Source organism: Rhipicephalus microplus, chromosome 9, assembly GCF_043290135.1.
Source record: "Rhipicephalus microplus isolate Deutch F79 chromosome 9, USDA_Rmic, whole genome shotgun sequence".
Taxonomy (NCBI): Eukaryota; Metazoa; Arthropoda; class Arachnida; order Ixodida; family Ixodidae; genus Rhipicephalus; species Rhipicephalus microplus.
Window position 1 is genome coordinate 51,456,407 of NC_134708.1, and position 72,089 is coordinate 51,528,495.

Consider the following 72,089-nt stretch of genomic DNA (forward strand, 5'->3'; position numbering starts at 1 on the left):
GTTCGATTAAGCACCATGTCTCCTGTCTCTTCCCGGTTTAAGGAACATCCGTGACGAACAGCGCCGATGTCCTGTCTTATGTAACATCATCGAGAAGTTTCATTCTGCGGCACCTGATCCATCTACTCGATTGTTCGTGCTAAAGGATGGCACATTGTACCGTTACAACGTCCGCCCTGATGAACACGAGCTGCTCCTTGTGGTACCTTCCCACTTACGTGCGAGCGTGATCTGCCAGTTTCACGACGCTCCCACTGCCGGCCACCTCGGACTGTCTCGGACGTATGACCGTGTACAGCGTCGATTTTACTGGCCCAGTCTTTTTCACTCAGTCCGCAGCTAGGTTGCCCCATGCGACCAGTGTCAACGTCAAAAAAAAAAAAAAAAAACCTTCTGTGAGCCTTGCCGAGTTTCTTTAACGACTTGACGTTCCCTTTGATCTGTTCTTTTGACTTGGTCTTGACCTCCTAGGGCCTTTCCTGCGTCTACTTCTGGGAATAAGTGGATAGCTGTTGCGACGGATCACACAGCCCGGTACGCTATTGCACGGGCTCTACCAACCATCTGTGCCACGGACGTTGCCGATTTTCTTCTGGACGACGTCATACTTCATCATAGCGCCCCACGCCAGCTCCTCACAGATCGTGGGCGCTATTTCTTTCCCGAGTTATTGACGACCTGCTTCGCTCCTGCGAGACAAAACATAGATTTACGACAGCCTACCACTCGCAAACTAACGGACTGACTGAGCGATTCAACTGGAATTTAACTGATATGCTCGCCATGTACGTATCGTCCGACCACCAGGACTGAAACGTTGCATTGCCCTTCGTTACGTTCGCCTATAATTCCTCACGCCACGATGCAGCTGGTTTTTCACCTTTCTATCTCGTGTTTGGCCGTGTTCCAACTTTACCGTATGACGCAATCTTTCCAACAGTCGTCGACTCGACGACCGAATACGCTCACGATGCTATCACCAGAGCTCGAAAAGCACGAGAAGTTGCCCGTCAGCGCCTTTTAGCATCGCAAGATCAGCAGCGGTAGCGTTACAACTTCCATCATCGCCAAGTTTCTTTTACTCCGGGTTCTCTTGGGCACGAAGATGGGCACGAAATCAGTATACGTTCTCAAAAATAGAGCCGTTAGATGTAACTAATCCGTGGATGCCTACGCAAGCCTCGCTGATATTTTAATAGGTGAACATTCTTGAAGTTACAAATATAGCTATGACTAATTAAGTCACATTGATAAGAAATAATGATCGCTACACCAACATACTGGGAAAAATATTTATTAGGCTTACTTTTTTTCAATGCCGCTCATTATTTTAAAAAATGGCAGCATACCCACGGGGTGAATGATGGAGAGTGGGGCGAAGCATCTGTCCGTCCATTCATTCTTGCTTCCGTCCGTCCATGCATCCGTCTGTGTGACCGTCCATGCGTCCATCCGCCCGGCCGTGCGTGCGTCTGTTTGTCCGTCCGTCCCTGCGTGCGTACATGCATCCGCCCCTGCGTCCGTCCATGCAACTGCCTGTGTGTCCATTCGTCCATCTAGTCAATACTCCAAGTACTACCATCTCACATCTTTTCATCATATTTTCCGCATATAGAAGCACCGCCATCCAAGGGACATTCCAAAGACTAAACGAGATGTGGCACACGCTCACTTTCTTACGGCTTGCGCTTCGTGTCTACTTACCACCTTTAACCACCTCGAATTCATGGTATATGCTAGTTCATTCACTGCGGCTCAACGCTCGCTATTCATGGTATATGCCAGTCCATGGCACTGCGGCTCAACGCTCGCTAAATCTTTCTAAAACCAAGGAGGTTACGCCCAGCGAGTATCACGTAGCAACCCTTTCTTGTCAGATAGTGCTCAATGTACATGCCAATGGCTGCTAACGGGGAATGAGAGACAGGAGAATGCGGCTTTTGCTTCGTGTCTACTTTCCACCTTTAACCACCTTGAGTTCATGGTATATACTAGTTCACTGTATTGATAGCACTGCGGCCCAACGCTCGCTAAACCTTTCTAAAACTATAGAGGTTACGCCCAGCGATTATAACGTAGCAACCCTTTCTTGTCAGATAAAGCTCAACCAATGGGGTCTAATGGGGAATGAGAGACATGACAATTCGGCTTTTAGTTAAGGCGCACGCTGCGAATTTTTTATTGTTCAACAAGGCACAGGAGAACGCCCCCACCGGCACCACCTTGCAGGTTAAAACGTAAGACTGGTTACGCACTACGATGAGGGACAAACGGGTGCCACATTAAGAAGCTTCGCCCCTAAAGATTGAGCTGCGTGATAGCTGGCACATCCTGTACGTTGCTACCTGGAAAAGTACTAGTTTTTGAGCAGCCTGCATCAATATTTCTCGTTTTGTAATTACCTCGTCCATTGGCAATTACAGTTTGTCAGTTCAAGAAGTCATGAAGAAATTGGGATGGCAGATTTCTGAAATCGTGCGCTTCAATTCCTTCGGAAAGCTTATTGCTGTAATTGCTTGCCAGTAGACCTGATCATGAATTGTGACATATAGTGTTCATGCCGCGAAGCGGTTTTTTTTTTCAGGCGACAAGATATTGAGCAGCATATTTTGAAGGGCAAGTAAACAACCGCGCAGTCCAAAGCTTGTGATGGAGGAATAAATACGCCCTTTTATAGTGCGAACAGACTGCCGCGAGAATTCCACGAATAACTACTGTAATAAGAAAATTACAAGACAAAGAAGAACGCGTTTCGGCTGTGTCCGGTTTCTCACCCAGCCTTTTTGCCCCTCTCGTCACCTCGCCGCGGTAGTCTAGTGGCTAAGGTACTCGGCTGCCAACCCGCAGGTCGTGGGATCAAAGTCCGGCTGCGGCGGCAGCATTTTCGATGGAGGCGAAAATGCTGTAGGCCCGTATGCTCTGATTTGGGTGCCCATTAAAGAACCCCAGATGGTATAAATTTCCGGAGCCCTCCACTACGGCGTCTCTCCTAATCATATGGTGGTTTTGGGACGCTAAACTCCACATGTCAATCAATCGATCAACCCTTCTCGGCAGCGAGGATACGTAGGCTAAGCTCTTGTTGTGCCTACGGCCAGTTCATCAGCGTAACATGACATCACCGATTATGTTATCAGTGTGCAGGCAACAGGCGAACAAGGTTTCTTCACCTGTTTAAAAGCTGGGCGCAGCGAGGGGCTTGAGATATTGCCGAAGTAAACAAATACACCACGGCGCATGTGCGAAATTCTTTAGTAGTAAAGGCGTAAAATACCTCTTGATATCGGAGACTTTCGTTGTGGAGATGCCGGTTGTCCCTGTAGTCCACGGCCCTATACCAAACCAGCAGAGGATATGAGGAAACTACGAAGCGGTGCTTTGGCCATGCAATGATGCAGCGTTAGCGACGCATCATCGCATGGTCAGTGCGCCGTTTCGTAGTGCAGAGGACAAGCCGACGAAGTCGGCACTCATCGGCAAGGTTACGTCACTTCGTTAGCGAGGAGGATATGATATCCACTGGAGAGGGCGTGGGAATCGCTTTTCGAAGTGGAGTCTCAGTGCGGCGCGCAGCGCTGCGATATTCATAAAACTTGATCAACGCGGCTTTCCGCACGAATAGGCGAACTTGTTTGGGAGATGTCAAAGAAAGGCAAACCCCTGTTTGCCGACCGTTAAAAGCGAAAACCATAAATGTGTCATAAGCTGAAAAATGCGGTAAAAATTATTTCTATTTGCTGTGTCATTTGCATACACAGATATACAAGGGCAGAGAGGAAAGATGGAGAGAGCAAGCTCGCCATCGCTGCCTGGGGGTACGTGCTTACTCTTTCGGGAGCAGAGAAGAGAGAGAGAGAGGACAAGAAGATGGGAGAAGAGAAGAGAGGGAAGTAAAGAAAAACAATGACGAAGACGAAGATAAGCATAAGTAAACACCGAAAAAAAGTCTATGAATGGAATAATGATTGAAAAGGAAAAATAAAACAAAAATACACGCAGCTGAAATTTCTGAACTGCGAGACGCTGAAACTAAATGGTAGGGCGAGTGCGGTCTTTAGCGATTGCCTCACTTGTTGTTTTTATCTTTAGTTCTCCCGTGTTTTTTTCGTTACTAGCGATACTGACGTTATTGATTCAATTAACCTATGCAACGTACAAATAACAGACTAGAAAGTTTATGTGATGGTGTAATCTTTTCAGCTGAAAACATTCCTGAAGAACTAACAAAGCGATTTCCAAACAATTAACCAGCCGTTGTACGCACGAGCGGTCAGATTTGAAAAAACGAATAACAGAGTGAAGCATCACAGGTCAATATTTTATTGATGAAGTCATCTCTGCTATAAACTATAAAGAACACCTTTGACTCAAGAAAACACTGGAGGGCGGCCCATGCGGGTCTGATTAAGCGAGTTAGCAGCAGCCCACTGAGATCCTGCACCACTAGTTCGACGAAGAAATATCCTTAAACAGATGGTAATTTTATTCCACGCATCGTTTTCGTAGGTAAGCTGAGCAACGCCACCACCTGATTTTCGCAACGCTGTTATTTTCTCGTCACTGCATACGTGGACTCGTGCAACCTCACAGTTAAGATCGTATACCAAAAAATGAAATGTCTTCTATTACACTGTTTGTGTGAGACGTAGTGATTGATTGATATGTAGGGTTTAGCGTCCCAAAACCACCTCATGATTATGAGAGACGCCGTAATGGAGGGCTCCGGAAACTCCGACCACCTGGGGTTCTTTAACGTGCACCCAAATCTGAGCACACGGGCCTACAGCATTTTTGCCACTATCGAAAATGCGAACAGTGAACAGTGAACAGTGAACTTTATTGACATCATGTACATGGTATACACACATAGTACACAATGCCGGAGGCCGGCAGAAAAAGCCATCGCAAGAATAGCTTGACGAAGCTGCGGGCCCTCGTTTTGGCACCAGCGTACAACGGTGTTCTCAGTACATTAAAAAAAATGTACTGAACAGATAAATCACTTAGTACAGGACCCGAAGGAAAATGTGAGCCCACTACAAATAACCACGTCTTGCGTACAAACCATACACAAAAGAAAAATATACACCAACGGATGTACTAAATAGCTCAGTACATATAGATTACCTTCATAATACATGCATACAGATTAACATAACTTTGTAATTTACATAGAGTACACTATAGATATATCATTGCACAAATCATTCAATACACGACCGAAAGAAAATATGAGAAAATATGAGGTGGTTACAAATCGCCATGCCTAGCGTACACCGACATATTCTCTATAGTTGACACTCATAGGCATGCGCGAGTTATCATATAGTGTCATTGTAATTATTGGCAAGAAAGGAACGTATTGCATTGAAAGTGTTGCTTTCCAGGTGAAAGTTAAATTCGTATAAAGCATTTAGTAGCCTCGGAAGTCTGTTTCCTAACGTATGTCGCCCATATGTTGTTCTACAAGTTTTAACAGTCCAAATATCGCAGTTTCGCGTTTTATAAGGCTGACAATTTCTTTTAAGGTTGGCAAGTTCAGTCAAGAATACATGTTCCCCCTTTAATTCTTGTTTATAAAATTTCGCTAATCTAAAGTTGTACATCTTCTCAAAAGGCCTTACATTATACTTTTCAAACAACGGGTAGGTGTGAAAATGTAAGGCACGTCCTCTACAGCACGTAGAAATCTTTTTTGTAGACAATACAGTTTTTGTATGTTTTCTTGACTAGTGTATGCCCAAACTACATGGCAATAGTTAATTCTTGAGGAAAATAAAGAGTTGTAAATTAATATCATTACATGTCTCGGAAGGATCAGGCGATTCCGGTAGGCTAGTCCCACTATTTGAGATAACTTACTTGATATTGTGTCGATGTGCTCGTTCCAAGAAAGGTTTTCCTGGAAGACCACTCCTAGTGTTTTAACGTTGGGTACAATATCAACAGGGGTCGAATTCAGCAGTATTTGTTGCGTCAATGTTACCTTCTTATTTTTACTTCTGAATATAACAGATTTGGTTTTGCTCGTGTTTATTTTAAGATGCAGCTGCCGCAGACGGGATTTGATCCCGCAACCTGCAGGTCAGCAGCTGAGAGTATCTTAGCTACAAGAACACCGTGGCAGGGCGAGACTGACGGAGTCCTCCTGTGACTAACGTTAGAAATGAATCTACACATAGGTTAGCTGTGGATTATGTCAACGTCTCCGTGACCTTCAGTGTGCTGGAATCTCCAAAAGTATTGTTTTCCAAGGATCTTTGTTGTATTTGCTAACGTTTCCAACAAAAAGCTCTTCAATTTACTCCCTTTCGTAACAACTTCGCAGCTCTTTTGAAACACGCATGGCCGCATCATGCTACTTTTACTGCTCTTGGCCCAAGTTCACTATTTTCGGTTAGCTTTGCCGTTTTCCTGGATTTTGTTTCTTTTTTTTGACTTCGCACCAGAGAAAATCATGGCTATGGCGACGAAAACGGCAAATGTGTGCCTAAGGTGTCCACTGACTAGAGAGCACCACAAACAATATAGAATAAAATAGGATTGGCGAGGTAAGGTCATGACGTCATAATATTAGTAAGGAAAATATTTGCTCAGTTGATAAGTTAACTCATGTTTGCGAATGAAAGCAATATTACCGGCAAGATCATTTCAGAAAAACAAGGGCAAGTGGTAATGCCAATGCACAGAAAACGTCCTTTTTCCATTTATACGCTCACAACTGTATCGATTAGGTGGCGGTGGGAAATTAACGAGGATGCTTTTAGCGGTAAAGTCGTAAACTAGATGCAGTGATGTTGTGGTGATTCGATGAACTTGACAGAAAAGAGCAATGAAACTACGTACTCCCTCCAGAACCCGTGTGGTACGTCGCACAAGGACACACATAATAAATACCATGTATACATTTCACGTTGCTTGCATCACTTAAAAAAGCACAAGAATGTGAGCTCGATGACTGTTAGGGAGGGAAGAAGCAAAAACACAGATGTTGCTTGCTTTTATTTAGATAAGGCTCCCATACAAATCATTCCTGGTTGTGTGCTGCTAGTGTACTGACAGCTTCAAAATAAGTGCTGTCCGCTGCCTCTAAAGCTCATATCTTGCGATAAATATTTGGGATACGTGCTCTTCAGAGTTTTGATTTTGATTAAAGTCCGTAATGAGTGCGTGGAAAAGTGTAGCATAGTTGTCTTCTAGGATGTATGAACAAGCAGGTATAGAAAATTTGAGAAGTGAAAGGCCGTGATCAATGCTAAACTCTCATTGTATGTTCCATTTTAGTGCCATAACTTGGAGACATAGAGAACTATCTTGGATACGTAAAGAATATCAAAAGATATAAAACGTGATATATAAACCAAATGTAGAAACTAGAAGTGACCAAAAATTTTGATAAATGGTATAGTTTCTAAAAAGACCTACACAACTCGCGAATCTTTCAGCAAGAAACGTCCCCAAGTGTGCACATTCATGTGCGCAACATTTTGCCAAAAGCTGCGTCGTAAGCGAAATAGCATGCCTGCGTGACCGCTTGTAAGCGTGCAATGGACAGGGCAACATGTACCCACACAATGCCCTTCTCTCCTCTCTTTCTTCTCTTTTAATGCCCTTGCTCTTCTCCCCCAGTGCCGGGTAGCAAAGCGGACGTGCGTCTAATTGACCTATTTGCCTTTATTTTTCCCCTTCCTCCTCCTCGCCAATGGTGAATTGTTTAAACCAGAGAGAATGAATGAATGTCATGGTTTCCAACCTATACCGGTGATATTGTTAAGTAAAATTTCGGCGCTTAATTAAATCATTGCGCTTCACTCACATGCTCTGGCTACAATATAAACTTGAAAGCTGGTGCAAGATTTACCTAAGTGCACTGGGGAGTGAAGGTGGCGCAACTGCAACTAATTTATCTATTTGTGCATCAAATATTTCGATACTCAGCACAAGTATTTTATTGTACCAATTTGAACGCTTGCTAAAAAATTTTGTGGTGTTTGATTATTTCGAATAGTAAAAGCAAATTGCGAGCACCCTTTTTTATTAGTTGCCCTCACTACTGATACGTGCTTTCCAAATCCATCTGTGTATTTGGAAGATTAGCTATCAGCTCCTCTGCATACTGTAAGGCAACAAGTATCAGAAAACGTTATTTTGGGACCTAAACGTCGTCATCAGCGCCATGTTTTCAAGCTCTTAACAAGTTTTTGCGAAATACAGAACGGGAATAAAGACACTGTAAATAGCTTCCGAGCTTTCAAGAAGTGTGGCAGTTTGGGCTAATTGGTATGACATGCTGATAGTTATAGCGCGAGAACAGAACGACGACAAAGAGACAAGAAGGCCACGAGTGCTAACTTCCAGCTGAGTTTATTGCGCAGAGCACGATAACATATAGATGAGTGTGGCAGCTTGGGCTAGTAGGTATGACATGACGATAGATAAAGCGCGAAAACAGACCGAAGACACAGAGACAAGCAGAACATGAAGGACACGAGCACTATGTCCTTCATGTCCTTCTTGTCTGTGTGTCTTCGTTCTGTTCTCGCGCTATAACTATCGTCATACAGAGGAGACAGTAAGCCATGTGACAAACACCATGTGGCACAAAAAGAAATACATGAGTAAAGAAAAACAAAAGCAAAGAAAAAGGCAAAGAAAAGTTTATAAGGAGGCGAAACAGAAAAGTAAAAGTAATAAAACTATTTGCGCGCACCGAAACTTTCGGGGAACCTTTTAGTTTTTTCTCTAAGAGAAACACGGAGGGCTTGCTAATGCACGACACCTGTTCGCGTGCCATCATTAGCAATCGACTGCTCTTAAATGAATCATTATATGATTTTAAGATATCCCTTCATCATGCGAGACTATCCTTTCTCTTGCTTAAAGGTATTTGCTACTGGCGCAGTTAAAGTGGCAGGTCCACCAAGCTTTGATGTCCCATTGTTCAGATTGGAAGCGTGTGGGAAATATTTAGCAGTCAGCGTCACAGCCTTGATCTAAGTATTCCACTTACTGTTCCGTGTTTGGCTTCTAGCGCGAGCACTAAATATGGGCACTCTGAAAGAGCTCAGTTTTGGAGGAATTCTGATACAGTAGATTTGTATGGCAATACAAATTTACTGTATGTAGAGACGGCTATGAAAAAGCATGAAGCTGTGAAAATGCTGAAAAGATGTTTGATTTTTTTGGTTTATATTCAAGTCACGTTTTTATGTTGCACCTACGGACGTCGGCACCAGATAGGCGCCAGGCAACATTACTAATTCTGGTGATTTCACGCACCAATCTGGCTAGTTGTGATGACGTCAGGCTCCCAAAACGCCCACTCGTGTGCCGCCGAAGCATCCGTAATAGTCACTTTTACGTCACGAATGATGCCACGCTGTGGAACTGCTGTTACAGTGGCTAGAATAGGGATGTGTGATTAACGCACCGGCTAGCGCGTAACGCCTTGGGAGGAAACTGCCAGATGGCGCTGGCACACGTTTGTACGTTACCCAAACTGGCGATGCGCTGCGCATGTATGAGACGAGAATCAACCACGAGCGTGGGCAACGCGAAACATATAAAATATATTTTGTTGCTCGTGCATGGTTTCAAATTGCGACCGAGAAAATATGCTAATAAGCTTCTGGAATTACTGGATGCCTACGCGGGTGCGCGACTGAACTGAAATATCGATATGGACACGGTGCCTAAAGTGAGCGCGTTACGGCACTGAAACATTTTATTTATATGAAATGGTAGAGGAGTGGAACGATGGACTAGGTTGTGAGCCACCGTTTGCAACACCTTCTACGGCGAATCATCATTTCAGGGACGAGAATCCCGAGTGGTATCCTAGTGAAAACCTTTTATCTTCTGCACACTGGTCATACAAGGCATTTCCGAGTAGTGACTCACTATCTGTTTACAACAATGCATACTTGATAATTGGTCGCGCGTCTTTTTTTTTTATCCCCAAGAAAAAAAGTTTTATATTTCACAAGCACCACACAGAACATTGTTTCCTTTGGACTGAGAGCAGATGACGCGCCTGGGCTTCAGGTACTTCTTTTCACGGGAAGATGCTCGCTCCTTGTGGAGTGCCTTTGTGTAAAGACGCAAATGGGTGAAGAAAAAAAACGTGTTCACTTGATTGGTGAGGCTCGAACCATGTTGTGCGCAGCCCAGTGAGACATCTTTGTTTTGTTTTTGTTTTTTAATCAGAAAACAGGCTCTTTCAAGCTGTCACTGTGAAGCTCGTTGTAGCAAAACAACTTTGAAAAGGGGATTTCAAGGGCGTCTACAAATACGAAGAGCTTCACCGAAAAGCCTACCTATAGGCGCCTGCACAAGTGGGGCAAAGGGGGTGAGCGCCCCCCCCCCCCTAGTCACCTGTGAAGGGGACGCTAAATCTGCTCTATACATTGACTAGGCAGCAGGGCACTCTTTAAGTCATCTAAAGGGGGGGGGGGGCGCAAAATATGCCTCATACACTGAATAAATAGGGAGGGGGCGCACTGCAACGAACCTTCGCCCCCCCCCCCCCCCCCCCCCCCCTGAACGACAAGCACGCCTATGGGCCTACCCCTTTGTATGCGGACCATTTCGCCGTTCACAGTGAGCTCGAAGTGCCGGGAGATGTACATACCTCTCGTCGAAGTGCAGCTTGCACAGAGCCAAGTTGAAGCGGCTTGTCAGCGCACGGCATCACTCTCCGCCACTGCGCAGAACTTTGTTCTTGCTAACGTCGAACAACCTGACTTGTAGCCTGTAGTGCACCCCGGGAAGAAGCAATGACTTTATTTTCGCGCCATGAGAGCGCATACAGAAGCATTGGTGTGAGAGTGCCACGGAATAAAAAAAAAAAAAAAAACGAGGACGAACGCGCCCGACCAACGTGTCGGAAACGTGCAAACGACGTATAAATGACTGCGCACGCCCCTACGTGGCTCCTCCTGAGAGGCATCAGTGCGCTCCGTAGGCGCTGCTTGCCGCTCATCACACTTCCCTATTCTAGCCACTGTACTGCTGTAGAAACGTCACGACATCTTGCGTGGACACGTGATAAGAAGCTCATGCCATGTTGTGACGTCAAAGTACAGTAGGAATTAAAACTAGCTTAAAAAAGACGCTGTAATAACCTTTATGGTGCGCTCATGGTTTGCAGCAAACTTTCCAGGATCTTGAAGGCTTGACCTTTCATTCGACACAGAAAAACAACTGAAAGCTTTCGTGTCAGTATACCCTTTTAATATCGAAGAGACAATGGCTATTGAGTGTCATACATTGCAGATTCAAAAGCATTGAAAGATTGCCTCGAAATCGTTATGAGTCCTTAGAAACGTACTACATTGCGGTTTTTGTCTTAACATTACCATAGAAGGGTGTTCATACTTGAATAAATCAGTAAACTAGGTGGTAAAATAAAGGTTTGGTTGCGTGATTATCTGATTATTTCAAAACGTACCCAGCTGCTGCTTAATGTAGCATGAACTGATGTCATACTATTCGCTGCTCATTCCGAGCTATAAAAATCTGCATTGCATGGTACTAAAGATGGGAAAGGCCGTACGACTGATTCATATAGGTGCTTGTAGTTTGCTACCCTTTAATGGTAGAAAAATGAAGACGGGAACTGAAGGACAAAATGTCCACAGGAGAAGCAAAACAAGCATCAAAAGGAACTAGGAAATGTCTGATGCCGCTTGAATGTGAAGAAAGAATTTGGCAGATTCCACGTACCATTGGAATCGAGGTCATGCGAAGCATGAAAGGTGACGATAATTGTTGTGTGAATTTTTTGTTGTTGAGCGAAACGTTGTGAACTGACGCTAAACATGTGTATTAATGTTATATTCACAGTCATGTGTGTTGAACAGTCGCATTGGTTTTATACAACCAATTGTTTACAGTTGCTCAATGACACCAAGAAAAAATATGGATATTACCAACACCAGAAACAATAAGTTGAAATGTAGCGGTTCTGCTTGTGAGGATAGAACTCTGGATAGTGACGTTACCAATTTAGGTGGATGGCGCTTTGCTAATAATGACGTTAACCTGACAAGTTGCCTTATCATTGCATTGCATTTGTATTGTCTATACAGAGTGTCCCACGTAACTTTAGCCAGTGTTTGAAAATATGTTGGAATACGTAACTACGACGCGACCAAATTTGCTCCCAGTTGCCTGGAGTCAGGCTATTTTTTGTGTTCTCAAATATTTTTTAATTATACCTGTTTTTTTACCTACCCTTTGAAAGAACGAATATTGATAAAAAAATTCAATGAGAAAAGTTAGATCTGCTTGCAAAACGTCCAAATAGATAGTTTTGAACTTTATATTTGTGAAGTATTCATGTTTTTTTACTAATTACAAATGCCCGCGAAACAAAAAAAAAAATACCACGTGACAAACCCGATCGCACGTCAGTGCGCGCGATGATTCTAGTGCTCCTTAACGTTCCGCGTATGAACAACACGCTTCCCTCACGCCAGGATCATGACAGTGATAAGCAGTCACAGCGGTTATTGTTTTGTAGCTGATAGCAAAACGTGTGCATCGTAAATTTACCACAATTGTTGCGGCCCTGCCAAGACAGCCCAACGGGGCAAATGCTATGGTCATTCGTACGCGGATCGTTAAGGAGTACTGGAATCATTGTGCGCACTGGCGCACGAGTGGGTTTGTCACGTGGTATTTTTTTTTTTACAGCGAAAGCTGTTATGAGATCAAAACATGGGTCAGGCGCAGTTGCATATTGTCCCCTACCGTCGCTGCCGCCGATGTCCGTAACCACATTGCGCGAAATTAGAGGGAAAAAAACCTTGCACTAACAACACAGTGGGGCTTGAGCCCGGGTCCACTCGGTGCCAGCCTAATATTTTACCACATAGTTGCGCCGGTGCTTGTAACTTGTTATCAAACATGCTTTAGGCAGGCATGACCTAGCACCAATGACACACTGGGGCTCGAACCTGATCCGTTGGGTGCCAGCCCAGTATTCTACCACTGAGCTACTCTGGCGCTTGTAACTTGATGTCAAACTTGCCCTAGGCAGGTTCGATGTCGGGAAAGCAATCGCGTTACTACGACTTATAAAGCGTTTTACAACAGCGAAAGAACGACCAGTCGTCGCACAATGCGATTAGCTTAACGAGTGGGCCGTCTAATGCTCCAACCCATTACAAAAGCTTGTTCTGGTTTTTCTATTAACTGTTGCGCATACCCACTTCAGCCATAATATCTCATCATCGTCACCTACTGCATGGACAATTCGCACAAAATCACTAGCAAGTGTTTAGCAGATACCACGCTTCTGAGAGGATGACGAAAAAAATAGCATAGCGAATGCTGGCCTACTACCCAAAAGTTTATTATTAATACCCTAGTGAGTACCAAGCAAGTGTGCTTGCAGCATTCACCCAATGAGTGTTTAGAAAAGGCTCTGAAAGGCCGTTCTTCTAGCTTTCGTTGTGACTGTGCTGCGCCTACCACGCAGGCCAGGTGTTTCGTTTTATTCGTGGGTACTTGTAATTAGCAGAAAAACATCAATGCCTAACATATATAAAGTCCAAAACTGTCTAATCGGAGGTTTTGCAAAACGATCTCAAACTTTCTCATTTAAATTTTTTATTTACTTTCATTTCTTGAAAAAGTCAGTTAGATAAATTTTTCTAATAAATGATATCTTAAAACAAAAAATAGCGTGACTAATTACAGGCAACGGTGAGCAACATGAATTTGGTCACGTCGTAATCACTTGTACATGTTTTCAAACTCTGGCTACAGTTACGCGGGACACCCTGTATAGATAGATGGACAGCACTACAACCACAATACACGTTTCTCCAAGATTCTTCGCAATCCTTCGGAGATGCGTGGTCTCTGCTGCACACCTGCTAGGAACTTTTTTTGCAATTTTTCACGCAGTGGCTGACGACGATTGCCTGAAGTGGGTGTGCGCCACAGTTAAAAGCTGATCAATAACAAGTTTTCAAATGAGTTGGAACATTGGACGACCCACTCGTTACGCAATGCGAATAGTGTGACGCCTGGTTGTTCTTTTGACGCTCTAAAACGCTTTATTACTCACAATAACACGATCTCTTTCCTGACATCCAGCCTGCCTACGGCCAGTTTAGAAACGAGGTCCAAGCACCGGCGTGGCTGAGTGGTAGAATACTAGGCTGGCGCGCAGCTGAACCGGCTTCGAATCCCATTGTGTCCTTGGTGTTTCTCATTTATTCAGTTGTTTTCGTATTTCTTGCGCTACTGATGACGGGCACCAGCGGCGGCGGTGTTGGCGGCAGCGGACAACTACGGCGCTGCAGCTGAACCGGGTTCTGATCTCGTAACAGCTTGCGCTGTAAAAGAATGCCTTGTATAGCTTGTCTTGGAGAAGAAGCTTCATAATGCATCACACATAATTCGGTAGAGGTATCGGTAGTGGCACGCAGTTTATGTCTATCGCCTCTTTGTTCGCTTCCTACTCTGTCTGTCTTATTTATCCAAAAAGAAAAAGAGGCGCGAGTGAACACTGTCTGTAACATTCCCTTCACTGGAAAGCACTAGTGCAGTAAGATTGTAACTTTACTTAACAGGCTGCTATTGTTACATACCTGTCCAATCAGAGGCTGTGCACCATGAAAAATGCTTTAAGCTGGACGCTAATACTTATGCTAGGAGGCGTAAAATGCGAACAATCAAGGTAAGTAGAATGATTTCTCCTAATGTAACATTATGATGACGATGATGGTATTTGGGGTCTAACGTCCCTAAATGACCATAGGATTATAAAAGACGCTGTAGTAGAGGGCTCCGGAAATTTCGATCACCTGGGGTTTTTTAACTTGCACTCAAATCTGCGCACATAGGCCTACAGCATTTTTCGCCTGCATCGAAAGTGCAGCCGTCGAAGCCGTGATTCATTCCCATGGCCTGCTACTAATTTAACATCACAGCCATACGTTTTCTCCGTATTGGCAATGATTTATTACAAAACAAAGCAAATATTTAGGGCATCACGGACGTGTGGAGCTAAAACTCACTAGCACGAACTCACTGCTTTAATTGCATAGCACAAGCTTACAGGCAGCTGCTCGTCTGGTCCAATAAGCCCTCTTATAGTTGACCGATGTACTGGATATGCTCCTTAATAAACTTTTTGAATCGCGTCAACAGAAATAATGGCGAAAGATGATATTTCCCACCTTATAATATTTTCTTGTGGGTAAATGTATTCACTGCAAGTAAAGAACGACATTAAAAGTTCATGTGTATTGAACAACTGTATTTTGCGAGTACAGATAAAAAAAGACAAATGCCTACCACCGATACCATGAATAAAATTTATGCATTGCTGTTAGTCTATCGCAGGGGTCTCACTATCCTCGGCTGGCGTGGGCCACATGCAGAAAATTGTGTCTCCCATGAGCTCTATGGGAAAGCGATGATTGATTGATTTGTGGGGTTTAACGTCCCAAAACCACCATATGATTATGAGAGACGCCGTAGTGGAGGGCTCCGGAAATTTCGACCTCCTGGGGTTCTTTAACGTGCACCCAAATCTGAGTACACGGGCCTACAATATTTCCGCCTCCATCGGAAATGCAGCCGCCACAGCCGGGATTCGAACCCGCGACCTGCGGGTCAGCAGTCGAGTACCTTAGCCATCAGACCACCACGGCGGAGCATATATAGGAAAGCGAGCATAATAAAAAAGTACAAGGGGAGGGGGAAGGTATAGACAAGGAATAGTTGGTACAAAATACCAGGTAGCTTTATTTAAAAGGCGACCTTTCCTATAACGCATATACGTCCAATCGGAAGGGGAGTCATCTCTCGAATGCAAAATTATCAGTACCGATCCCAAGAATGACTAAAACCTGGAGGCGATTCTGAAATAAAAGAATTTTTGTTTCATGGTTATGTTTCAATACACAAAGTTTGTGTGATCTACCCCACGAAAAAAAAGAAGGACTTGAAATTAGCCGTGCCTGTGCAGCTCACGAACAAGAAAAAAAATATGGGATGAAGACAGTGATGTACAAGCAGGACAGCTAGCGATAATACCACCAGCCGGATGTGTGAGTTCTGCAATATATATTATAAAAAATGACTCACTCAGCCCAGGACAGGAAAAAAAAGTGTTAGAAAAAGTTTGTGAATTTAAATTTGCACGAGGATTTAATGCAACATGTTGATGCCGAGAGAGAGAAATGTTTTAATAAGAAGCTGGAGAGTGCAATGGCAACCTCTCTGCGTTTGTTGCAAAGTGACAACGCACAGCACTAGAACTGATTTGATTGGATTCATACAAGTCAAAATTGTTACAAATTGCCTTAGGGGACATGACTAAAAGCTGAGTAATCACTTGACTAGGTCGCGCCACCCAGGCAGCAGAGCAGAAGGAACACACAAACAAGCATTTATAGTACAGAATGCATTGATACATAGTAGCCTACATGGGTTCCAATACAAGTCAGAACTATGAGCTTAACGCACAAGAATATAAACGTAGCTGTCGTTACAGTGTTGTCGATATAACAACTGCGGGCTTATAATGAACTTCTAGCAGAAAAAAGCTTCAGTAGAACTGAAAGGCGGGTGAGTTGAAACTTTCCCACGATAAAGAAAAGAACCTAATAAAAGAAACTTAATAAAATAAACTTTTTGAGACTATTGCGAGTGAAATGTGGTAAAAATATAAACAAAACTCGTCAGACCGTTGAAAATACTAGCGATGAGTGCTCACAAGGTGAGTTAATGTAGAAAAGAAACGACACGACGAGGCCATGCTTCTGACCGACAGGTGAAACCAGTAAACATGCACCAAAAGGAAATTTTGATAGAAAGAGGCATAATCGACTGACTCAAAATTGTCACTATCATGATAAAAAAATTACATAACAGGAAGAACAAGCTTTAAAAATTCGGCAGACCCCACGTACCTTGTGAATCGATGTTATTCTAAGCAGGTGCATGGAAGGTTATCGTGTCGTCATTTTTGTATTGAGCGAAGCGTTACGAAGTGGTGCTAAAGATATGTGAAAATGAACGCACTAACATACGTTAAACAACCGCATCTGTTTCGTATAACCAGTTGTCTACAGTTGCGTAATGATGCCAACAGCAACAAGGGCTGGTGCTCGCGAGGATGATAGACTTGGACTCTGCTACAAAAATCAAATTCAGCACATGACACATAGCTTCAATTGAAATTAAGCCGACCTGGCAGTTGTGTCACATGAGTACATATGTGATGTTTATAAATTTGAGCAGCCAACACTGCAGCCGAAATCGACGTTTCACAAATATTACGGTCTATTTAAAAAGTAGTTCCGAGACCCGGCATGGCTCTGTAGTAGAATACTTGATTGCCACGCAGAATGCTGGGGTTCGAATTCTGCCGGGACCCAGGTGTTTGTTTTTTGCATTCGTTGAGTCAACGCTGTGATATCAGCTTTTTGCTTACGCACACGCTTTAAAATTACCCATGTCTGTTTTCGCCGTTCCTGTGTAGATATAAACTGTTAATCAACTGCGGCACATACTCGCATACCCGCCCACGAGTACGTGCTCCACGTGTGGCGGAAGGTGTTTGACGGCGTATGCAACGGGACTGTGACATTATAAATATCATGATCATCGAGTCGCATTTGTTAAATCATTTTACCCTTGCATACTAATTTTAGTTTATCTCAAATTAAGCGTATATTCGTGAGAGCACAGAGGCGTAGGCGGCTACATAGATAGATAGTGTCGGATCTGAAGGTGGAGACCACAACCACGCTCTTAGAGGGAACGGACACAGACGACACGGTTGGGACAAACCAAACAACACATGCTTATTTAACTACTTTTTGATCGACGATATTGTCAGCCAAATTATTATAACATCAACTGTGATCCACACGCTAAACAACTTTACACATAATCACACAACACTCAACAACCCAACAAGCACAAGGCGGCAGTTTACACGTTTGAATCCCCACGAGGGCCTCCGGCAGACGGCCCGTGGTGCCGCGCACCGGTGTCCCACTGCGAGAAACAACCGTTCGCGCCAAAAGCCACCAGAGAAAGAGACCAGCTTATTTCTCGCGCGCCGCCACCAAGGCTTGCCGCCAGGCGTCGTCGACGCCGGCGCTAACGTTTTCTAATCATGATGATGATGATGGCGATCAACGCTGGCGAACACAACATCACTACGTTCTATAGTTGTGACCCCGATTTACAGCTTCTGTGCGATAGACGCAACTGTTTGATAGGTAATATATTGTATCTTTTCAAATATGGTAGAGTACTTTCGTGGTGTGCAGTGTTAGAGATTGCACGCATCGCACGCACGGAGGTCACGTTCCACACATTGGGAAGACATCACTTCTAATACTGCGCACCTGCTTGTGCAAGTCACTCGACCTCGACATAAATGAATTTAGAGCAGAAGAAAAGCGCTAGAGCCCGCTTGTTTTTCCAAGGCTAACTTCTTTATTAGTACGTAAGAATAATGTGTCTGGGTACCAAATAAAAGGATCACAGCCTATTCGCGGAGTGAATGATAACGAATGGGGAAAAGCGTTCGTCCATGTGTCCATCCGTCCGTAAACTATACGGTAGTGCCCACTATACGAAAGCCACTAACGCCATCTAGTAATATTATTTTCAAAGGCGGATGGATGCTATGAGAGTCCCATTTGACAGTGACATGTGCGACACCAGGCTGGCGAGAAAAAAAAAGGCAAAAACTTCCTTTTTATGTAGGCATAATGTCTTATCTACTTATATTGAATCAATCTTGCTATAATAAAAAATACAAATTCTTGGTCCATCTTTTTGCCTCTTTAGGCATAATTGCCTCATTTTACTAATATTTCTGTCCTTTATCTCTACTTTTCTACCACCAATACTAGAACCGTCTCTGACTTGCGTCTATTGTGGACGTGTTCAGCTTTCCATGACTGTTCCTGAAACCCAAAGCCTCATGTTGGCTTGTACCCACTCGTATACCTGGGTGGAAATCACCACATTGCATCAGGACATGTTCCGTCGTTTCCTTAGCTCCCCCGAAACATGCACACTGTTTTTTTTTATGAAAACTCGCTGTATGAGTACGCGTTCTAATGCAACCCAACCTCGCTTCGAACAGCTTCCCACTGAATTTCGTTTTTGCCCTTTCTGTAGTTTCGGAGAACCGGTTTCTCTTCCATCGCTGTTATCCAATAAGACCTCTGCAACTCTCTCACTTTCAAGTTCACTTAGTGCTACATGTTGCCAAATCGCATACACTGCTAGCCGTATATTTATTGATGAGCCTCCTAGTTCTTTTTCTCCCCTTTGTGCCGAGCTCTCGCTTTCCCTGCCCATGTACTCTCTATTTTTCTAAACCTCTTTTCGAATCTCGTTTCCCTCTGAGCTTCCCTTACTTCAAAGCGTGTCTATTCCATATCCCCTTTTACGGCCTCATTCGTCGTCTTCCCGTGAGCGCTGCCGCGAGGCGTTATGCAGTCTTATGATTCACATGCAAACCTGACTGCAGGTCTGACTTCATGCACACCAGTGAGTCCCCTTATGCATGCTCAGAAACCATAACGCCTTTACACAGACCTCGGAGCACTTCATACCTTTTGTGTTTCCATATTCTCTGTGCTTGATTCATCCTTCCATTTGGTGTTCATGTTTTTTTTCTGTACCTCCATATATCTATCTTCTTCATTTACCCATGCTCCGAGGTACCTGTACTCGCTTACCATTAGTATTTCTTGGCCCTGCATTGAGGCCCCACCTGGTCTTCGTGATCAGTGAATACCATGAATCCACATTTTATTGCACTATTGCACTATCGCACTAAATTTTAGCCCTAGAGCCTCGCCTTCCCTTCTAAATATATCTGCTAGCCCCTGTATACTGTCTTGAGTGACCGCAAATTGGACAATATTGTCCGCATAAAATAGACCTGGAAGCTTCTGCTCGACCATCGCGCTCGCTTTTTTATGTGACAAATTAAACCCAACATTGCTACCTTCTGGCACTTTTTCCATCCTCACTATGTGTAGCATGAATAACGGCGGGGACAGAGGACATTTCTGTCTCATGTACTAGCTAATTTCAGTGCTCTCATTGCTATTTATTCCTTCCCACGCATTCTGTTCAAACTGTATTTTCTTGGTATATCTTTCTCATAAGCTGTATACAGTCGTCACCTATGCCAACTCCCTTCAATATATCTCACAAAAGTTTCTGATTAACGTTGTCATACGGCTAAGTGATATTGGAGTAACTGTACATGCTTACTATGGGAGCAGAGTAGCGAAATAAGTCCGTCATCTTGCCAGGTAAAAAACCTTATTCACGCAGTGAAGCCACGCAGTGTTTTTGCAGGTTACTTGCTTAAGCCTCTAACCGATCGACGAAGCGTGTCACCGATTGCCAGTCGACGTGTCCAGCGTGTCAATGACCGGCAAAGAAAGAAGACACATCTACTTTCGCGACTGTTGCAAGGGAGCTGAAAGACATTTTTAGTCTAACCGTTAATGCAAAACGCAAAAGCATAGCATAGTGTCGAATAACACGCACCGCCACTGCCGCATGGTCAAGCGACGTCCGCTATGGAAGATAAGCGACGACTCCTAAACACAAAATATAGGTCCTCTGAGATTCAAGGAGCGCCCTACTAAGCCAACAGTATTAAATAATACAAAGTGGTTTTCCTTAAATTGTGCCGAATCCATGCAAATACTTTACTGTCGAAGCCTAATGACATAAATTTAAAGCAAATAAAGCACGAGTTCGCAACTAACGAGCTACAGAGCGCTTGACGGTCGCTTGATAGATTCCAGGTGGACGGCGACCGCTTTCGGTGGTGCGGCCTGTGCACCAGCTTCTCCGCAGTGCATGGTTGCTAGTGCCATTGAAAAAAATATGCGCCTTCTCTGCTACCTAAAGGTACCATATACCGTTACTCTAAGTGACATATACACACAGCACAGTCTATTGAGCTATTCAGAAGCTAGAGCTGGTTATATACATGCTACTACAGAGGACTGAACGACCCACATCCTTTGCCCCTGAAACTACTGTACATCTGTTTCAAAGAGCGTGACAGCGAAACATAAATAGCCATTTCAAAATGAAATCAGCATGCGAGAGCTGCAAAGATAAGTATCTGCGCAATAGTCTTATGTCTAAACAAAGAAGGACATTGCAAATGAGTTCTCCGGGATACCACAGGGTGGTACAGAGGCTAGGAAGGAAGACTCATAACCACTCGTTTGTAGCATGAAGTCACGAAGAAATCCGCATCAATCTCTCAGATAGAAAACTTCATACTCTCTGAAAGTTTATTCAGCTCCTGCGATTGCGCCCAGGACGAACGTCCTACCGGGCTTATCACTCTGCCATTCGAGCTAATCAGGAAGCTGGCATTGGGAGCTCAAAAGTTAATCAGTCGACAACTAAAAGCTCGTTAACCTGAAATATTGCAAATGAGTGCCCCAAATTCCTGCAAGGTTGAGGAAGGGTAGAGAAAGAGGACTCGCCCTCACGCTATCAATTTATAGCTTACTGGATAGCTAGCTAGACATATTTAAGCCCACGAGCACCACCAACGGACGCACAAGTGCATGGGAAAAGAGTGAACGCCACAGCAACCGCCACGACGAGTGTGCGGACGTCACGCTTCAGCCTCCCATTTGTTCTAAGCTAACTTGGCACGGTGCGACATGTTAATGCATGAATTTCTGTGTTTAGCTGCAATGACATCTACGGGTTTTGATTGATTGATTGGCTGATTGATATGTGGGTTTTAACGTCCCAAAATCACCATATGATTATGAGAGACGCCGTAGTGGAGTGCTCCGGAAATTTCGACCACCTGGGGTTCTTTAACGTGGACCCAAATCTGAGCACACGAGCCTACAACATATCCGCCTCCATTGGAAATGCAGCCGCCGCAGCCGGTGGCCTCTACGGGTTACATGTGTATTCGCAACTCCATAAAATGCTCAGTGGGCTGGCAACACTGGTCGAAAAAAAAACGAAGATGGCGACAATTAACCGGGTCAGCGCGGCTCCTTCACTTGTCGCTGTGCTGAAGTAGTTTCTTGCTTCATCAAATGCGAAAGGATGCTGGCCGCCGACCAACTGATTCTCATCGGCATTGAAGATTTCACTGGCGAAACAGGGGAAACAGTTGCGCTGTGCGTGCAAACACTGAGCCTCTTTGGCAAACCCCATCAGATTTACTTCAAGTTGAAGAACCTGTCCAGCTAGCATGAGCTCACTCGGGCACATGTGGCTTGGCAACATATGACGTGTTCATGCGTCTGCGTCGAGAGACACTCCATATTTGATATTCAAGAAGGCAGAAAGAGATGTCACTTGCGAGAGCTACCAAAAGCGGGTGCAAGGACTTCAGGTTCGGCTCCTCGCATTATAATTCCGCGGTTCGTAATTAACCAATTTTAAAAATTGCTAAACTGTTAATATTAATGCTCTAAGTTAAGGCGCAACAACTTGTAGTGTCTAGATAAAATCATGATTGATATGTAGGGTTTAACGTCCCAAAACCACTATATGATTATGAGAGACGCCGTAGTGGAGGGCTCCGGAAATTTCGACCACCTGGGGTTCTTTAACGTGCACCCAAATCTGAGCACACGGGACTACAGCATTTCCGCCTCCATCGGAAATGCAGCCGACGCAGCCGGGGTTCAATACCGTGACCTACGGATCAGCAGCCGAGTACCTTAGCCACTAGACCACGACAGCCGGGCAGCGATGAAGATGATCATCATGAAAAAATGACTGGCTTGTGCAGTATATGACGTCTCTATATGCTTTTTTTAAAATAAATGTATGTAAGGAGAGGTTGGTGCCAATGCGTGGCGCCGGCTACTCCTCTTCTCTTGCACAAAAGTCAACATCGCACATTTTGTAGCAAGCACAAGGCTATACATATGTACATAGCACAACACTTACACAATGAGTTAACGTTTTTTCTACACTGAGTGTCCACACCACTCAGAAATGGGTCCACACTGCATAGAAATTTGTCCAAACCACACTGAGTTTGTAAAGAAAAGTAATCACGCCAATTTAAGTGTTCACACAAAAACGTGTAAGTTAAATGAAATGTCAAAGGTGATCTTGTCGCATAAATACTGGCATGTTTTCAGAAAGGTTTTCCCAAAAATATTGTAGTGAAACACAAAAATACTGTTTTGAAACATACCCCGGTTAACATTTGTTTTTTGTTTAGTACTTTTGAGCTATTTCTGATTCCTCCAGAAAGTGAACGACTGCACACGCTGCAGTGGCTGTAGCTTTCCTTTTGGCCATGGACCCAAGATTTTTGCAATTGATGGATTTATCTTATTCAAGGAATCTAGTTTTTGAAAAGGTTCTTTCGAGGTACGTCATGATTTTTACAGTGCAGAAGAATGTGCTCCACGTCTTCTTGACCTTCTCCACATGAGCAGGTAGGACTGCCAGCTTTCCTTATTCTATACAAGAAAGCCTTCGTGTAGGCTGTACCAAGTCGTAGCCTATAGATGACTGTTTCTACCGCTCGGCTAACCTTTACCGGAATATGCAATTCTATACCGGGATCAATGTTATACAACAGAGAGTTTTGCGCACCATTTTCGAACCAGGTTTCCTTAGACAGTTGACAGCTCAGCTTATTTATTAGAGACCGTGCATCGCTCATTGATAGAGGTAGTGGTGATATATTATTTTCTTGATGTGCTGTGCATGCAATGTGACCAGCTATGTCGTTTCCTGTGATTCCACAGTGGCTTGGCACCCACTGGAACATTATGGTGTGGTTTAAATCTTTTGCTATAGCGTACGTCCTCTGTATTTCATATGCGAGCTCACTAGTTTTGTTTCCCAAGCTGATTCCTTTAAAAAAAAAAAAACTAATGAGGACTGTGAGTCACTGATATATACCCATCGAAGTGGACCTGGCTGTAAGCATATGAAGCGTAAAGCACAGAGTATTGCATAGAGTTCTGCCGTTGTGGATGTTGTGAAATGGCTGAGTTTAAAAGCTTTTCTCGCTTGGCATGCAGGTACAAAGAATGCAGACGTAGAGCTTTGATTCAGACATGATCCGTCGGAGTACACGTGAATATAGTCTTCATAGTTAGTATAAAGGAGTGTTAAAGTTAATTGCTTCATTACGATTATGGGCAGATCGTTTTACAATTTATTCCCGGAATCGAAGTTGTAATATCTGGGATAGAGAGTCGCCATGGTGGGGGGGGGGGGGGGGGGGGAGGGATCCACATGGAGGCCAGTATTCGTGCGTAGGCAGTAAACTGTTGAATTCTACTATAATTTTATGTATTCTTGCAGCTGATCTCTCCTGAATAGCTTGGTATAGGGGATGATTAGCGTGTTGAGTTGCTAACCGAAGATAATGCCGGCAAGTTTCCGTAAACCTCATAGCATGGAAAGTCGGTTGATGAGACTCCGCAATTACTAAAGCACTGACAGACGCTCACGGTACACCAAGACATATACGAAGGCTTCTGGCCAACAACCTTTGATTTCTCTCCTCTAAGTTACGTGATATCCCATGTAAAACCGGGGCAGAGCAAGCTATTCTTTGTCGAATTATTGCTGAATGTACACGCAGTAAAGAACAACATGAACTACCCCATCTCACTCCGGTCAGTCGACGTAATATATTGGTTAGGGAGTTGACTTTGTCCTCTAATGATTTTATGTGAGGTGCCCAAGACAGACGTCTGTCTAAAATAACCCCTAAAATTTTGTGCTGCCGCACAAGTTATAAGCGCTGAGAGTCTATCTGAAGTTTGCATTTCTTAAGACATTTCCTTGTGAACAGAAGTACAGATGTTTTCTCGTGGGAAAGAATCATGCCTCTGCTCTTAAAAAAGCCATTGATTATTGGCAGCCCATATTGAAGTTTTTGCTGAACTGCTTGAATACTCGTGTCTGATGCCCAAATGCAAGATCGTCTGCATCTATTGAATATTTCAAACTAGTAGGTAAGATATGGGATATTTCAGCCATAACGCAATTAAATAAAAATGGGCTTAGTACGCTACTCTGTGGGAGAGAGAGAAACAACTTTTATTGAAACGGCAAGTGTTAGAGGAGTTGACTCCCCTCCCTTAGATGGCAGCTAGGAGTCCTTGGGCCCTAGCGGCATCTTCGGCTTGCCTGATGACCTGTAGTTGGTCCTCGATGCTTGAGCTTAGCAGCGCGGTCTCCCACTGCTCCGTATTCATGTATGTGTTTGGCCCCTTCACGATGTTGGGGCAAGCCCAGATAATGTGTTTGAGGTCCGCCCGCTGATTGCAGTGTTTACATCTGTCTGAGTAGAGGTCCGGGTAACAATGATTATAAGCGATTGGGTTTGGGAACGTGTTTGTTTGTAATAGGCGCCACGCTGTCGCCTGCTGCTTATTTAATGAGGAGTGTGGTGGCGGGTAATGCTGCCTCCCTAATCTGTAGTGCTTGGTAATTTCGTTGTAACTGGACATGCGGTCTCTCTCCGCACGCGGGCTCCGCGTCATTCCTGCCCCTGCTCGGCTCGCTAACTCTCGAGCTAGGGTGTGTGCGGTTTCATTGCCCGGGAGGGAGGAGTGGGCGGGCGTCCATATAACATAAACGTCGCGCTCTCCGCGAAAGTTATTTAAGATTCTTAACGCCTCTTTCGAGACCCTTCCGTTAGCGAAGTTATGAATCGCGGTTTTAGAATCACTGATTACGACGCTGGCCCTTGTGGACGCAAGCGTCAGCGCTATGGCCGTTTCTTCAGCGATTTCCGAATTTCCTGTTTTAATGGTGCCGCTAGCAAGCAGGTGGCCCGCTTGATTTGAAGCGACTATTGCCATGTGTCGACCGTCTGTATATTCGGCTGCATATACATATACCACGTCCGCGTCATATTGAAACTTCTTGTGCAGTGCTCTCGCTCTTGCATTCCTCCGCTCCCGGTGATGTTCGGGGTGCATGTTTCTGGGTAACGGAGGTATTATGATGCGCTCTCTGGTTTCTATTGGGATATCGTATTTATTGCCGCTTTGGCCAGCGTACGTTATTGCAAGTTTGTGCAGGATGTGTCTTCCCGTGTTGCTTTGCGCGAGTCGTTCATATTGCGCTATCATATGAGCCTCAATAAGTTCGTCTAGCGTGTTATGCATTCCTAACGCTTCGAACTTTTCGTTAGACGTGGTGATCGGTAATCCGAGGGCTTGCTTATATGCTTTTTTAATTATGCATTCTATCTTTTGTTTTTCCGCCACTTGCAACTTGAGGTATGGGGTCACATACACTATGCGGCTGACGACGAAGGCTTGGATGAGCTGCACTAAGTTGTGTTCTTTCACGCCGTAGTTTTTGTTGGCGATTCTTCGAATCATTCGAATGGTTTGTTGGGTGTTGTTATCCAGTAACTTTATTGCTTCCCCGTTATGTCCGTTCTCGGATATTCGGAGTCCCAGAACTCTTATGTGTTGTACCTGAGGTATTGGGTAACCTCCTGCTAAGATTGTGATGTTGTGTCGTTCGTGAATGCGCTTGCGACCTCTGCTTGTAGGTCTGTAGAGTAATAACTCCGATTTTTGAGGAGAGCATTTTAGGCCATTGTTCTCCACGTATCGCTCTACCGTATTTACTGCTTGTTGTAAAATCTCTTCTATGTGACCGTCGCTCCCGCCCGTCACCCATAGGGTGATGTCATCCGCATAGATACTGTGCTGAAGCCCTTCGACGCGTTCCAGCTCTGAGGGTAAACCAAGCATCGCCACGTTGAATAGGAAAGGGGAAAGCACCGAACCTTGTGGTGTTCCCTTGTTGCCTAGAACGAATTCTTCGGATTCCGCTTCCCCGGCCGTGATTGTAGCTTTACGGTTGGTGAGAAAATCTTTTATGTAATCGTACACTCTCCGACCTACGTGTAGGTTTTGCAAGTTGCGCAATATGGCCTCGTGGGTGACGTTATCAAATGCCTTCTGCAGGTCAAGGCCCAGAATGGCTTTTGTATCCAGGGTGTGCGTTTCGGCGTCTATGATTTGATTCTTTAGCTGCAACATGACGTCTTGCGTCGAGAGTCTTGGTCGAAAGCCGATCATGGTGTGTGGGTATAGCTCGTTGTCGTCCATGTATCTGACGAGACGCGTTAAAATTACTTTTTCCATGAGCTTTCCAATGCAGGACGTCAATGAAATGGGCCTGAGATTTCCGATGAGCGGCTTTTTGCCCGGCTTGGGTATTAATATGATTTTGGCGGTTTTCCATTGCTGGGGTATGGCGCCCTTCTCCCAGCATTCGTTTATGTACTTTGTGAGAGCAGTGACGGATTCGTCATCTAAGTTGCGAAGTGTTTTATTTGTTATACCGTCGGGACCCGGGGCGGACTTGGGATTGAGTCGTCCGAGTTCGTATCGAATCTCTGCCTCTGTTATGGAGGCGTCGAGGTCGACGTTATCCTTCCCTTCGTACTCTGGGAGTCGCGCCTTTGTGGCATCTCCTACGTATGTCTGGCGTAGCTCGCGTAAGAGCTCTGCTTCTGTACCTGCGTAGCTGTGTAGTATCCGTTGCAGGTTTTGTCTTTGTGTTGTTTTCGTGCCTTCTGGATCAAGGAGGCCTCGGAGAATGTTCCAAGTTTTGGACATTCCGAACTGCCTGTTCATTAAAGTGCACATGCCTGCCCACTGCTGCTGGGACAGCCTATTTGCGTAGTCTTCTATGTCTCTGTCGAGCGCGACGATTCTCTTTCTTAGACGCCAGTTGTGCTTTTGACCTTTCCAGCGCTCTTGCAGGCTGCGTTTTGCCTCCCACATGTGTAAGAGCTTGCTGTCCATTTCTTCCATTCCTGCCTCTTCGGGAACATGTTTGGTGGCTTTCTGCACGCTACGCTGGAGTGTGTCTGTCCACTTCTGTATATCTTCGATGGTCTCTGTAGCATCGTCCTCTCTTATCTTACGAAAGGTGTCCCACTCGGGTAACATTATTTTTCTACCTTTCTTTTTACGCGGACCTGCTTGTAAAATTGTGCATGCAACGTAGTGATCGCTGCCTAGATTTACGTTAGTGTTGGTCCAATGAGGGTTGGATATATTCCTTATGAATGTAAGGTCCGGCGTGGTGTCTCTACTGACGCTGTTCCCCATTCTGGTAGGGTCTTGTGGGTTAGTTATTAGCGTGAGCTCCTCGTGCTGCGCGTCATTCCACAGATTGCGGCCTTTAACGTTTTCGATAGTGTAACCCCAGGCGGCGTGTGGTGCGTTAAAGTCACCCACGACGATCAATGCTCTGTGGGATCAATACTCTGTGGGGCTCTGTGGGATCAATACTCTGTGGGACTCCTTGACTAACTTCATGCTCTTTACTTTTACTGTCAGCCGTGTCAATGAAGATTTTCCTGTCTCTTAAGAATTCTGCAATCCATCTTAGTGTTCTGCCTACTATTCCCAACTGAATTAAACCGTGTAGTACATGAGCATGGCTGGTTGTGTCAAATGCTCGCTTTATATCTAAAAATACTGCAACGACGATTCTTCCACAGCTCCTCTCATGATATACATAAGTTACAATGTCTAGAATGGCATCCATGGTGCAGCGGCGTTTACGAAAGCCTGCCATATTTTCTGGAAGCACGTTCGTACATTCCACCCACCACTGAAGTCTAGCGTCCATTATCTTTTCCATAAGTTTACAAAGGCAGCTAGTCAGGCTGACAGGAGGGAAAGAATCTATGGATAAAGGCGCTTTTCCGGGTTTGAAAATTGGGACCACTCTTGCAACTTTCCAAAAGGGTGGAAGGTACTCTGTTGTCCATGCATCATTAAATATCTTCCAACAAAGTATAAGTGGCCACAGGACCCAGGTTTTTTAATGCTGCATACGTTATCCCATCAGGACCAGCTGCTGTCCTCTGTCGGCACACTGCAAGAGCATTATTTAATTCTTGCAGTGAAAACGGATGATCTAGGTCTTTATGATGTCTATTGAGAGATGAAGTAACCAATGTTTTAATATCCCCAACAGACTTGATGTATTCAGGCGTGTGCCCGGCTGCACTAGGTCATGTAATATGCTGACAAAATTCGTCTGCAACGGTTATTTCCGGTACATTCTTCACTAAAGCTAAGGCTCTAAGTGGTTGTTGATGTGTTACTGCTCCACTTAAAGAGCGTAGAACATTCCATAATTTTGACTCGGGTGTAAATGGCGTTAGCAAAGTGCAGAATTCCTGCCAGCGCCTTTTGCCTAGTCTATCCAGTTGTCGTCTCATGCGGTCATGCGATCTTTGACAGTCGCGGTAATCTTTAATTACTCGGTTTCAATTACTCGAGTTGCCTAGACCTCAAGCTCTGCTCACATGATATTGCATCTGGGGCGTCATGGTGAACAGACATTGAAACAAGGGCTAGTGATCATTTACCTATCCTAATACAGCATCCGAAACTACGCTTTACTAAATATAGGCCCACAGCAAAGAAAACTAACTGGCAAGCATTTCGTTATCATATATCACATGAAGCTGATACTGTTACTGGCACTGACAGCTTAGTCTTACTCATAGAAAGCAAACTAAATCAGTGTTCCAAGTTCGTTAAAATTCCTGAAAGTTACGCTGGAGTAGACGCTGAATACGAAAGACTTAGGGCCATTCGCCGCAGAGCTGAAAGAAAATACAGACGCACGGGTCTACTTGAAGATTACCGCGACTTTCTATATGCTCTACGATGCATTTGGTATGACTAAAATTAACCAACAAACACCGAGAGGACATGCTTAGAACTCGTCGTTGCCAACTTCAAGCTAGATTCGATACCACAAAGTAGTTATAATAAGGCAATACGAAACGCACAATTCAACACAGTATACCATTATGACCAATAAACTTTGTATGTAACTGTACACCGCTTTGTCACTCATATACATGTGTGAGTGGTTAATGTCAGGGTTGATTTACGGTAACACTGAATGATACCACCGCTTTACTCACACATAATCATTCCAATCATGGATATGCGTTTTTTTCTGGTATAAAGAAGTTGGGTAAATAATAATGAGTGTTTGCTTTTGAAACATAAATGAACGTGATGAAAAGAAGGAACAGGGTATTAAAACAGCGTAGACTGCCGTGCTCGAAAGTCTCACTGCCACCATTCGACAATGAAGCCCTCGTCTCCATACTACTAATAATGAATATATGTATTTAGAATGAATGATAAACTGAATCCAAGAATCACTTTTTACTTCTTGTGCACTTTTCGCAGCTCCGTACCACTACCTGAGAACAACGAGTATCCTCTGATGTTGACGCCATTAATTACCAGTGGCCGATTTGAGGAAGCGAGAAATGCAAGTGAAGTGCCCATGCTCAAGCTGTTGGCGAATGTGACGGCATACTCTGGATTCATCACGGTGAACAGCACATGCAACAGCAGTCTCTTTTTCCTTTTTATAAGGTCTAAGGTAAATATCCTCTAGTTTTGAGTGCCATGAAATAATCTCTCTAGTATGCAGCATATCTTTTCATATTATTAAAGTAAGTCATTAGATACTGAGACTAAGGAAGGAATAGGAGACGTTCCTTGTACTGTTTTAAGTGTATTGTGGTAACTTCGATACATTTGGGAATTAAGTAAAGTGGACGTAAGGACAACTTGCCACTGGTAGGAACCAAACCTGCGAAATTCGGCAATGTGCCCGATGCTCAACCGAGCTACGGTGGCGGTCATCATCCCCTGATTCGCGTTATCGTAGCCATGAATGAGATCGGTGCAAACACTCAGGCAATGTGCCCGATGCTCAACCGAGCTACGGTGGCGGTCATCATCCCCTGATTCGCGTTATCGTAGCCATGAATGAGATCGGTGCAAACACTCAGGAATTTTCATGCACATAAGCACCCAATAAAGTGAAGGAGACGACGATCGCCGCCGTGGCTCAATAGGTGGAGTATCGGGAGCGTCATTCGAAGGTTGCAAGTTCGGTTTCTGCCGGCGTCAAGGTGTGTTTACGTCAGCTTCACCTCCAATCAATAATATATTTACTACAACACAAACCTAATACAGTACAAATAACTTCCCCTATACTTTCCTGGGCTCCATTATCTGTTCGTTTTCATTAAAGTTGTTTAAAAACAAAGAAACGTGTCTTCATCATTTCAATCGTTGTTTGTATTGTAGTGAAGAAGAGGGGCCTCAGCGGCACTTGTCGTCGCCTCAGGGGCATCGCCATCAGCATAAGCTCGTGCTCACTGCGCTTGTCCGGACGCTGCTGACTGCTTCGCCTTCTGCGTTCTGCTCTGCGAAATAACCACGTTACAAGTGGTCGAGTCTGCTGGGTTTCGATCACCCTGGAGCTTCGAATTCGCATTTTACCATCCATTATGCCTACCAACGCAAGCGCCACTCCAACTCCTCCACCGGCACCGCCTACTGTTCTCTGCGCTGATTTTCTGCGTCTGCGAGATCCCCCTGTTTTCTCAGGCCCAGAAGACAAGGACGTCGACGACTGGATTTCAATGTATGAGCGAGTGAGTAATCACAACAAATGGGATGACGCCGCCAAGTTGACCTACGTCTCCTTCTACCTGTCGGACGTGGCCAAGCTGTGGTTTATAAACCACGAAGTGGAACTCCCTACATGGTCGGTCTTCAAAACGAGCCTCACACAAGTTTTCGGATGGCCTGAGGTACGCAAACGCCGTACCGAACAACGCTTGCATACTCGGACCCAGCAGCTTGGTGAGAATTTCACAAGCTATGTTCAGGACGTTCTGGACCTTTGCAAGCGAGTCAACGAGTCGATGTCCGAAGAGCTTAAGATCAAGCACATCATGAAGGGCATTGAGGACGACGCTTTCCACATGTTGCTTTCTAAGAGTCCTCACACTGTCCTAGAACTGATTGAGTTATGCCAGTGTTCTGATAAGTTGCGCAGGCAACGTCTGTCCACTCGACGTCCCTCGGTGCTCGACAACTCTTTGTCCAGCCTGTCCACTCTTGGCATAGGAGAAGACCATGCCCCTCTTGTCTCCAAGATCCAAGAGTTCATCCGCGCTGAGGTCGCTCGTCAGCTCTCTTTGATGTCCTGCATCCCGATCAACCACGCAGATTGACGTCTACACTCCGCGACTTCATTCAAGACCAGGTCGCACAAGTTCGTCCTCCCACCCGTGAACCGCTGCCAGTCGCCGCACCTCTCACGTACGCCGAGGCCATTGCTCGACCTCGACAGCCTGCGTTCCAGCCAGCGCCTATGTATTCGCCGCCGCCCTTTTCGCCGCCGACCTATACCCCGCCGCCTATGCCGATACCACCTCGGCCGCAGTTTTCTGCCCCGCAGCCACAATTCGGAGTCTACTCCGACCAATGGCGGACCTACGACAACCGTCCGATATGTTTTGCTTGTGGCGGTGTTGGCCACGTGGCACGTTATTGTCGTCGTCGCCAGGCTGCTCAGAACATTCAACGAATGCCCCCTTTCGACCCTCAGTTTTGTTCTACGCCTTCAAGCCCTCTTTCTTCTTCCTTTCCTTCTGATCGTCCACACGGTCCCACCCGCTGCTCCCCATCTCCACGTCGACGTTCGCTTTCCCTATGCGTCGTCGTTCCGGATCCACCAACAAGGAAAACTAACGGCCGCAGTACCCTAAGCACGAACAGCGTCCCCGTCGCCATGCACAAGTCCTCGCCCCTATCAGGTTAACATCATAGAAGTGTCAGTCGATGGTATCGTCGTCATGGCGCTTGTCAACACCGGAGCCGCTCTATCCGTCCTTTCCATCAACCTGTGCCGCAAACTCCGCAAAGTTCTGACGCCATTATCCGGCCTCTCTCTTAGAACGGCTAACGCACAAAGTGTAACACCTCTCGCAGCCTGTACCACACGAGTCGTCATCGAAGGGATTGTGTATATCGTCGAATTCGTAGTGCTGTCCTGGTGTTCCCATAACATGATACTCGGCTGGGACTTCCTTGCGAATAATAATACCGTCATTGACTGCTGTCGCGCTGAACTTGAGCTATCTGCACTTCCTGATGTTGACGCTGTCGAAGCCTCCCTGCCGTATTGTAAACTGGCTGTTTCCGACGACACCACCGTACCACCACGCTCTTCTCTGCTGGTGACTGTGTCGTGTGACGCTATTTCCGACGGTGATGTTCTATTTATGCCCTCTGCCCTGTTCATTCAACGCAAATGTTCTCCACTGCCCGTTGCCCTCCTTTCTCTCCACCATGGCGTCACAAAGACGCTCGTGTACAGTACGCTAGAAGGGCCTTCACCTTTATGCTATTGTGAGTGTCTCGGTCACGTGCGTCCGATCGACGCCCGTCACATTTTTGACGCTCCATCTAGTTTACTTTCTACGGACCTCAGCGCACTCATTTCTGACTCCGTTGTTGACCAGTCACTCCTTGACGCTTTCCACTACTCCATCGATGTCGCAAAGTCTTCTTCAGAACAAAGCCAGTTGGTGAACCTGCTGCAAAAGTTTCATATTTTTTTTTGACAGCCACGCTTCTGGCCTCAGTCGCACATCGAACACATCTCACAAGATTGACACAGGAAGCCATACGCCTCTACGGCAGCGCCCCTACCGAGTCTCAGCGTCGGAGCGCCGTGTTATTGACGGCCAGGTTGCTGACATGCTCCAGCGGGGTATTGTACAGCCTTCTAACAGTCCCTGGGCGTCACCGGTCATTCTTGTTAAGAAGAAGGACGGCTTCATTCGGTTCTGTGTGGACTATCGACGTTTGAACAAGATCACCCGTAAGGACGTTTACCCGTTACCGCGAAAAGACGACGCCCTTGACTGTTTGCAGGGAGCAGAATACTTCTCTTCGCTGGATTTACTGTCTGAATACTGGCAAGTTCCTATGAAAGCATCTGACCGACCAAAAACAGCATTTGTCCCACCTGATGAATTATACGAATTGACCATTATGCCTTTTGGCCTTCGTAACGCTCCAGCCACTTTTGAAAGAATGATGGACACTATTTTACGAGGCCTCAAGTGGAACAGGCATGTTTATGCTACCTCGATGACGTAGTTGTGTTTTCCACCGATTTTGACACCCATTTAAATCGTCTCGAGCACGTCCTCACACGCCTCATCGACGCTGGCCTTCAACTCAACCTCAAGAAAAGTCGTTTTGGTGCCCAGCAGCTCACCATTCTTGGCCACGTCGTATCGCGGGACGGCATACTTTCCGACCCCACCAAGCTTCGAGCAGTCGCCGATTTTCCGAAGCCAAAGAACTTGAAGGAACTTAGAAGTTTTGTCGGCTTGTCGTCATACTTCCGACGCTTTATTAGAAACTTTGCTTCCGTATGTGCGCCCCTTACGGACCTTCTTAGCGGCGACAAGGACCTTTCCACCTGGTCACCAGCATGCGATGATGCGTTCACCAAATTACGCCACCTGCTAACTTCCCCACCCATCCTCCACCACTACGATCCTGCTGCTCCCACGGAGGTTCATACTGATACCAGCGGTGTTGGACTTGGCGCTGTGCTCGCGCAATGAAAGGCAGAGTTTGATGAATATCTCATCGCCTATGCAAGCCGAACTTTGACGAAAGCCGAGGCTAACTACTCTGTGACCGAGAAGGAGTGTTTAGCTATTATTTGGGCCCTTAGAAAATTTCGCTCCTACCTGTATGGTCCCGCATTCGACGTCGTCACTGACCACCACGCCCTTTGTTGGCTATCCACACTTAAAGACCCTTCCGGACGACTTGCTCGCTGAGCGCTCAAACTTCAGGAATACGACATCCGCGTTATTTACAGATCTAGTCATAAGCACACAGACGCCGACGCCCTTTCTCGCTCACCCATATCGGATGAAGGTGTTTGCCTCTCTTCCCTCGAGCCTGTACTTGTGTCATCCCCCTTGCGCAACATGACCGTGGAACAACGAAAGGATCCCTGGATCAATGGCCTCATAAGCATTCTTTCTGGTCCTCTCACTCCTTCACCGTCTCGCGCTCTCCGCCGCCAGGCTAGCAACTTTTGCCTAAGGGATGATCTTTATCGACGCAACTACCTTTTTGATGGTCTCAAGTGTCTCCTTGTGATAGCCCACTATCTTCTAGCTGCTATCTGCGAAGCTTTTCACGCAGACCAACAGTGCGCCCACGGAGGCCTCTTCAAGACATACACTAGGCTTTGACTTAGATTTTATTGGCGTGGCATGTATAACTACGTGCGGAAATTCATTCGCTTGTGTGCTCAGTGCCAACGACAAAAGTTACCTCCTGGGCAAGTCTACCCGTCACAATCACTTCCTTGTCCTAGTCGACCTTTTGATCGCGTCGGCATTGATATTTACGGACCACTACCATCAACTCTAGCTGGTAATCGCTGGATTATTGTTGCGATGGACCATCTGACACGCTACGGTATGCCAAAACAGCCGTGCTGCCGACTGCCACCGTTGGATCATTTCTGTTGCAACGTTTCATTCTGTGTCATGGTGCCCCTCGCGAGCTCTCAAGTGACAGAGGCCGTGCCTTCCTTTCTGACGCATTGAAGGCATTACTCAACGAATGCCGAATCGTGCACCACACAAGTACAGCGTACCACCCTCAAACGAATGGCATGACGGAGCGCTTCAACCGTACTCTTGGCAATATGTTGTCGATGTACGTCGCCTCTGATCATTCAAATTGGGACCAAGTTCTCCCGTTAGTCACCTACGCATATAATACTGCCGTACAAGCTACTTGGTTTTCGCCATACTTTCTTCTGTACGGACGAGAACCTTCAAATACAGTAGGCACTATTCTTCCATATAAACCTTATGAGTTCGAAAGTACAACTCTGTCCGAAGCTGCCCGACATGCTGAAGAATGCCGCCAGCTTGCCCACTCCTTTTCTACCGAGGACCAGTGGCAGCAGCAATCCCGCCAGACTGGCGACCGTTCGGCTCCAAAATTTCCACCTGGTTCACTGGTATGGCTTCGGGCACCTGCTACCGCACCTGGCCGCTCCGCAAAACTTCTTCCCAAATACATCGGGCCATACCGCGTTGTAGAGCAAACGTCACTCGTCAACTATGTCGTGGAGCCCATCATCTCATCCACAGACCTGCGCTACCGCGGCCGCGACACTGTCCACGTCTCTCGCCTCAAGCCATATTATGACCCATTAGTCGTTTCGTGTCCCTAATCCGCCAGGATGGCGTCTTTTTTTTTTGGAGGGAGACTGTAGTGAAGAAGAGGGGCCTCAGCGGCATTTCTCGGCGCTTCAGGGGCATCGCCATCAGCATAAGCTCGTGCTTGCTGCGCTTGGCCGGACGTTGTTTTGTTTCCCTGGGAGGTTGGATCATACCCACTCAGGGGGATTGGCCAAGAAAGTGTAGTGCAGTTTTTCTGTAATCATTTTAACTATGTGTAAAGAATTAGTATTATAATAAGACTAATGTAAAAATAAAAACAACATAAAAAGAGCAAACGAAAAAAAAATCAAGTTGAGCAATTTTGAGATTTGAGGTGTTATGTTTACCACTTAGCTGCGTTTACTTCACTCTGCCCTTGGGAGTAATAAATAATTTTTTGTTTTTGTTTTTGATTGAAGATCACAAAGGTATACGCTTGGTTGCCTGAATATAATCGCAAACGGCATTGAAAGCATCCCTGTGGCAATGTCCCAAAGCTGAGGCGCCAAAGCTTAGCGCCGTTTCCGCCGTCAATGTAAGGCCTATTTTCCGAAATGGCATAACTAGTAACCTTTTTCTAAGTATCTCGTAGCGGCGACAATACAAAAAATAATGATCTAGTGATTCCATTTCTCCGCAGAATGCGCAGAGGGGCGATGTTGTCTGGCCAGCTCTGTGTAGATATAGGTTTAGGGGGGGGGACACGACATCGAAATTTAGTGATTAAGACTTCGATCTTTCTGGACTGACTCCAGTGGGGTTGCCATGGAAACATGAGGTGGTTATAGTCTGTCCATGTAATTACTTTTTCTATCGTATCAGTGGAGATTGCTGATTTTCGATATCTTATAGCCGTGATATATTCTACATCTGGCAGTATGGACAAAACTGGCCCATCAAGTGCGGCTCGTGCTAAGGAATCGGCCAATTCATTTAATCTTAATCCACAGTGACCCGGAACCCATAGTAATCTCAGGAGTCTCAACTGCGGCGGTACTAATGTTTTGAATGTGCTTAGAATTCGAGAGTTCTCTGAAGCTGTCAGAGCTGCACAAACTGAAAGAGAATCCGTCATTATTACTGCATTGTTTTGATTTGATGGAAGTTTTCGAAGAGCTAAAATAATCGCCAAGAGCTCCGCTTCAAAAACTGGAGTAAAATCAGGCAGTCTCACTGAAAAGGACCAGTCAAGCAAATCAGAGGCAATGCCTACACCTGCCTTTTGATTATTTACGGAAGCATCTGTGGCTATTATATTTTTAGTTTTTGCATGCTCCAAGTAATCTAATAATATGCTATTTAAAAATTTGAGGGATTGTAATTTGGCGTTTTGCGGGAATATATCATCATACTCAATAATAACATGACAATTCGAGTCATTAGTCTCAATTACATTTCTAATGTTCACAATTATACTTTGTAGATTTTTTTGTACAAACATTATCTGAGGTGTGTGAAACCGTGGCCAATGAGCAAGAAAGAAGGCGTCTGGGTTTGCGATAAAAGCATATTGAGATCTTCTTGCCGGTAAGCTATAAAATTTTAAAAATGCTTGTACGGTCAAAATTCGAAATCGACAAAGCAGTGTAGGCAGGCGCGCTTCCTGGTACAGTACGTTGATAGCCACAAATCTAGGGAGTCCCAGACACATTCGCAGTGCTTCTCGCTCCAAGACTACTAGAGGTTTCGTTTTATAAGCAGGGCCACCCGAGAATAATATGCAGCCGAATTCCATGATGGGGCGCATGTACATCTTGTACAACGTTATCAAGGTGTGCCTCCCTAACCCATATTTCCGGTTACTTAGCTTGTGTAGTAAGCCTGAAGCCCGCTGTGCTTTGGTAGTTATATACTCTATGTGTGGACTCCAGTTAAGTTTGTCATTATAAATGATTCCCAAATATTTTATAGAGTTTACTTGCTGGATGGGTTCCTGTTTATATAGAATTGAAATTGAAATTGGTTCTGCAAGCGGAAACGCCATGAGCGCGCTTTTGTTGACATTTAACGATAACGAAATCGACTGCAACCAAATTTCCAACATGTTAATATATCTTTGTAATTTAAGTTGTAATGAGTAAATACCACAGTCAGCAGCAAAGAGTGCCATGTCATCAGCATAAATGTAGACAGTAACTTCTTGATCTGTTGGAATTGTGCTCATTAAAGCATTAAATAATATTGGAGATAAGACTGCTCCTTGGGGAACTCCGCGCGTTTGTTTAAATCTAGATGAGGAACATCCATCCTTGACGCAGTAGAATTCTCTTGATTTTAAGAATTCTGCCACCCACTCAATAAAATATTGTGGGAAGTTCAATCTCTCTAGCGTATTTAACAATATGAAGTGCTCCACACTGTCATACGCCTTGGCTATGTCAAGCGTTACTAAAGCAGCGTATTGCCTTCTTTTACGCGCGAGCTGTATTCGGCTCTCTAAATCAGCATGGGCACACCAAATTGAGAAATCACTACGAAAGCCGATTTGGTTCGGTTTTATTACTAAATTGTCTGCCATCCAGATACTTACTCGGCTATGTAGGACCCTCTCTACTAGTTTGACCATGTTAGATGTTAAAGAGATTGGTCTGATATTATCAACTGTTAATCCTCCACCCGGATTTTTTAGTATAGGAATCACCTTTGCTATCCTCCAATCCTGCGGCACCCATGAGTTTATGAAGGAGTAGTTAATAACATTGGCGACGTCTCGAGGCGATAAATTGAACAGAATTTTAATCATGGGTACTGTGATTCCATCTGGGCCAGGAGATGCACAGGGTAAATGTTTAATCACGTTGGATACTTCAGTCTGTGTCACTTCTTCAAAGTCAGACTTTGTCGTAGACTTGTGCCAGTTGTTTGGCACTACTGAAGTGAATCTGCTTTCCAGACCTTTACCGATAGCCTCTAAGGTAGTGGTCATTTCTTGTGCCGACAGATTATCACAAGCTACATTAACTGGTGATGGCAAGATTTTCCGAGCTTTCATATATCGGAACAGTGCTTTCACATGTTTAGGCTTCGACAGGTATTCATAATGTCTTCTGTCATAATCTTGTTTAGCCTGAGCTACCGTTCTTTTAAAGCCCGCAGAAATGAATTTATAATCGGCCCAGTTTTGTGGGGATTGATTATGTAAGAGCTGCTTCCAAGCTGCCTGACGTCGTCGGTGCTCTCTTGTACATTCATCATTCCACCAACGGCTAAATACTCTTTTTGTGGATTCAACAGTAAATTCGGATCTTTTGTAGGATCGTTTAATGACTGCGTTTATTTTCAGTGCTTTTTTATCATCGCTCTCTTCCGAGTGAAAAGCCAGTGCTGACTTCAGGTCATTCCTAAATTTAGTGTAATTTACAAATACTCTTACATTTGAACAAGACGGAATTATCGGACAAGAAATTTCAAAACTTATCGGTAAGTGGTCACTGTTGGTGCCACAGTCCAGCGCTTTCCAAGAAGAAGTACTAATGGCTGAACTGACAAAACTTAAATCTAAGGCCGACTTGGAGTGATTACGAATAAATGTGGGGGTTCTGACGTTGAGGCACGTCAGGTCATTGGCCATTGTCCACTCCCACAAGCGTTTCCCACTAAGATCAGTTCTAAAACCCCAACTGGTGTGTTGGGAATTAAAGTCTCCAACTAAAAACTTTGTCTTTTCACCACGATTTGGTAGCTAGATCCAAACTTCGTGTGTCTTGAACTCCATCCGGAAAATACATATTAACTAAAGTGAAAGGAGTGCAGTTGGGCAGTGTAATGTCTACTGCCAAAATTTCGCATTCTGGCGACATATGTTTGTATGAGCATTTGACTTTCATACTAATTCTATTACTAATAAAGAGAGCTAGACCCCCACCTCTCGATGGACGGTCTAATCGAAAAGATTGGAAGTTATTTAAATGGAACAAATTATGTACAGATAGCCATGTCTCTTGTAATGCTATAATATCAGGAGCGAATTTAGAGGTCAAGTATACCAAATCCGTAGATGCAGAATGGATTGATCGGCAATTCCAATGGAGAATCTTAAGCGACCCTATGGTTTCGAAAGAGCTGCTTCCGCTATAGCTTTCTCTAGAATGCTTTCTTTCAAGAAATCCCTCTTTGAAATGCTCTCCTTTTCTTTCAGATACTTTTTGTTCTTTGTTTGTTTCGGTGAGTTAGTTTTCCTTGACACAGGGGATCTAGATCTCTTCAGGGACCTAGGGTCCAAATCCATGTCATCGGAATCTATTGTATGTGCAGCTTTGTCTTCACTTACACTCTGTATATCTACTGCAGAGGGTACTGTAGACGGAGAATACGATGGTGCGGTTTCAAATTCCTCATTTTGGCTGTGGACGCCTATTGCAGAGGCTCCTGCGGGCTGATAATACGATGGCGCAGTTTCAGATTCACCGTCAGCTATTGGTCGTGAACTCTCAAAATGTTGGGATACTAGGCCTGACTCTCCCGCTGTACCAAATATGCGAGTCATCTGGTTAGCCAAAATTTGAGATAGAGAATCGCAAAGGTTAGAAGTCAGTCGTTCCATGGCTTTTTCTAGAGCCTTTTCTATGGCCTCCGCTATATTCAGGGAAATCGACCCATTTATTTCCGAGAGATGTCGTGCTGCAACACTGGCATACCCCTGAGTTCTAGTCTGTATTTCCGCTAAGGCTTCTCGTCGAGAACAGCGCCTACGCCCTATAATTTCAAGAATTTGCATTTCTCGAGCCTTTGCAGAACAATCAGGATTATCTGCACAGTGTTGTTCGTTGCAGAGACAACATTTCTCTTCTTTAGCTTTGCAGTAATTCGTTTCGTGGTTGTCACCACACACTCGGCATCTGAGTTCTGACCTGCATCCTTTAATAGTGTGACCGTATCGCCAGCACTTCGTACACTGGAGTGGTCGCGGTGATAGCGGTTCCACTCTGTATATTAGTGGCCATGCCTTGATTTCGCTTGGGAGATTCACTCCAGCAAAGGTTACAATTACCGACTCAGTCGGCGTCTTCTGCTTCTCTACTAGTCGTGCACACCTATAAACGGAAACAGCACCAGTCATGGCAAACATCTCTAATACCTCAGACGGGGTCAAGTTAACATCGACACCGCGAACAATACCTTTCACACATGCCAGATGCGGGGGAATAAAGGCGCTCACCGGATTGGTCGCGAAACTCGAGCACTTCAATAGGTCTTGGATACAGAGCTGATCAGATGAAAAACATAGAACACCACCTCTGCCGAACTGGCGGACCTCTGTGATGCTGTGAAAGTGAGACGTCACAGCTCTAAGCTCCGCCTGGATCACTTTCGGATTCTTCATCCGAATGAAGCCGTCGTTGCTAGGGACGAGAGCCACAGGAACTGCGGGAATGCCATTGCGTAGAAACTGATCCACTGGTATATCCTGTGGCGGAAGTGAAGCAGACCAGGGGCAAGCCCCTGGTCCAGGTGAAGAAAACTGCATCTAAGTGAACTTTCTAGCGCTAAAAGCGCTTACTTAGCTGTAAAAGCACTATAGTAACACCTAATAAAGACAAAGAAACCACAGCCACTACACAAACTTAGGCCAAAACCCCAGAGCAAGCACGACCAGCTACTTGCGTGTTCGAGCGTTCAGGAGCCACGTTCTAAAGCCGGACGCTGCTGACTGCTTCGTCTTCTGCGTTCTACTCTGCAAATAAACCCCGTTACAATATAATTGATATTTTGCAATCCTAAACTAGGTCACCTCAGTGATAAAGCACTTACGGTGCTCAGCTGTGGACTCAAAAATGTCGGATTGTTCCAGACCATGGCGTTCTCATCTCGACGGTGTGCGCGATGCTGGAGGCTCACATACTGTGTAATTTCAGGGCACATTAAATAGCAACACACGGTCTAAATACCCGGAGCCCTGCACGGTGCGCCTCTGAATCATATCGTGACATTCGCACGCAAAACTCCAAACATTATTTTTAAGCTAGAATATTGACCTCATGAACTGACAGAAAGTACAGTTAGATTAACGATTGCACTCCAACCTGTTAAATATGCTGCTAGTAATGAAAACAAATGGGTAATAAAAAGAAAGCAGTGATTTTGCCCGATAATGTTCAAACTACTTGGATTACTTATGAACGTTTACATTCAATATCACATTCGTTAACTTTTTGGGCTGCACATAAGGGGGCTAAAGATATGAAAATTTGGAAATCACCTCTTAACTGACTTGAAACAAATATAACCACACCTTGATTTCGTTGGAGTTGGTTTGCAACATCGAAAAGTAGAAACGCACCTGAATAATATTGAGAATAGAGCAGGGGCAAGGCATATGACTAAATGCTTCGCACAGTGTCCAAGAAACGAGCCACCCAACCTATACTGAAGTTGTATAGCTCTGGGAGTTTTGGTGGTATAATACATTGTGTTCAAATTTAGGCTTTATATATTTTTTAAAATCTACCTTTTAGAAGTACGAGAAAACCACCTTTGCAGATTAGTTATATATCCAGAGGGACACAAATAGTGATAGTAAGTATCGTTGTCAGCTACCAAACTAAATGACATTAACTAGTGAACTTTTTTATTGAGCCCCACCGTGGTGATATAGTGGCTAAGGTACTTGGCTGCTGACCCGCAGGTCGCGGGGTCGAATCCCGGCTGTAGCGGCTGCATTTCAGATGGAGGCAGGAATGTAGGCCCGTGTACTCAGATTATGGTGCACTTAAAAAACCCCAGGTAAACGAAATTTCCGGAGCCCTCCACTACGGCATCTCTCATAATCATATGGTGGTTTTGGGACGTTAAACCCCACATATCAAATCAATCGAACTTTTTATTGATGGCAGCAAACGGGCTTGTTTGTGTGTTTTTTTGCATATTTGTAGCTCCGAACCAACAACTTAGGAAGAATATGGGTTGAGACCGCACCGAAAAAAATAAATAAAACGTGGTATTGCACGATGGGACTGTATGAAAAACATGCATTACAGGTGGTCACATGAAAATATTGACATGCATGTCATGTGCGCTGTGACTTCCATGTTTAGCACTCCTTGCTGGCTGCTTCGCATTACATGTTTCCCCCGGTGTGAAGGACCTGCTGGATTTTTTTCCTCATGTAGATTTTCAATAACTTTCTTACGCATATACACCAGCATATGTTCCGCTTCTTCAGCTGCCTGATTAAAATACCGCAACTAGTGAAATTACTTACCGAAGAAGTCCGCCCCGGCGAAACACTGACTACCGTGCTCGGCGGCTGACCTAATGGTTGCGGGTTTAATCCCGGTCATGGTTGTTGCAGTTCGATGGAGGCGATATGGTTGGAGCCCGTGGAATATGCGATATTAGTGCACGCTGAAGAACACCAAATGGTCAAAATTTCTGGAGCCCTTCCCTATCACGCCCCTCGTAATCATATGATGCTTTTGGGACGTAAACCGCCGATATTACTTACTGAATGAATCAAAGTGTAGTCTCATAAAAACTGTCTGCTTAATTATGAATGGTAGCAGACACGTTGCAACTGTCGCATTAGTACATGTCCACAGAAACGACATTTATTTGGCATAAATTTCATAAACTTCAGGGTCGAGTTGTGCGTTCGAATGTGCGGCGAAAAGGTGCACTGCGAACACGTGCAATGCTTGAGGAACGAAATTATGACTTTCATTTGGTGACGTTGACTTCGCATGTCAGAAAACTTGGGATATAGCTACAAAAGTGGTTGATATCGAATAGGTCTTGCACGGTGGTGGTTATTATTATGAAGCCATTAAAGTAGGTAATGCATTTTTTTTTGTGTGCGTAACCCCTTGAATTGTCAACCAATACCGCTCGTGGCAAAGGCGGCTAGTCGCTTTAATTACGAGTGGTACAGATGAAACTTGATAGTATACAACGTCCTGTACAGCGTGCTTCTTCTGCCGCCTCAAAGACAACCTACATTTGACCAATAACCTGTGCGCCTTTACAGAAAAACGACACCGGCGATCCTCTGATGCTGTGGACAATGGGTGGCCCAGGATTGTCAGCGCTGTTTGTTGAACTCCTGGCAAATGGCCCTCTAGCCTTTGATACCAAAGCAGAAAAATACCTCTCAGTAAGGAATAATACGTTGGTAAACCTGGCCAATATTATATACCTTGATCTACCGGTTGGGGCTGGATACAGTTTCACACATCGCAACGACTGCTATTCGACAAGCTTGGAGAATATAAATGACCACGTCATGGAATTTTTAAGGCAATTTTTGCTCCTATTTCCGGAATATATATGCCGGGACTTTTACCTCGCCGGAGAGTCTTATGCAGGTGCGTAGATGTCTTCCTCCCGCACAAAGCAAGTACGCTCGCCGAAACGATGTCATTTATGTGCTTGAATAGATAAAATAGAGACGCTAATCATTCGCACCTCAAATTATCAAGAACGAAAAAAAAATTGGCAGGTGCCACGTACAGCGGAGCACGAATCAGAAATGTTAACATGTCACTTTAATATCAGCACATCGTTACGAGGCGGAGGTAAATGATGCCATAGATGACTTCCGTGTGATGATTATCATGTTTGGATGTGTCGTTTACCTTCGTCATCTATTCTCGTCATGTGATACCAAATTTAGTATGTGTGGAGTTAGCGAAACAGCCGCGAGTGCATCTTGGAGGGCCAAATATATCCCAATGTAGCGCTGACGTGCGCGCACGCTCGGCACAGCGACGCTACGTTAGCAAAACGCGAGCACTCTATAGCCTGACGCCAGGCACCACTGGCATCCGTCGACGCAACCCGACGGTGCGTTACCCAGACAACACTGCGTCTCCCTCTTTTCGTGATGGAGGGACGCCGGACACGCTGAAACGCGCATTCGTCAAAGCAACGCAGAGCGGCGCGTGCCTGCTAGTAGAGTGTACTAGAAGCGGCCGTGTACTAGAAGCGGCCTGGGAGCGGCCGTTTCAGCGTGGAATGATGCGGTGGCGCTCGCGTCGACCAATCTTCCGGGCGGATGGCTGGCAGGCGTTCCGCGTACGTGTTGGTACCTCTCTGTCGCGCCTAGTGTGAAGATGATCTCCCTCTTTTTTTTTTCTTATTCACATACCTCCCCTTTTTCGCGCAAATAAAGGTTATTTGACATTATTGTTATTGGAGTTGCTGCTGACCGCACTGCAGCCCGAAGCAGCATAGCACATTGTACAATATAACGAGCGCGTTTTTTTTTTAATTTTTAAACTGTACACATTTTAGACGAGAAACCAGCTGGCCGGTACACACCGGAAGCGCCCCCCCCCCCCCCCAAAAAAAAAGGAATATGGTGCACACAAAACGAAGAACTTTTGGTCCATTCCACGTAAAACACCAAAGCTGGACTCAAATAAAAGGCTCATTGCTTGTGGCTGCGTGCACACACCCCCAAAAAGTAGGCTTTATTGATATTATTTGAAGAACAGCAGAGTTTTTCCAAACCTCCCTTTGGTTTTGAAATATGGGAATAGATTCATTGTTGTAGGACCCACAGAAATGGAAATACGTAATACTGCAACATAACGTCTTAGGTGAAACATAGTAGTGGAAGATTTTGAGAGCTTAAAAAACGCAACAACACTGCAAAGCAGATTCGTAACTAATGTTAATCATAATTGATAACATAACCAAGGTTTACATATTTTTAAAACAATACATTTTCAATTAGGTAAATTGTAAAAAACGTAAAATATAAAGCCAGGATACAAAAGATAAAATAAAGCAAAGTAAACAGAACGACCGAGTTAAGGTTGTCTTTACAAGATGCATAAGAAAAAAGATGTTATGGTCGAAAGATCGTTTGAAGGGACACTGAAGTGCAACAATGAATTGGCTAAGATCGATGAATTATGCACCGAGATCCCTAATGCTGCTAAATTTACCATCACAGACTGAATACAAAAAGATTCAAGATCAAAGATTTATTTTAAGATATCGCGTTATTATTTGCACGTTCTCTCGCTTACGAGCCTCTTCTAGGAAAAATTGTTTTCCTTCTTGGTGTACCGTCAAAAAATTAAGAGTGTAAGAAAATATGCACGAAAAATGACATCCTTTTTACGCCACTGTAGCAATTTATAGCTTACTCAATTTTAGGTGCTTCTGTGCGCTTTTGACACTGTAGAAGATTTCTCATCTTGACTTCATTTGCGCGTGTAGACCGTGGGTAAGGTAGATGGTGGCAAAAAATGAAGTTTCTGCTGCTCCACAACAGAGTGGGACACTTGCAACAAGTTGCAGAGCATCTGAGGCTTCTCGAGCAGTTACTAAACTGGACTAGCTTATTTGTTTCTCTTGCACGAATACTTCACATTGCACGATTCCATTGTCTGCACAGGTGAAGTATACGGCTTGTTGAATGCAAAGATCACGAGTGCTAGGATTCAGTGAGCACGCTACGTACGACACGCCGGCAAATCCAGGAAACTCGTGCAGCACCCATGACTTTGATGGTAGGACAAGACCACGAAGGTCACCGAGAGTGACGACAATCGCGTCAAACGGGGGACTTGAGCTTGCCTCGTCAGCTTCGTCGCCATCTGCAGAAGTTGCACCATTGGTATCCACAAAGAGCTGGGTAGGAGTGCTAACGCGTCACCGTTTTTTCTGTCGTCATTCGAAGCCGGCACACACTGATGACGCCGCTTTGTTTGGGTGCGCGGAGCCGGAGTTTTGAGCGTCAAATATTCAGGCAGGTTGGGCAAGATCGTCGGGACTGCATCAGGGGCAAGTGTCGGCGTTCCCCTAGGAATTCGGACTTGAACACCATCGATAACATGTACGTAGTCTCTCACAATGAAATGCGGTGTGAAATGTAAATCGCACACAGCACAATCGGCGTCAAGTGGCTTGTCAAGCCGATGGAGGTTCCGCTCCCAAAGAAGTCGTCGTTCTTCGTCTTTCGGGGCCTTAAAAAGCGATAACTTCCGACTTTGTTGCACACGCGGATATCCAGTTGTGCAACCTGGCGCGTAACAATGGTTTAGACGCTGCTTCTTCGTCATTTCGCGACTAAAACCGAGATGCCGGCCATGCCGCCGAGCCAGCCGAGTAAACCAAGTGGGTAGATTGGGCGATGGCAGCGCCGCCGCTACTTTCGCCACAAGTTGGGGATGGAGAAAGCAAGGGGAAAGCGTTTCGGTCGCGCCACTCAAAAGTTCTAGTACACTCTACTGCTAGTATATGGCAGGACCGGTGCCTGACGTGGAAACGCCGTCGTGACGCGACGAAATAAACGCCGGCGAGCACATGCACCGCGTCACGTCGAAATGTATTGGCGCCTTGACTATGGTATGTAGTCATGTTCTCACATGACAAGCATCTCATGAATATCATGTTTGTACCAGTCACATACTTTCGTCATCCATTGGTGTCGCGTAATACCAAATTTGGCATATGTGAAGCTAGCGAAATGGCCGCGAGCGCATGATCAGTGTGGCATGTAGTCATGTTGTGACATGACTCGCATGCCGTGGTTATGATGTTTGGATGTGTCATTTACTTATGCCGTCTGTTCGCGTCGCGTAATACCGAGTTCGGTACACGAGAAGCTAGCGAAACGGCCGTCAGCGCGTCATTAACGTAGCATGTAGTCATGTTGTTACATGACACGAATTTCATGCTTATAATATTTGCACCAGTATGATGTCTTTGTCGTCCATTTACGTCCCATTCCACCAAATTTAGTATAAGTGCAGCTAGCGAAACGGCCACCAGCACATCATGAGTATGGCATGTAGTCATGTTGTTACATGACACGCATCTCATTATTATCATATTTGCACCAGTCCCATACCCAGTCACATACTTCGTCATCTATTCACGTACTGTAATACCAAATTAGGTGTATGTGACCCTAGCAAAACGGCCACGAGTACATCATGAGCATGGCATGTAGTCATGTTGTTACATGACACGCATGTCATGATTTTCATGTTAGGGTCTGTCGCTTGTGTTCGCCATGCAATCATGCCATACCATACCAGTTTTGCAACATGCCATGTGAACGAAACCACGGCAAGAGCAGCAGGACCATGAAATGTAAATCATGACATTCATCACATACATGCCATGATTTCATGCTATGACTAGTCAAATATCTTTTACATACCGTCATGTTGTGCCATACCAAGTTTGATATTGATAGCATGATCGAAACTGACAGGATAGCTAAAATTCGTACGTCGCTAGATAGATAGATGGATAGATAGATACGCTCAAAGTCGCCGAACATCGCTAAGAAATGCTTCGCATTTAAAAAAAAGGAGAGGGGGGACTGGCTAAGAGTTCACTTTTCGTTTGACACTAGCATGAGACAGCAACACAGAATGAGGTCATCAAAAGTATATAGGGATTGAGTTTGGATAATTTATTGAAGTGTAGAAATTCTGCATTAAAGCAAGGCTGAACTAATAGCCCAAAAACAAAAAAAACAAATAGCAGCAAGATGGACAATGCCTGCAATGTTTCCATTACGCGAACATATTTCAATTTTAATAACTGTATTGAAACAGCTCGTTTCGCAGAAATTCCCGTGTTGGCGTCGGTGTCGTCGGTTATGAGTGAAAAATCATCCTATGCGTGACGGAAAATCGAAAACAATCCAAATAAAATAAATGAATGATAAACCCTCGGCCAAAGTCGGGACCAAATCAGGGTCGTTTAGTCCAAGAGGGGATTGAGCCCGGGTCGTTTGCGGGGCAAACGGATGTTCTACCACATGGTCACGCCTCTGCTTGTGAAAACAGTGAGAAGAACTTCGTCTGCTGGGAAAGGCAGTAAAAGTAGCTGTCATGCTTCACAAACACACGCGCCCTGTATACATGCTTCGCATTGCAACATGAAGTATTGCAGGAATAATGCGTGTACAAGCATCCATTTCCAACGGGCGTGAAAACTTGTGATTATCATAATGGCTCTGTGGTTGAAAACCAGTAATTGATTGATTCATATATGGGGTTTAATGTCCCAAAACCACAAGTATTCATTTCCAACGGGCGTCAAATTAGGTGATTATCATAATGGCTTTCTGGTTGAAAGCCAGTAATTGATTGATATGTGTGGTTCAACGTCCCAACACCACAAGCATCCATTTCAAACGGGTGTCAAAATAGGTGATTATCCTAATGGCTCTGTGGTTGAAAGCCAGTAATGGATTGATATGTGGGGTTTAACGTCCCAAACCCACCTTATGATTATGAGAGACGCCGTAGTGGGGGGCTCCGGAAATTTCGACCACCTGGGGTTCTTTAACGTGCACCCAAATCTGAGCACACGGGCCCACAACATTTCCGCCTCCATCGGAAATGCAGCCGCCGTTAAAAGCCAGTGCCCCACTACAAAAGTCATAGTGGGTGCACAGCAAATTTGAAAAGGTTTCATACACTAAGTGTTTGAAATGGGCACTAAGAACAAGACAATCCATCACGTTCGATTCCTAAAGGCGAAGCTTTAGTGTCCCCTAATTTTTAAGTTGTCGTCCTAGGAACAACACATCTGTGATTTTTGTGCAATGCAAGGCATCCATTCGTAGTTTATAAAAAAATATCATTGCAGACATAATGCATCGCGAATGTTTATTGGCAAAAAGTGTAAAAAATTAGTGATTTTCTGACCTATAAAGTGGCTATATACAATTATGTTATGAGCTACCACATTCAGAGTGTTTTTAAACTGTTCATTATGAATTTTTTTACAGTCGGCTATAATCGCAAATACAAAAATTGTGCATAACATATAAATAACCTAAACGATGTGTAATTACTTGAGTGATTCGTAACTGATAATGCCAAATTTTGTAGCGACACGCAGATACGACCTATCTAAATAATACAAGACAGACCTATCTGTCAAAAAAGGCGAAATAATGATGTTGTCCGGCTGCTGTATTGGGGTACAGACACAGCCAAAGCGAGTAGAAAACAGACGAAAAAACATCACAGCAAATCCACCGAGTGCATGATGATGGGTGGGGCGAAGCATACGGCAGTCGGTCCACACCTCCGTCCTTCCGTCAGTGCGTCCATTCGTCCGTCCGTGCAATAGTCCATGCATTTGCCCGTGCATTTGTCCGTCCGTGCGTACGTCCTTCCATGTGTCCGTCAGTCCGTGAGCCGTCCGTCTCTGCGTTCAAACATGTGTCTATCCGTGAGTCCATCCATCCATGCGTCCATCCGTCCATTCATCCGTGCATCCATCTGTCTGTCCATCTGTCCGTCGTCCGTGCGTCAGTCCATCCGTCAATTCATCTAGTAAACACTCCAACTACCACCATTTCGCATTTTTTCAGCATATATTCATCATATAGAAGTACCGCCATCCAGCGGACATTCCAAGGACTAAACGAGATGTGGCATGGCCAGACTAGAGGAGCGGCACGCGTGCACTCTTTTACGGCCTGCGCTTCTTGTCTAGTTCCGACCACTCACCGTCGCTAGTTCATGGCAGCGCGGCCCAACCTCGCAAAACCTTGCTAAAACCGAAGTGGTTATGCCCAGCGAGTTTAACGTGGAAACCTATATATTTAATTGCAAAATGTTATTCTATCTTTCCAAAGCATTCAAACTTGTATGTGAAATACTAAATCTTTTTGTAAGTATTTCAGTTCCTTCTGTTTTTTGTTGCCATTGCTTATGTCCAAGCTGTTTTTGTTTATGATGGGAGGACCTCGCCAGGCATGCCTTTATCCCTGAAGGGAGCGTTTAGAAAAAGTGATGAGTGATTTAGAGTACTTGGTACTCTACTATGGGAGAGCTTAAAGCCGTCCCTCTCTATATATAGCCTTCGATTCAGGCATAATTTTCTTTTCGATTTTAAATAAAATCATTCACATTTCATAAAAAAAAACTTTGCTGGTCAGATAGTGCTCAAAGTGCACCCTTCTGTTACTAGTTGTTTTTAAAAAAAAAGCATCAAATTCAAGGTAAATTTTGTTAGAGAATAAATCACTGATACTTTTCTGTGTAGGTTAGTTGCTCAGAACCAACTATCTTTTACTTTTTTTATTAACGTGCGCGTGCTTCTTCCTCAATTCAAAAAGAGTGCGAACGTGCTGCTCCTCCAGTTCGGCCGTGGAGGTGGCTACATACTACTACCATTACGACGACGACTACTCCTACTACATACATCGTTAAGGAGCCTCGCCTTTAAAAAGTTACATCTCCCACTAAAGGGAATCACGAGCAGATGCGAAGCAGCGGGCGCTAACACTCACACTGGTGACAACGTCGACCCTGGCCCTCAACGCAGCGTCGCGCAGGAGAGAAATCTGGGGAGGCGCAAAGCACGCAGTGCGAACTGGTGCTTTCTACTGGAACATGCCAATCGCTACTAACGGGCAATGAGAAACAGAAGACTCCGATTGGACAGAGACCCACAGTCCGTTTTCTTATTGCGATATAAGTTATATGGAAACTTTCGGATGGATTTTGCCGCTGGCATCGGTGTCACTCACCGTATATGTACACGTATTTATGTATATGAAAATACAAGAAAGGAAAAAAAAACAGAAAAAGGCTCCGGCGTGTGGAATTGAACGTGGTACCTGTGCGTCGTGAAAGGAAGGCGTTAACCACTGAGCCACCAAGAGCCTTGCCCTGCTCCGTTCAAACGGCAAGCTATTTATAACTACCACTTACCGCTGCTGATGGGAGTCTCGGGGGAAATTGTGTTTTCAGCATTACCAGCAAGCTGGCGCAATGAGCGAGCGTCGCTACATCGCGCGGCGGTGCGCGCTCTAATCTCCGCCGCGTACTTTGCCCCGCTTAGAAAAGGAGAGTGACGCTGCCTCACGCGCCTTCATCTCGCGGTGGGGATGAGGGGATGATTGCACGTCTTGGCAAACCTCGGGCTTTACCTGGAACGATTCTGTTGTAGTTACCGGGCGCACAAAGGTCACTGCAATCTTTCCATTCCCGTTTGCGAAAAGCGCGTGCTTTACAGACATAGCTAATTGAAAACTGAGACGCTTATTCGCGTACATCTGTACCTGTGAGTACGTTTCGTGCTTCATTTGTGCGTGAGAAACGCGGGGCACGTTTCTATCTGCTTGCCATTCTGCGCGTGATCTTCTAATTTGTCGCTATTTAGTTCATTGCTTCGCCTTTGCGGCAAAGCTGTCACTTTTTTATTTAACGCTTACGCCCCGAATTTTTACAGCGATAGCTGTACATGGCTAGGAAAAACGAAAAACCATCTGGCAACGCTGTCACGAGTCGTCTTCGTTGGCTGTGTTATCAGTCACGTCAATCGCAGCATCTTAGCCGAACACGTGCGCCATATTGGCTGCGTTGTGAGTGACGTCGTTCATTCTGTCACTGCCGTGGCACGGAGCACGCGCGCATCAGTTTATTTGGAAGGCTTCCACATGGATATTACACGAACAATTGCAAAAGAGCGCCGACAGTAGAAACGTGAGAGATAAAGCTCGCATTCACCAGGCCGATGGTGCAGTCCGGGCACAAAAACAGGCCCGCGAGGCCAACTTCCTCGCGTACCAATGATACGGCAGCCTTCAAAGCCACACTAACTTGTGAATGGGAATGCAAGCGCCGGTGGCAGGCAAATCCTGCAAGTAATGCCACCGAGCTCGCTCGCGATGTCAAACGCTTGCAACAGCGCAGCGTCATAGCGTCAATGTGACGATTGCGGGATCGCTTTCACCTGGGTGAACGCCCGCTTTCGGTGGGGGCTTTTCTAGCTGCACATTGGCTTCGACTGTAACTTCTGTGACCATCTGTGGTTCGATAACCACTGTAATTATTGCGTGCACTGCGAAACAAATTTAACCTCTTATTACACTCTTCCGTTACCGTAATCATGCAAGGAACGATGTGCGGCATGTGAAATAAGCACGGTGATAAACCCAAGCCAAACGTGTGTCTAACCTCATTAAGGAGCACGAACATGAAAACAATAAGGAGCGGAGAGAGGGGGGGGGGAGGGAAAGAGGGAGGGAGGGGTGCGCATGTGCAGCAAAAGTGCTCACGCTGCACACTGGATTGAGCTTGACCGTAAGATAAAAAGAACAATACGATCAAACCCTTCGGCAATCGTTCGATGTCGAAGAGAATTATTTATATGATAAATAATGCACACTTTAACCTTGCTGACAGGCAGCTCTGCGGAAATGTTCTGAACTCTGAGAGACAACTCAGCGGGCAGCGGGGTGCTCTCACATTGGGATGATAACGTCAAGCTCAACCGCCGGATCGTGGACCCTCTGGATTGCCCATAATCGGGGCTTTGGTAGCAGATATCAATAATCTGCCCAGGAACAACCTCGAGGTCTTTTTCCGTGGGCACACGCAACGGAAAATAACTACTAGTACATTATACTACATTAGTACTACTACTCTAAAACCACCACCACCACCACACAACTATAAAAAATAATAACAATAAAGCATTATTAAGAAACAAGATAGTGCAGATGGAAAAACAGGGAGGTTAACAAGTTTAAGACAAACGGCTTGCTACCGAACACATGAAGGCAGGAGGGGGGTGGTAAGATGGAAAGGGGAGAGAGAGAAAAAGACATCCCATAGCAGACACACATAGTCACAGTCCGCCACTCATCAGTGTCGCAGTTGCTTCTCAAAGTTCCTTTTTTCTAAAAACTCAGTAGTGCCTTCGTTGCGTTCACTTGTGACGCCTTCTGTCAATGACATCTAAGAATGCTTTCAGCCGACATTGGTCTTTAGTGAAGGTGTCCTAGAGCGGACTTCAGGGACTGTCGCTGAACATTATAAGCAGCAAGGTCACACAGAATGTGCTTTAGTAACGACAGGTATCGCATTGTAGCAATAATTATAACAATCAATTTCTTTTCGCTGAACCGGTCACCCTAGCCACAGCTGTCAGTGTTTGTTTACTTTAGCGTCTATGCAGATGAACATAATGGATTTACTTTTACAATTTGCAAAGTCGCTGTAGATCTCTGTGTGTGAAATGCTCTTTCGTGATTCTTTTGTAACTTACTATGGACAAGTACAATACAGCGAAGGAAGTGCAAGTTAGTGCAATAGTTTCAAAACATTTATACACTTTTTTTTCTTTTTCAGCTCGATATTCTGTTTCAATTGCTAACAGGATGTTGAATACCAGTGATAACAAACAACTTATCTTGAAAGGAGTGATCGGCGGCAATGGATTCCTAGGTTCGATACTTGATTTAGCTGATTCCAGCGATTTCATGTATCAACTATCGATGGTTGACAAAAAGGGACGAAACGAATTCCATAAGAAGTTTCAGCAAATGAAAAACGATAGTCATAATCCCTCGCTGACGCTTAAAATTGTACAAGAGCTTAGCCAAACTCTATTTATTAACGACATGTCCCCTACCTTGTACCAAAATGTGACCTTATACCATGATTACTTGAGTCCTCTGCTCACTGAGAGGTCTCCATCTTTGCTTGGTAGCTTTTTGCTTTTATACAATAATTCGGAAGTAAGAAATGCTTTGCATATAGGTCCCAATGTTACTTTTGAGTACAATAATACTGACCTGCTTAGGGGTCTAGCGACCGACTACCTCAGGAATATCTCCCCTATGGTTTCAAACGTGCTAAACAAAACAAACGTACTGCTGTACACCGGCCAATTAGACCCCCTCTTCCCATCAGTTAAACAACGAGACTATCTATCGAAGTTGCAATGGAAGGAGGCTGACGCGTATAAAACTGCGAGACGTGTCCCATGGACGCCACCGATACCTTACAATGGTTTCGCTGCTTTCCTGACAAAAACCAGTAATTTCACTTATGGTGTAATTCTTGGAATGAGTCACTACGGAGCTATTGACAAACCGGATGAAGTATACTTTTTGATCAAAGAATTTGTGACAAACTACTCCGGCGCAGCGAATGAAACTTTTTAGGAGGAAGAAAAAAAAAAGACGTAACAAAATCCAGTTAAATTCAATAAAGTTTCTAAGAAATATGTGAAGTGTAATATTTATTATGACTAATACTATTCCAGGATCAGTTATGTATTTTTAAGCTGCTGTGCCCCTTCCGTTATGCAAGTAAATAATTTTCACAATTGATTTATAACGTTTCAGTGAGCTACTGCGCTCTAATCAATCTAGCTGCCAGAATACGGAATTCGGCGTAAAAGAAGCACATCGAACAACCTATGAACACAGCAGTGCAGGAACGGTTAAGTATGCTAGTTGTCTACCAAACCTAAAATATTTACACAATCCTATAGTACGAGTTACAGCGTGCGCACGTGAGTCTTCTCAAATATGTGGTGCTATTACAGCGAAAGCTGTAATGAGATCACAACACGGGTCAGGCACAGCGGCCTAGTTGTCTGCTGCCACCGCCTGTTTCCGTAACCAATATCACAGGAAATAAAAAAAAACTCATATGTAAAACAAAACACTAAATACGTACGCGTTACAGCGGGCGCACGTGAGTCTTCTCAAATATGTGGTGCTATTACAGCGAAAGCTGTAATAAGATTACAACACGGGTCAGGCACAGCGGCGTAGTTGTCTGCTGCCACCGCCTGTTTCCGTAACCAATATCGTAGGAAATAAAAAAAACTCAAATGTAAAACAAAACACTAAATACATATGGTGACATAGTGGAATCCACTGCGTGCCAGCCCGGTATTCTGCCGCTGAGCCACGCCAATTTCTTGCTTTAATACCTGGCTTTGATGAATAACATATGCACAGCCTACATTTGTCATAAAACCCCCCAACGTACACATTACGTACATGTGCACGTTGTCGACCAGCTCCAAGCTGGTGTCGTCATGCTAAAATCCGCGTAATGTCACCAGCGGCTCTATACTTTTGAGAGCCACACTGGTGGTTCCGGTACATCCTTAAATGTTTCTACGAACCAGCGAAAACTCTCTCTAAATTAGGCTCGTGTGGGCTGAGCATATTTATCGAAGTGGTAGCCTGCCGTTCTTGACCGCCACAAAGACTGGAGGTCCATAAGCATGATTCCGTCTGGAGGCACACCGTCATCACTACCGACATTAAAAAAAAGGCAGATCCCACGTACAGTGGGAATCGATGATTTGCGAAGCACGAAGGAGAAAGGTTGAAATGTCACTTTAAATTAAGCACAATGTTACGTGGTGGGGGTAAATGATGCCGCACATGACTTACGTGTCATGATCATTTTAGGATTTGTCGTTTATCTTCATCATCTATTCACGTCACGTGATACCAAATTTAGTATATGTGGAGCTATCAAAATGGCAACGAGCACGCTCTGAGCATGATATGCTGTCAGATTGTCACGATTGTCATGTTTGCACCAGTCATATACTTTCGTCAGCCATTAACGTGACGTAACACCAAATTTGGTATATGTGGAGCTAACAAAACGGCTGCGAGCGCATCATGAAGGGCCCAATATACGCCAATGTAGCGTTGACGCGCGCACACACTGGGCACAGCGACTCTACGTTAGCAAAACGCGACCACTCTACAATTTGACGGCAGGCGCGACTGGCGCAATCAGCGTCCGTCGGCGCGGCCCGATGGCAACCGGCGCGAAATGCAACATGCGGCATTTCGCACCGATGCGTTACCCAGACAACACTGCCTCTCTCTCTTTTTGTGACGGAGGGACACCGAACGCACGGAAACGCGCATGCGTTAAAGCAACGCAGCATGGCGCGCGCCTGCGAGTATACGGCAGGACCGGTGCCTGGCGTGGCAACGCCGGCGTGACGCGACGAAATGGAACGCCGGCGAGCACGCGCACCGCGTCACGTCGAAATGTATTGGCTCGTTGACTGTGCCATGTAGTCATGTTCTCACATGACACGCATCTAATGATTATCATGTTTGCACCAGTCACAAACTTCGTCATTCATCGACGTCACGTGATACAAAATTTGGCATACGTGAAGCTAGCGAAACAGCCACGAGAGCATCATCAGTGTGGCATGTTATTATGTTGTTACATGGCACGCATGTCGTGATTACCATGTTTGCATGTGTCATTCCCCTATTCGTCCGTTCGCGTCGCATGAAACCGAGTTTGGTACATGTGAAGCTGGCGAAACGGTCGCGAGCGCATCACGAGCGTAGCATGTATTCATGTTGCTACATGACACGCATCTCATGTTTATCATGTTAGCACCAGTCACATACCTTTGTCATCCATTTACGTACCTTAATAACAAATTTGGTATATGTGGCGCTACCGACACGGCCGCGAGCGCATCATATGCGGGGCATGTAGCCATGTTGATACATAACACGCACGCCATGATTTTCATGTTAAAGCCTGCAACCATGCCATACCATACCAGTTTTGCAACATTACATTTAAACGAAACCACCGCAAGAGCTGCAGGACCGTGTAATGTAAATCATGACACTTATGATCTATATATCATGGTTTTCTTGTTAGGACTAGTCAAATATGTTTTTCATGTAGTCATGTTATGCCATTCCAATGTTGGTATTGATACTATTATTCAAACGGCCATTAGAGCTAAATGTCGTAGGCGGCTAGATAGATAGATACGCTCAAAGTCGCAAAGTTCACTAAGAATTGCGTCGCATTTAAAACAAATTTCGTACGGGTCCAGAGGTATTTCATTTTGGAGCATTCTTTGTAAGACATCCCAGAAATAAACCCCTTCCAGTAGCACAAAAAAAAGATCTATTGTTTTTGGGTGCTCACAATTTAAACAGTTTTTACCCCACAGCAAAAAAGCATCATTTCCTTTACAAAAACGTTTTCACTGACAAGTTCCCTGAATGGAGGTTAAAAAAGAATGCTTTCATTCCCAGCTGCACGTGCATTCTTTTTACGCTTTTTAAAACCTTGCTATTTGGGCGTCCAATGTACAGTGCCCTATACAGAGGCACAGGCAGGGCAACATCACGAAGTGCAAAATAAAGTTTTTTTCGTTTTACGTTAGCTAAGGTATTCTCTCGGAAATTGAATGGTGATGAATATGACACGACATTTTTTATAAAGCCTCCAATCCCTCCAACACAATCTTCAGTAGATACACCATTCTCAGGCAGCAGACTACCCAGCTGCAATCAACACAGGGTGCGCCGGAAGAGATCGGTACTATCTCTGAAAAAACAAAAATCGGTTTACAAGCTGCTGCAAAATCAAATGACCCAGTCCGAGGCCACCGTCTTAACCCATCTAAACAAGTTGGTACGACTGCATCTTTCCCACTCGGAAGCCCACACTATTACGGTGAAGATCTTGTGCATCTTCTGCCCCTTAATCCGAGAGCAGTGCAGCACGTGAACCACGTACCAGAGCTTGCTGATGAAAATCAGGTTACAGACGGTGGCCCTGGCAAAGATCGACAAGTTCGCTCCCCTTCACTTCTCCGCTTTCTCCAGCGTACTTTTCACCTGGTCTTTCGAATACTGGGCACTGTCTCTAAACGCGTCGAGCGGGACACCGAAGTATTTGCGTGAGGTCGTCGCCCAGGGAACGTTGGCGAAGTTATCGGGTTTTGTGGATCACGATCCATGCCAGAGCCCGAAGCACTTGGACCAGTTGACTCCATTAACAGTAACTCTGCTGAAATCACTCAAAGTCTCGACAGCCTGTTTTATACTGCGTTGCTGATTTGCAAAAATAGTGTAATAGTTAAGGACGTTCGTCAATATTGTTACGCCACGTATGTGCCGGACGAAGAAGGAAAAAGAAGCAAGGGGTGTGGAAGAAGAAGATCATCATCATCTGCCTGCGCCGATACGGCTCGTCCCTCGAACCGTGTATCAATAAACCCCCAGACGCCTACTGAGGTCGTAACAGAGTGGTGGAAGGTGCTGGGTATAGGAACCAACGACGGGACCGCTACCCCTCGGATTTCGCCGGAGTCGTCGCCTCGCCGGCCTGCCTCCTTCTTTGGCCATCATGCCTGACGAAACAGAAGCTCGGGAACCAGTCCCCAGCAGTTCTTGGCCGTATCACAGAGAGCCACGAACCTTCTCCGGGAGGGCCAATGACGACGTGGACTCATGGCTCAAACATTTCAAGCGAGTAAGCAACTGCAACAAATGGGATGCTGCCTCCCAACTGTCACGCGTTGTTTTCTACCTCACTGATGTTGCCCTCGTTTGGTATGAGAACCATGAAGATATTCTGACAACATGGGAACGCTTTGTTGAAGAAATCAAGAAGTGTTTCGGCAACTCAGCTACAAAAAAGAAGCTTGCCGAGCAGAGTCTTGCACAGAGGGCCCAGCTATCCGGTGAGACCTGCACCGTGTATACTGAAGAGATTTTGAGGCTGTGTAGGGAAGTCGATTCCAGCATGTCGGAAGAGGACAAGGTGGGGCATTTGCTGAAGGGAATTGCAGAAGATGTTTACAACTTCCTTATTAGCAGGGAAAGCCTGACTTCAGTGTCTGACGTTGTACGGCACTGCCGCACGTTTGAAACCCTGAAGCAGCGCAGAATAGCGCCTAAGTTTGGTCGTCTGGCAAATGTCACCTCAGTAGCCAGCATAGAAGCGGCCTCAACTGGTGACCTTTCGGCAACCATCCGCCAAATTGTTCGGGAAGAGTTACTCAGACATGGCGAAATGACACGTGAACGGGCAGCTGCCACGTCTCCATCCTATTTCCCGCAGGACACCACTGCCCCACAGCTTACAGTTTATGAACATCCATCCGTCAACGCAACGGAGGTTGCAGGGCCTCGGCGTATTCAGCAGTCAAGTCCGGTTTTTTTACGAGCGATCACAGTACCCTCAACGTTTCCGTTCCGTACGCCCATACCACCCACCGACAACTGATTTCATTGAATCTCGGGCTTACGCGAACGCTCGCAGACGTGAACACTTCGAAGAACGGCGACGACCTCGTCCTGCGCCTGTGTGCTACAACTGTGGTCTGACTGGTCACATATCGAGGTATTGCGATCGTTCGCGCATACCACGCTATGATCAGTGGACAAGCTTGACCGATAAACCTGCTGTCCCACCTTTTCAAGGACACTGGCCCACCGACTCAAGACCCGGCAGCAGCTTCTGGCACGGACACTGGCGCAACAACTCCCCTGCCTCTGATCGAAGTGTGACGCCACCTCCTGCGCCTCGATCCCACCGGTCTCCATCGCCACGGCGCCGCCCATCGTCACCACATCAGGAAAACTAAATAGTGCGGCCGATGGGGGTGAGGTCGCTGGTGACTTGCTGCAAAACGAAATACCCCCGTCTGTGTTGATGTTCAAGAACAAGGTAGAAGTTTTTGTTGATGGTGTGTGTACGATGGCTTTGGTGGATACTGGTGCTACAGTTTCGATTATGAGTGCTGCTTTTAAACACCGTTTAGGACAAAAGGTGATGTTTTTGTGGGAGAAGGCAACAACATTCTGTGGCGTTGGTGGTAACTCGCTGTGTCCCATTGGTGTCTGTACCGCAGAAGTGTGCTTGGGTGATCAAGTGTTTGTCACAGAGTTTACGATTCTTCCAAGGAGCACACACGACATAATCCTGGGGATTGACTTCCTTCGAATGTGTGGCGCCACTGTTGATTGTAGAAATGGAGAGGTGTACATATGTGATGCTGCCCCTGGAGAACTATTAGAGAATTCAGACAGGGAGCACGGTGCGCTCCGGGTCAGTGAAGATAGCATTGTGCCGGCATTCTCTGCAGTCTGTGTTCCTGTATACTCTTCACGCATTGAAAACAGTGACAGTGCGTTCGACGCATTAGTGGAGCCCTTTCATCTCAGTTGCATTAAGAAGAACACATTGGTGCCGCATTGCATAGTGTCACTCGTTCAAGGACGCACAGGACTATGGGCGGTAAACTGTTCAGCTGAGTCGGTGGTTCTACCAGGAGGACTGAAGCTTGCCAAGTTCAAAGCATACTCACCGATGGCAGTGGCTGCCCTCAGTGATGCTCCAGGTGGGGCCTCAGCCAATACTTCTACGGCCGATTCAAAACTTTTACCTATGATCGACAAGTCACTTACTACTGACAAACGCCGCATGCTTCTGGACGTTTTGTCGAAATACGTGGCGATTTTCGATTTTTCCCATGACCATGCGCCCTCGATTCCCGCGTCTCGGATTCTCCACAGGATAAACACGGGAACAGCACAGCCCATCCGCCAGAAACCCTACCGAGTGTCGCCGTCTGAGCGCAAGATAATTGATGAACAAGTGCGTGATATGCTGCAGAAGGGTGTCATTCGAGAATCATCGAGTCCTTGGGCGGCTCCCGTGATTCTAGTCAAAAAGAAGGATGGTACCTGGAGATTCTGTGTGGACTATCGCCGTCTAAACTCCGTCACAAAGAGAGATGTCTACCCTCTCCCACGCATTGATGACGCTCTAGACTGCCTCCATTCAGCATCCTACTTTTCGTCCATAGACTTACGCTCAGGCTATTGGCAAATACCTGTGCATTCAATGGACAAAGAAAAGACGGCTTTCGTTACTCCGGATGGACTATATGAATTTAACGTGATGCCTTTTGGTCTATGTAACGCGCCCGCTACATTTGAAAGATTCATGGACACCATTCTGCGCGGCCTGAAGTGGAACATCTGTATGTGTTATCTTGACGACGTTGTTATCTTCGGGCGTACATTCAGTGAACATAACGAAAGGGTAGAGCTGGTTTTGAAATGTATTCGAAATGCTGGCTTGGTTCTTAATGCAAAGAAGTGTCATTTCGGAGCTCGACAAACACTGGTGCTGGGACATCTCGTCAACAAGGATGGCATCAGGCCCGACCCGAATAAGACGGCGGCTGTTAGAGCTTTTAAACCACCTGGCTCAGTGAAGGAGCTTCGGAGCTTCTTGGGCCTCTGCTCTTACTTTCGCCGATTTATTCCCGCCTTTGCAGAAGTTGCCTTTCCACTGACCTGCCTTCTCCGCCAAGGTGCTAGTTTTGAATGGACTCCTGATTGTGAAACTTCTTTCAACCAACTGAAGTTCTTGCTCACGTCGCAGCCTATCCTGCGGCACTTCGATCCTTCTGCGGCGACTGAAGTTCACACCGACGCAAGCGGCATTGGCATAGGTGCAGTCCTCATACAGCGATGTAATCAAGTGGAACACGTAATCGCATATGCCAGTCGTACTTTAAGTAAGCCGGAACGCAATTACACTGTGACCGAACAAGAATGCCTTGCACTCGTCTTCGCTGTGCAGCGATTCCGCTCATACCTATACGGTCGTCCTTTCCAAGTAGTTACGGATCATCATTCTTTGTGCTGGCTTATCAACCTTCGGGATCCGTCAGGCCGTCTAGCACGCTGGGCCCTCCGGCTGCAAGAGTACAACTTCACGGTATCGTACAAGAGCGGCAGGAAACACGCGGACGCAGACTGCCTTTCAAGGATGCCAGTTGATGCTACAGTTTGCGACGCTGACGATTTCGATCATCTGATTGCGTCCGTAGCACCAGCGTTCCCGGATAAGGCCACCTTTGAAACTGAGCAGCGGAAGGACGTGAGTTTGAATCCGTTATTCGTGATCGCACAAGCATCCACTCCGGAAAGCCGCTTTTGCGTCCGTGATGGTCTACTGTACAAGAAATCCATCTCCGGCACCGGTTCCCGCTTCCTGCTGGTGGTTCCAGAGGCACTACGGTCATCTGTTTTGTACGCCATGCATGATGACGCCACTTCAGGTCACCTCGGAACGACGCGCACTCTTCATCGTACCCAGGAACGCTTCTACTGGCCACGTATGCGCCAGTCAGTTGAGTTGTACGTGGCCAGTTGTGCGCAATGCCAGGCGCACAAATCTCTCTCAGCAGCTCCGGCCGGACATCTACAACCTGTGACGCCTCCCAGTTCTCCGTTCGAACAAATTGGCATTGACCTGGTGGGCCCTTTTCCGCGTTCATCGAAAGGCAACAGATGGATTGTGGTATGTGCTGACCATCTTACTCGGTACTGCGAGACTGCTGCCCTGCCATCCGCGACTGCTGGTCAAGTGTCGTCCTTCCTTCTCCATTCTATCATACTGCGTCATGGGCCCCCTCGCGTCATCATAAGTGACCGTGGACGTCAATTCACGGCAGACGTTGTCGAACAACTTCTCCGTATGTGTGGCTCAGAGCTCAGACACTCGACGCCTTATCACCCGCAGACGAATGGTCTCGTCGAGCGAACAATTCGAACACTGGTGAATATGCTTTCTATGTACGTTGCTTCGAACCACAAGAACTGGGACGATGTCTTGCCGTTCGTCACATACGCGTTTAATACTTCCCAACATGAGACCACCGGCTACAGCCCGTTCTTCCTCCTCTATGTTCGACCCCCCCGTTATACTCTGGATACAATATTTTCCTTCTCTGATCGGGACCAATCAGAAATCTCCCTAGCAGAAACTCTTTGTCTCGCCGAAGAAGCTCGTCGTCTTGCTCGTTTACGTACAATAGCCTCGCAAGACAGATCGAAAGTTCGTTATGACAGCAAGCACCGGCAGGCCACATATATTCCGGGAGATCTCGTGTTGGTGTGGAAGCCTTTACGCAAACGTGGCTTGTGCCAAAAACTGCTCGCGCACTACATCGGACCTTTTGTTATCCTTGACCGCCTGAGCGCAGTCGACTACCGCATCGCACGTCTTACAGCTAGCGGGAGACGTTCCAGAAAGACAGAGGTCACGCATGTCGCTCGCCTGAAGCCTTTCAGTCAACGCGACACTGCATGAAACGCGCGGCGCGCTCTGTCTGCGAGGGGGGAAATGTTACGCCACGTATGTGCCGGACGAAGAAGGAAAAAGAAGCAAGGGGTGTGGAAGAAGAAGATCATCATCATCTGCCTGCGCCGATACGGCTCGTCCCTCGAACCGTGTATCAATAAACCCCCAGACGCCTACTGAGGTCGTAACAATATGTTTGTCTATAGCGGACGAGAAAGGATTAACATGAACTTTTTATTTCATGGCATGGGTGGAACGTCTGACGGCGCACGGACACGCTACCGTGTGAAGCGCCGTTGAGTCGGACGTCACGGCCAACCCAGCAGTCAGAGTCGCAACTCCTGAGGTCCAGGATCAGGCCACGGCTCACGAGGACCACACCCGGTAGGCCTCGCCCACGAACCTGCTCCCTGCCACTGCACCCAGGCAGGAGCCGTTCAGCAGGTCTCGGCCTTGGACCTTGTACAGGCCGACGGACTCGACCCCGAACAGACACACCGGAGCTCGACCTGGCCGACACGTACGGGTCCAACCTCCGGCTCGGGAACGCTGCCAGGAACTTGTCCTCTCGAGCAGCGCACCGCTTCCTCAGCCTTCGGGGCCTCAAACCTCGAGCTCTCTTTTCCGCACGTTCCTTCTTCTTGACGAGGGCACCGCCAGGTACCCTCGCGTGCACACTGCAGCTCATGAGCTCGCGGCCCACGTCCGAGTCTGGCGCATCACTCGGCACCGCTCAGCGATCCTAGATTCAGCCAGCAACTTCCCTGGCACCTGGATCCTCGGCCACCCTGGACCTCGCCCGGTTCCGTGCTCCTCTGTGCGCACTCCCGCGTCTCGCCCGGCAGAACGTCTCGCTCGTCCCTTGCCGATGTGCGACGCTCTGGTGACACCGGCGCTTGATGGCATGGGTGCGGCCACGAAGCAGTCAACCCGCATCGGAGACGCGATGCTCCATGCGGGGCATGGCCAGCCCGTCCAGCGAAGAGCGCACGCCGAGACGCGATGCTCGACGCAACCCTGACCATTAGCCAGGCCATGTTCATCGCTGCGTCAAACGGCTGACCGGGGAGACGCCTCGCCGAGATCCGCGATGCCCTCGGCAAGGAAGAGAACAGCAGGCCAGGCCGCGCCCCGAGATGCAGTACTCGTGCCGGCAATGCCGCCCCAGCTGGTGGTTGGACGGCAGCAGCGTGGACGGCCGCGTTCCCTGGCCGGAACCTGGCTCGCCTGCGTCCGACGCTTCGGCGCGCTGTCTCCCGTCTGCCGCTGCTTCGGCTCGTCCCCAGCCACAAAGCCCACTGCCACGTGATGGTCGCCCGTGGCCCAATCGTGGCACGCCACCTCTATGGGCCACCACAGGTCATCCGCTGATTCGCTGACACTCACGCTCACATTACACGCGCCTTGCCCCGCACTTCCGTCGTTGTCGTTTTCTTCATCATCACAAATGGCTACATCAAATGCATATGCAATCATCTTCACTTCAGCTGCCTGTAACTGAAAACCAAATATCATTGATTATTTAAAAAAGTTTACATATAAAAACAAAAGAGCAGGAGATTGAGGGGGAACCCTGACGAACCAAACGTAGCACGGTATTTGGGGCCCCTAGACTCTTCTTTACGATCAACCTCGTCGTGCTGTTTTGGTACGCCAGGGCACTCCCTCGAAGATGAAGTAACCAAGGTTAGCATGATTTAAAACAGCAAACAAGATCCCGTGGTCAACGCAGTGAAAAGCCTTTTCCAGATCAATCTGCAAGATGACAATCCGTTGACAACACAAATCCCCAAATTCCAGAATGCTGTGCGTTTCGTGAATATTTGTAATAATGAATCTGCCTTTTATACTACAAGTTCAGCGAGTGCCGACAATATATTTATCACACTCTGTAACTGGCCCACCAAAACTTTCATGACCTCACGTTGGTGAGTGCTATCAGGCGGTAAGCTGAAACTGGTCTAAGTTTAACTACATCCTTGGTTTTCGGCATGAGAACCGTATGTAAAGTTTGTTATGACAGAGGCATGATGATGATACGTGGGGAATAAACGTCACAAAACTACCAAATGATGAGATGCATCGTAGTGGAGAGCTCCTCAAATTTTGGTTGTATGGGGTTCTTTAATGTGCAGCCAAATTTGAGCACACACACGCCTACGGTATTTTCGCCCCCATCAAAAATGCAGCCGCCGCAGCCGGGATTCGATCCCGCGACCTACGGATCAGCAGCCGAGTACCTTAGACACTGGACCGCCGTGGCAGGACCGTATGACGGTGGCAATTTTTCAAACGGTTCGCTTCATTGAATAGAACTCTTAAAACCGGGCTAAATTCAGGCTTGAACGTTTAGTTAAAGGCGGCTGTGAATCCATCAGCACCAGGCGATTTTCCAGGGTGTAGTTTAGGATTTCTCTTTCAAATTCAGTTACAGTAATCTCCCTTTGTAAAATATCTTTCCTATCGTCGTCCAGACCTGGCAAAGCAGACAAGAATTCATTTTCAAAGTTTTCTGTGTCCACGGTGCACAGTGCGAAGAGCGCCTGCAGGTTAATGGTCAGAAAAAGCCCTTTTGATTCCGTCCGTATGGTTGATAAGGAGTCACCCCCCCCCCCCTCTATTTCATTTATGTGGTTTTTTTGGCTCGTGTCGTTTCTAAAGATAACGCACGGTTCAAGGTGTCTCGCCAGCAGCAGTATCCTCCACTGTTTTCGCACTAGCGCGCCTCGACAACGTTGTTCGTCTACCAGCTCTATCTTCCGTTTTATTTTTCGTATGTCTTCTGCCTATTTTGCGGGGGCTCAGCATCGCTGCTTGAGTAGCTTATTGAGGAGCGCTTTTAACTCAGCCACTTGCCCTTTTTTCGTCATATTTAATGCGCGTAGCCCTGTCTATTGCTTTTAGATTTCACTTTTCCTTACACAGTTCCCACTGTTGTCAGGGGGGGGGGGGGGGGTATTCTTACATGATAAGAAGAGAAAAGTGAGCCCCGTAACTGGGTTTCAGGGGGAGTAAACCTCAACAGTAGCTCACGAGGGGGGGGGGGGTAAGTAGCAATTACAAATATAAAATAAAAGGTATAGAGATAGAGAGAGCGGAAGGAGAGAGCGAGACGCAGGGACAGCCACATACGGAAGTAAGGAGAAGATAGGAAAGATGGACACGATCGCAGGAGTCCAAGGATGGGGCACCACTCAGAAGGAGCTCTTGTCGGCGGCAGGAGATGGAGAAGGCCCAGCCAATCGGCCAGAGCTGCGCTGTCATCGGAGATCATAAGGTCACAACCAGTCGGCACGAATTCCAGCGAGCGAGTCCCCTGTTACCACATGTTCATGATGTAAGAATAATCAGGTGTGGACACAAAGCGCGAATGACCGGCCAGATGTTCGGTCTCACGGGTGTGCTGTGCTGCGAGCCGTCAGATGGCGCCGCGGTTAACGTACCCACGGTTAACGGCGCGGTTAACGTAATGCACGGGCGCGTTGAAATTCCTCTGCCCCCCCCCCCCCCCCAACGTTTTCGTTCCAAGCGGTGTGAGTAACACTTAAAGCGCGAAGGAAATTGGTTATTCCAGATTAAAAAGTAAAACTTTAGCTGTTTTATGGATTCATTACCACGAAAATGCTTGTGCAGGGTGTAGCAAAACTTCGGGGTTGTTTACATCTAAAAACCGTCGAGACGAAGATGTGTGGGAGCAATTCCGCACAGGCAAGCGATGACAAGTCGACCCGATTATTTCGGGGAGCATTCATTGGGGTTTATTTATCTAGTACAACTTAACTTTACACACTGCACTAATACCTGTGTCACACGGGCGCGCAAAAAGTCTTTTAAGTAAGCGGTCTTTTACGAAGTTGAAAGACTTTTAACAAAGAGGTGTTTGCGGCGCATCAGACACACGGCAGCAACGATCTCCTTTTAGTGTTTTCGTTCGAAGACGCTACCGAAAGCGTGGCGCCAGCAGTTAAAAGAGAAGCAATGAAAGTTAAACGATGTATCACTATGTACAAAATAAAAACTTGTTGCCCTGCTCGTTTATTCAAATAAATTTAAGAATAAGAGATGAATAAACACCAAATGTGAAAGTTTTTTGCACTAGATAAGGAAGCATTCCCATAACTAGCGACGTGCACAAGTCCGTCTGGAACCACTGTGCTTTTATTTACCGTATTTGTTTTTTGCTGCTCTCCGCTGCTCTCGACACGTAATGGGCGACCGTACGGGAGAAAAAGCGAGGATCGCAAGCCTCACGGCCTGCCTTCTCGCTCTGGAAAGCGACGCAGACGCTGCAAAAGCCGCCAAGGAGAGGATAAAGCAGCGCAAGACCGAGCGTCACCACTTGATATTGCCGACGCGTTGTAGCTGCTTACGAGACTAGAAAAGGAAATAACCGTTAAAAGAGTTCATTACACCTTCTGCAGGATATGAAATTTGTTTTTACAAAGAGTTTTGATGACAGAAAAATAAGCATTCGCTCTTTTTTTCCCACCAATCGAAAATTGCTGGCGCCCACGGGTTTCGAGGCTACTCATTCGGAGCCGTAAAAGAGATGGACGAACGCCGTTTACGAAAAAGACCGCTTCTGAAAATGAGTTCGCTCTGTGCCATGTGTCTGCTGTCAGGAACTCCTTTTCGGAAAAAGACCGCTTACTTAAAAGACTTTTAAGTGCCCGTGTGACAGGGGTATAATAAGTCACAAGTATACAGAACATGGAAAATAATGGCATACCCCTCGGCTTGCATGACTGGTCTCCGGTGGTGAGATGCGCTGTTGACCCCAAGTCCGCTCACCCCAAAAAGGGCCCAAGCCACTGTTTAAATAGGGTTTTCCAGCATCCACACGGGTACGCGGACAATCAGGCAAGCCAAGGATAACCTATCCTGACACGAATTTTTATGGTCGCGTAAAGCCTGCCTCGCGACAAAACTATAGCAGCTTTTTGAAACAGGCTCATGCCCTAAAACGTCCTTGACTCGCACACAAGTGCTCAAATGCCAGCCTCCGATTGCCCCAGAGGACGCAAGCGGCGGCGCGCTTGTTTGGGGTGGTGATGGTATTGCTTAGAAGAGGAGAAAGACGCGTGATTTCTGCAGCGTGGTCGGGAGGACGGTGCAGTGCCTGGTTTGCGGCGCAACGCGCAGGGTGACCGATCGGAAACAGCCTTTTCTGTTCAGACTCTTATTCTTCGTCGAAGCGCCCTCTTCGAGACAAGTAGTTAAATAGCACCTCTAACAAAAACATCTGGCAAAGAACAAACTCCAGCTGTAGCTCAAAAAAAATTGTCAGATCCCACGTTAACGATATGCGAAGCACGAATGATGATGTCAATTATATGCGAAGCATGAATGAGAAACGTTGATATGTCACTTTAAAATTAGCAACACGTTACGAGGTGGAGGTAAATGATGCCATACATGACTTCCGTGTCATGATTATTATGTTTGGATGTGTCGTTTACCTTCCTTATGTATTCATGTCACGTGAGACCGAATTTAGTACTTGTGGAGCTAGCGAAACGGCCGCGAGCACGCTAAAAACGCAGTATGTTGTCTTGTTCTTACATGACACGCGTGTTAGAATTATCATTTTTGCACCAGTCATATACTTCGTCATCCATTGACGTAACATACCACCAAATTTGCTATATGTGCAGCTAGCAAAATAGCCGCAAGCACCTCATGAAGGGCCCAATATACTCCAATGTAGCGTTGACGCAGCGCACGCTGGGCACAGTGACGCTACGTTAGTAAAGCCCGTGCACTTTAGGGCCAAACCACATAAGCGCGAAAATGCACGCGACAGCGACGAGCGACGCTATGAGCGACGAAACAGGGCGTTCGCGCGACGTGTCGCGTGCTCGTTTTCGCGCAATCGCTCGGTTCTCCAGATTTGGAAACCGTCGCTCATCGCCCGGAAGTGCTGGGCTCAAGCAGCCAATAGCGAAAAACCGGAAAAGATAAAGACTACATAGGTGCACGTGACCCTGCCCGAGTCACGTATGCGCAACAAAAAAATAACGCAATGTTTATTACGCATGTGTATATAAAAAAGTGCTGCAAGGCAATAATAAACACTTTCCGTTTCATTACACAACAATATATCTTATTTTTAAATTGCATACCGCTCGCTACGTGGTTTTCTTGGTGCGAGTAGACGGCCTCATGCCAGCAACAGTGAAATTCGCTCGCCGAAGCCGTCGCGTGAATGAGATTTGCCTGCGCTAGTGACTGATCGCGCGAACACGATCTACGTCGCGTCGCTCGTCTGACCAAGACCCTCTGCATCCGGTACCAGAGCTCTGGCGTCAAAAGCTATGGGTGGAACCTCTACCCCGTAATATGAACCCCGACCTCCATCCTGGCCGTAGACTAGCACGCGCCGCGGCCCTTAATACGCGGCACTCCGATCGTCCTGGTGTTTTCTACGTGGACGTCTCGGGTCCCTCCCCCTCGGGTCACTTCACGGCTGCCGTGATTACAGAGGGCAAACACGTAGATGGCCTCTCCTTTCGAGCAGACACAGTAACGCACGCTGAAGAGGTTGCCATAGCTTTGGCCGCCTCTCACCCTGCCTCACGCACCATCCTGACGGACTCGCGCTCGGCCTGTTCTCAGTACCTTCAGGGTTCCATTGCCCCGCTGGTGGCTAGACTGCTACAGGCAGCCTCTTGGCGCTTTAACCCTCATCCCATTCGTATAGTCTGGACTCCAGGCCACTCGGGCCTGCACGGCAACGAGGCGGCAAATGCCGCTGCCCGCGCTTCTCCTGTCCGGGCCGTTGCCCCTCCATGTCCCGAGACGGAATCTGGAAATACCAACCTGACGCGCTTTCGCGAAAATTTGGCTTATTACCGGGCTTCGCGCCGCCTCTACCCGCACCCCGCACGCGGTCTGGAGAAAGCGGACGAACGAATGCTACGCCGCCTGCAGACGAACACCTTTATCAGTCCGGCGGTCGCCAGGCACTTTTTGCCAGAAATCAATGGCACCTGCTCGACCTGTCATGTCCTCGCCGACACATATCACGTCGTAGCATCGTGCCCAGTTAATCCCGTCCCTTTTTCATCCCTTTTTCCTATCCCAACTAGAGAGGCTTGGGAGGAGCACCTGCTCGGCTGCTCTACCTTGGAGGTGGTGGTGGTAAAAAACATTTATTTCAGAAAAAGTTTACTAGAGAGTGCCGACGTGGCCCATCGGCGTGCTAGAGTGGCAATACCCTATTCCGGGACGCCAGTGGAGCTGGAAGCTGCCCGTGCGCGCTCCACCAAGGAGCGTTGTGCAGCCAAGGTAGAGCAGCCGAGCAGGTGCTCCTCCCAAGCCTCTCTAGTTGGGATAGGAAAAGGGGATGAGAAAGGGACGGGATTAACTGGGCACGATGCTACGACGTGATATGTGTCGGCGAGCACATGACAGGTCGAGCAGGTGCAATTGATTTCCGGCAAAAAGTGCCTGGCGACCGCCAGACTGATAAAAGTGTTCGTCTGCAGGCGGCGTAGCAGTCGTTCGTCCGCTTTCTCCAAACCGCGTGCGGGGTCCGGGTAGAGGCGGCGCGAAGCCTGGTAATAAGCCAAATTTCGCGAAAGCGCGTCAGGTTGGTATTGCCAGATTCCGTCTCGGGACATGGAGGGGCAACGGCCCGGACAGAAGAAGCGCGGGCAGCGGCATTTGCCGCCTCGTTGCCGGGCAGGCCCGAGTGGCCTGGGGTCCACACTATACGAATGGGATGAGGGTTAAAGCGCCAAGAGGCTGCCTGTAGTAGGCTAGCCGCCAGCGGAGCAATGGAACCCTGAAGGTACTGAGAACAGGCCGAGCACGAGTCCGTCAGGATGGTGCGTGAGGCAGGGTGAGAGGCGGCCAAAGCTATGGCAACCTCTTCAGCGTGCGTTACTGTGTCTGCTCGAAAGGAGAGGCCATCTACGTGTTTGCCCTCTGTAATCACGGCAGCCGTGAAGTGACCCGAGGGGGAGGGACCCGAGACGTCCACGTAGAAAACACCAGGACGATCGGAGTGTCGCGTATGAAGGGCCGCGGCGCGTGCTAGCCTACGGCCAGGATGGAGGTCAGGGTTCATATTACGGGGTAGAGGTTCCACCCATAGCTTTTGACGCCAGAGCTCTGGTATCGGCTGCAGAGGGTCTTGGTCAGATATCGGGTTAAGGCCAAGTCTGTGTAGAAGACGGCGCCCTGAGGGCGTCTGCGACAGTCGATTGATTTGGTTAACGCGATGACCTTCGCGCATCTCTGCAAAGGTGTTGTGTACCCCCAGAGCCGTGAATCGGCTGTTGGAAGTTGCAATAGGTAGGTCCAGAGCG

At 46.3% G+C, this 72,089-nt stretch overlaps 1 protein-coding gene across 2 annotated transcripts; it reads left to right on the forward strand.

Moving 5' to 3' along the window:
- The first annotated feature begins 4,370 nt into the window (after positions 1-4,370).
- Positions 4,371-55,087, forward strand: LOC119165045 (venom serine carboxypeptidase-like). Of its 2 annotated transcripts, XM_075873643.1 has the most exons (5): positions 4,371-4,506; positions 14,586-14,692; positions 30,249-30,447; positions 44,106-44,442; positions 54,208-55,087. In XM_075873643.1, the coding sequence occupies exons 2-5, from the start codon at positions 14,628-14,630 to the stop codon at positions 55,023-55,025; spliced, it is 1,419 nt and encodes a 472-aa protein (XP_075729758.1). In that variant the 5' UTR covers positions 4,371-4,506; positions 14,586-14,627; the 3' UTR covers positions 55,026-55,087. The 2 variants fall into 2 exon arrangements, with proteins under 2 accessions (XP_075729758.1, XP_075729759.1); XM_075873644.1 differs by lacking the exon at positions 44,106-44,442 and having other exon boundaries at positions 54,208-54,381.
- Positions 55,088-72,089: the final 17,002 nt, after the last annotated feature.

Excerpts from the sequence above, each read along its gene's own strand:
- LOC119165045 (XM_075873643.1), top strand. The coding sequence starts at position 14,628 with ATGAAAAATGCTTTAAGCTGGACGCTAATACTTATGCTAGGAGGCGTA. Across the intron at positions 14,693-30,248 it reads GTAAAATGCGAACAATCAAG|CTCCGTACCACTACCTGAGA; the intron begins GTAAGTAGAATG and ends CACTTTTCGCAG. Across the intron at positions 44,443-54,207 it reads CGCCGGAGAGTCTTATGCAG|CTCGATATTCTGTTTCAATT; the intron begins GTGCGTAGATGT and ends TTTCTTTTTCAG.